Source organism: Alexandromys fortis, unplaced genomic scaffold (genome assembly GCF_014885135.2).
Source record: "Alexandromys fortis isolate MF-2015 unplaced genomic scaffold, M_Fortis_MF-2015_v1.1 scaffold_23, whole genome shotgun sequence".
In the NCBI taxonomy this organism is placed as follows: Eukaryota; Metazoa; Chordata; class Mammalia; order Rodentia; family Cricetidae; genus Alexandromys; species Alexandromys fortis.
The window spans coordinates 13,793,901-13,865,622 of NW_026067907.1; the positions used below are offsets into that span (position 1 = coordinate 13,793,901).

Here is a 71,722-nt window from a genome sequence, read left to right on the forward strand (position 1 = left end):
AATCTATACCTGTTGGGGGAGGCTGTTCATTTGTTTCTGGGCTGCCCAGACTCCCAAAATAATCACACAGAAACTCTATTATTTGCAATACTTTCTGGCAAATAGCTTGAGTATATTGCTAGTTAGTTCTTAAATCTAGAATTAACCCATTTCCATTATTTTATATTTTACCATGAGGTTCATGGCCTACCAGCAAGGTTCCAGCTGGCAGCTCACATCCTTCCCCTCTGGTAGATCCATGGCGTCTCTCACTCCACCTACTCTATATATCTCTTGCAGCCTGGCTATGTTCTGTTAAGCCATTGGCCAAGAGCAGCTTTTTTATTCATTAACCAATAAAAGCAACACATATAGAGAAGGACTTCCCACATCATCTCCCCTTTTCTATCTAAGCAATAAGGAAGGTTTTAACTTTAACATAGTAAAATTACATATAACAAAACAGGTATCAAGAAAGAATTATAGTTACAATATTTATATCTATATTATCTTTTATCACAACTAAGGAAAACTATAACTATCTATTCTTCAACTCCATCAAAGACTCCAAAAGGATATATTACCTAAGTAAACAGAAAGTTCATTGTAAGCAACTTCTAAAACTCTAGAACTGACAGACATCTCACTGCCCAGAGAGTCATCCAAAGTTCTTCTGTACCATTGGGGCATCCATTTTCAGCCTACAAGCCCAGAGTATCCAGCAGACTTTTCCATGAAGCAGGAAATTTCAAGGGCAGTTCCACCCACATTGACAGTTTGTCAGTCACTTTCTTCCATGTCCTGCAGAATGTATTACAGACTCTTTCATGAAGCAGGAACCCCAAAGGACTGTCTCACCTTCTTTAGGCAACTTCAGCAGCCATTTTTCTGGGGGTCCTGCATGTCCAGTTCATACAGCATAACATCAAGCAGTCCAAGAAAGAGCAGTTTCTTGCCCAAATGACTAACAAACTCCATAAGGAGCCTCTTTGATGTCCATCATCCTTTTGAAGTAGATTGGTGCTTCCAGGAGCAGATGTGTCTCATTGTCATAAAAAGTCCCAAGTTCTTTTAGAGGTCTTTTATGTCTGAATCTGTCTTTATTGTGTATCTGTAGTTATTTTCTGAGCAGGACCACTTCTTAAAATGCTAAGTGGGCATGGCTAGGGCCAGCCAAGCCCTGCCTGCTTGCTCTGCCTAGCCAATCATGGCAGAGGTCTTTTTGCTGCCTCTGAAACTGCCTGGTGGGAGCCACGCTCACCACCTCAACTCTGGTAACCAGTTGGCCCATGATGCCACCAAGTACCTTATAGCATGCTGCTCACAAACCCCATTCGAGTGCTCAGCCTCCTGAAAGAGCTAGAGTTCGTGCCGGCAGCACAGCCTAGGAAGCTGCCATTTAGAAACTGCACAGGTTTTTTTTCTACTGCTGAATCAGGAAGATCTCTCCTAAAGGAGCTGCGGCCAGCAAACAGAGCCCATCGGAAAACAAATGTGGCTAAACTTTGTTTTTTAGTGTCTAGAATTCCTTCCTGAGCCCTCTCAGGTCTTATGTGGGTTTAATACACATTGACCATTGTAAATTGCCTATAAATAATAGCTCACAAGTATTGACTCTACTACTCACTATTATTATTAGTGTGAGTAAGACCACACTAATCTACCTATTATCTTATCCTGCTGTGGGATAATGGTCTTGTACCCTGTAAAGATTTGTTTCTTGTACTTGTTTAATAAAATGTTGATTGGCCAGTAGCCAGGCAGGAAGTAGAGGCAGGGCAACCAGGCAGGAAGTAGAGGCGGGTGACCAGAACAGGAGAACTCTGGGAAGAGAAAAGGCTCAGTCTGCAGTCATCACCCAGACAAAGAGGAAGCAAGACAAGAATGCCTCACTGATGGAAGGTACCAAGCCACATGACTAACACAGAGAAGAATTATGAGTTAATATAGGATGTAAGAGTTAATAAGAAGCCTGAGCTAAAAGCCCAAACAGTTTATAATTAATGTAGACCTCTGTGTGTTTCTGCGGGACCAGGCAGAACAGAAACTACTGTCAACAAATTGTGCCAACGTGGACAACTGCATCCACATAAAACCTGAGAGAGTTTGGGAAGTAATTCAAGACACAAAAGAACAACGTTAAGCATGGCTTCTTGGTAGCAGCATTTTCTCAGGTAGGCTCTGTTTGCTAGAGGAAAGCACATCTCATTTAAGAGAAGCTTCCTGACTTAGCTTTAGCTGCAAAAACCTTGCAGCCCTTTTAAGAGGACCTACCACAAAGCACTTAAAAGGTGTTTATAAATAGCCAACAGCATAATTCTTGGTGGTGGCAGGGACCTTGAAACACCATAGAGTTGTAACAATAAATATGGCTCCCACCAGAGAGTCTGCTATGAAGCTCGACTCTCAGAAAGCTAAGGAATGGGGTGGATACAGCCATCAAAGACACAGCTTTAATCCCAGCCATATTGCTTAAGCAAATAAAAGACTCACAGAATATTCTAGTCAGGATTTGACCATAATCTTAAATTTTCTTTAGGTCCCCATAAGATTATCAGTGTCCCCAAAGAGCAGGAAGTAGCCTAGAAAACTATGCCCACACACCCAAAAAATGTGTTATAGAGGTTTGTCTTTGTTTAGAGTGTTGGTTTCAAGTTGTTATAGATAATGGTCAGGGAAAAGGATAAACAAAGGAGATTAGATTCAGAGTTTTTGTTTTAAAAAGAAAGGGGGGGAAGCACTGTGGGACAATGCTCTTCTACGCTATAAAGATTTGTCACTTGTATTGGTTTAATAAAATGCTGACTGGACAATACCCCGCCAGAAAGTATAGGCGGGGCAACCAGAACAGGAGAATTCTGGGAAGAGGGAAGGTGTAATCTGCAGTCATCACCCAGACACAGAGGAAGTAAGATGAAAATGCCTCACTGATAAATGTACCAAGCCATGTGACTAATACAGACTGGAATTATGAGTTAATTTAATATATAAGACTTAGCTAAAAATATGCCTAAGCTATTGGTAAAACACTCTTGTAATTAATATAGTTTCTGTGTGATTATTCATGTCCAGGAGGCTGGGAAATGAACCAGCAACCTCCACCTACACTAGTGAGGCAGTGGTGGTGCATGCCTTTAACCCAGCACTCAGGGATGCAGAGGCAGGTGGATCTCTTTGAGTTTAAGGCAAGCCTGGTCTACATAATGAGTTCCAGAACAGCCAGCTAGAGATACACAGAGAAAACCTGTCTTGAAAAGCCAGAAAAAAAAATAGCCCTACTGTAGAGAAGGCATCAAATCCAATCAGGATCCAAGGCTAGGTAAAACCACTGATGTCTCTTCTCCTCTGTAACCTGCACAGCACCTCTGATACTATAAAAATTAGACAACAAGGAGGGACATTTTCCAGCAGGCTTAGTCTTGCAGTCAAAGTTTTTTTTTTTTACCAAAAGAAGCTTATTGTGTCGTTTTGGTGGCTAGCAATTTCTATGTAGTTTTCTTCCAGTCTCTTAGGAAGGAGACTTTCAAGAACTCTTTGACTTGTTATTCCTCCATTGTAGTCTCTTATACATTTTGTAGTGTTTTTTTTTTTTTTTTTTGATTTTTGAGAGAGAGTGTCTTAGCTAGGTTTCAGTTGCTGTGAAGAAACACTACGACCACAGCAACTCTTATAATGAAAAACATTTAATTGATGCTGGCTTACAGTTTAGAGGTTTAGTCCATTATCATTATGACAAAGTATGGTGGCATGCACACAGACATGGTGCTGGAGAAGGAGCTGAGTGTTCTTACATCTTGATATGCAGGCAGCCGGAAGTGCCTGAGCCAATAGGCCTGCTTGAGCTTCTGAGACTTCAAAGCTTACCCCAGTGGCACTTTCTCCAACAAGGCCACACTTCCTAATAGTGCCACTCCCTATGGGCCTAGGGGGGATGTTTTCATTCAAACACCACAGTCTCCACGTGAGTCTGACTTCCAAGCTCTTAAGTAAGAGACTTACTTTGTTTTTTCAGACAGAGTTCTCACTATGTAGACCAGGATGGCTTGAATTCACAAAGATTCACCTGTTTCTGCCTCTGTGTTCTAGAATTAAAGGCATGTGCCACCATGCCCAGCAACTCAAAATCATTTATTTCTGGTGTTTTGAAGTTTTGTGAGGATGTATCTTGATGTGGGTATCTTGAGGTTTGTTTTTTTAGCACTGACTGGCATTTCCAACATGAAAACATGTCTTCTAGATATGAGAAGTTTTCTTAAATTATTTCTTTGGTGATTTTCTTCTCTTTGTTTAAATAATTCTCTTTTCCTGTAATCCTATGTTTGGATGCCAGCACATTTCTTGTAATCCAATTGTCTTCTTGTATTTTGTTTTCTCAGTCTCTTTGTGTCCCGTCATCTTAGAAACGTCATCTGTTGTAGAATATTATTTTAAGATGTGTTACATTTGTTTGTGTTAGGGCACATTAGTTTTAATGCAAAGATGATGATAGAAGTTACAAAATAACCCCACACTAGTTCAGAATTACATATAATAACAGTCTTAGATCACAGTCCTCTGCATGAACGGGGAACAGGAATTGAATCTAGTAGCCAGAAGCGAGAGAGAGCCAGCCTATGTTTTACAGTAGAAGAGACCAAGCCCAAGTGGAGTGGTATTTTAAAGGCTATTGGCTGAAGGAGCTCCCACAACACTTCCTCTTTAAATAAGAGAGTTCTAAACCCAATACAAAACTATATACACTAGGAACAGATATCAAGTATATGATTAGAATTACAACCAGCATAAATAATATTAAGCAAGAAACATATGCTATATGTTTTAATAAACATTCTATCCTAAGAAGTCTGTCTTGGATTGGAAATGGCTCAACTAGATCATAAGAGGATGGTAACTACGACTATTTTTAATCTTCAAGCCCTTTGAAGGCCTGAGAAGGGAAATAATATTATTTGAGTAGGCAGAAAGTGCAATCAAGCAGCTTCCAAAATGTGCAGTAGATGACAGAGACAACTGGCTACCTGGGCAATCACCCAAAGTCTCATTTGCAATGTTGAAGCAACCAACTTTGGCTAAGGCCTAGAATAACTGATGACAAACAACTTTCAGAGGAAGGAAAAATTTCAGAACCATCTTACCTTGTCTTGGCAAGGTTTGGCAGTCTTTTTTTTTTTTTTTTTTTTTTTTTTTTTGGTATTCTGCTTGTCCAGTCTGAACTTCAGTGGTTGAGGCATGGGTGGTTCTTTGTCCAAAAGCCAGTTGTGCCAAGAAGAAAACAAGCTCCAAGTGGAGTGTCTTTGGTGCTCAACATTCTCTCAGGAATAGATCAGTGCTGCCAGTAGCAATTATGTCTCATGTCAACAGAACCCTAAATTATTTAAATGCCATGTCCTACAGCTCTTTGAAGTGGTTGGAGATTACCTGTCTATGCAGAATACAATCTCTATGTATCTAAAGAACCTAATTAGTCTGACTAAAAGTATAACAAACATGATTACTATTGACCTATAATACTTAATACCTTTATAACTTAAAGACTAAGACTTCACATCAGAATATTAAACAATATTTAAACAACTGTGTAGTAAAGGAGGACAATGACCGCAAAATGTAAACAATATATAAATATCTTGATCAGAGGTAGAAATATATAATGAAATATGATAAATATATCCTAAAATTGTATCTTTATACAAAATGTCTTAAACAGAAGTAGAAACATGCATGCATACAATCTGACAAAATAACTTTGCATAGGTGTACAAATATTGTAGACAGAAATAGGAGCGTATTCAATATAACAAATTTGAATCTTGTATCAATATATAAAAATCTATACCAATGTAAATTGTCCATAAATAGTAGCTCACAAGTATACACTCAACTACTCATTATTATTAGTAGTAGTATAAGTTCACACTAATTACCTATTATCCCATTCAGTTTTATCTCTCTATCCCCATTTCTTTGAGATCTCTGGACCTACATAATTTCCACCCCAGCCCCCAACCCCTATACAAGTAATAATCAACCCCTAACCCTGAGGACAAACTTTGTTGGGAGAGGGGATGTTGTCTTCTAGAATTACTTCCAGCTGTCATGAGAGTGATGTTCTTTCTATGGGATCCTGTAAAAGTAAAATGATGGTTAAGTTTCAAGATTTCTGTTTTGTAATAAGTGCAAATGTTCTCTGAGTAATTGATAGGGTTTTGTTTGTTTGTTGTTTTTGGTTGTTGGTTTTGTTGTTGTTGTTGATGATGATGTTGTTTTGAGTTCTGGCAAGAACATTGTAAGAAGGTACACTATTTCTGCAGCTGGTACTCAAAACCTGGTCTCATAGCACTACTACAAGCATCATGACATCATATCAACCAGGTGGAGTCATTGTTGTGGGGCTCCATCTTCTTCTTGGAAGTTTCAAAGATTACTGCAGGAAAATCTACTGTTCCTTGTTGAAAATTTAAACATTTTCCATATAGACATTTATTCAATGAAAGATATGATACAGACAAAATGGACTTGGAGAAAAGCAAAATATTTCCTTAAAACCTATCTTCTTTCTGTCCCATACCAGATGGCTCCTGACATGAGACAGAAATTCTGAATTTTTCTTTTAACAACATGCTTGGATTTAGAGGATAGCCATCATCCAACTCTAAAGCCAACTCTGATTTTTAAGTAGAGATGTACACATGTCCAGATAATCATGTTTTACCATGCAGATGATACAGAATCATAAGTCAGATATTTTTTGCTTGGTGATTCTTTCTGGATAGTTATCTTTTCATCTTTAGGCATCTAGATGTCCAAGGTTTCTCAACTCTTTGGAGATGACTTTCCTGCAAAGACAAGACCAGAAAACCTTATGAGGTTTTCTTACCACCTGTATGGTTGTCACCTCTGTGGATGAGCTGTCATCTCTCTCTCTCTCAAGAGGTTTCTCTTTTTCACACTGAATCTTTATTGATTTTTATGGTATCCATAGCTTTTCTTCTTCTGTGGAAACAAGAGCGAAACCCCTTCCCCAACGTAGCACATCTCTTGTTTTCCATTGTGATGTCAACACATTCTTGAAATATACTGACTGATTTAATACAGAAGGGTTTTTTTCTATTATCCAATGTCTCTCTGCTGCCATTGTTCCTTTCTCATTAGCGTAAAAAAATTTCAAGGTTAATAAAGCATTATGTAATCTATTTCAGGGGGTATTTTCTATCCCTGTTTGTTTAGCATATCCTTTATAGTTCATTTTGCTCTTTCTATAGCTGCTTGTCCTATCGGATTATTTGGTATACCTGTGATATGCTTTATAATATAGTAAGCAAAAAACTGTTTTATTTTCTTAGACACATGTGCTGGGCCATTGTCTCTCTTGATTTGTGCAGGTATACCCATGATGGCCATAACTTCTAATAAATGTGTGATTACTGAATCAGCCTTTTCTGAACTCAAGGCAGTTTCCCATTGAAAACTTGAATAAGTGTCAATGGTATGGTGTATGTATTTTGATTTTCCATATTCTGTATAGTGGAACACATACATCTGCCAGATTTCATTCCTTTGAGTACCCTTTGGATTATTACCTACAGGTATTTGGTTATAGAAAGAGCAAGTAGGACATTTTATAGTCTACTTAACTTGTTGCCATGTAATAGAAAACTCTCTTTAAAGTTTTGCTATTGACATAATGTTTCTTATGAAATTCTGAGGCCTTCAGCACACTTCCAATCAATAATTGGTCAATTTCTGCATTATCTTGAGCTAGAGGACCTGTCAGACCCATATGGGATCAGGTGTGTTATATATATGGGACAAAGCCTATTCCTGATTATGTCTTGAACCTGAATGAATTATGAAGTCAATTCTATATTACGTTTTTCTTTGTTTAGAGTGTTGGTTATAAGTTGTTATGGATAATGGTCAGAAATAAAGCTAACAAAGGAGATTAGATTCAGAGTTCTTGTTTTGAAAAAAGGGGGGAAGTGCTGTGGGACAATGGTCTTGTACTTTGTGAAGACTTGTCACTTGTATTTTAATTAAACACTGATTGTCCAGTAGCTAGGCAAAAAAGTATAGGCAGGGCAACCAGGCAGGAAGTGTAGGTGAAGAATTCTGGGAAGAGACAAGGCTCAGTTTGCAGTAGTGATCCAGATACAGAGGAAGCAAGATGAGAATGCCTCACTGATAAAAGGAGGCTAATACAGACAAGAATTATGGGCTAATTTAAGATGTAAGAGTTAATAAGAAGACTGAGCTAATAGGCCAACCAGTTTATAATTAATGTAGACCTCTTTGCATCTCTTTGTGACTGAATTACTGGGACCAGGTGGTATAGAAACCTCTCTCAGCACAAAAATACGTTGCATTCTTTTATTTTACATTTAACTCTGTGAAGCTGTGATGCTTTGCCTATCTAAAACACCTGATTTGTCTAACAAATAGCTGAACAGCCAATAGCTTGGCAGGAAAGCATGGGTGGGGCTGGTAGGCAGAGAGAAAAAATTGGAGGAGAAATCTGGAAGCAATGGAGGAGCAAGAGAAGAAGGAGGAGGAAATCAGGGATCAGCCACCCAGTTACAAAACTAACAATGGAGAAAGAAAGGAAGGGAGGGAGGGAGGGAGGCATATAAATAGATAAAGATAAAAGGCAGAGGCAAAAGATAAATGGGATAATTTTTATAAGAAAGAATAAGTCTCCACGTGTGATTCATTTGGGAGCTGAGAGGCAGATCCCCAGAGAGAAAAGAGCCAAAGAAAGCCAAAGAATAAAAAAACAATTACAGTCATCCTATTTAACATTCATTAATTTATTTATATAGCAATTATTTATAATTCATAAAATTTGTTTTAATTTTTAAGATTCCCCTTATTCAAAGTATCCCTTTATGTCTTTTTTAAAAAAAATAAATGTAGTATCTTCTGCAATGGCAGATACAGTTTTACGTGACAGTTTTTCCTTTCCTTTGCATTTTTTATTTTTTCCTAATATCTTTATTTTTATTAGTTTTTTTTCTTCCTTGGTTGTATATCTTTAGGAAACAAAGGCTTTGGAAGCTCTGTGTGATATGTGAGGACTGTTAGATTGGCCGTTGCATGGGGCTTTGGTTTGCTTATCTCCACGGCCTACCCTAGTGCCCTCTGGCCCCTATCATGAAACCCCTTCCTTGAGAATTTTATCTCCTTGGTTGCTCTATCATAACACCCAAGTTTTAACCTCCAGCTCACTCTTAGAATCATACCTTTGGCTAATGGGTTCTTCCTCTTCTAGTCCTCTCATCTCCTGACCACCTTTCCCCTGTGTCCCTTTGTCTTCTGCCGCCACTGTCCTGGTTGTCGGGCTACCCTGCAATACAGACAGAATATGGGCTTTTCACATAGACCTTGTGCTGGTGTCTGAGGTCAGAGTGCCAGGACAGCTGGGTTCTAGTAAGGTCTCTCTTGTAGGTTGATTGCCTTCTCCTTGTTTTCTACATGGTAGAAATAGGGCAAAAGGCCCTCTAGATCAAATGAGGGCTCTACCATCAGGCCTCATTCATCCCCCAAAGCACCCACACTTCAAATAGCATCATAGATTTTGAAGTCTGAACTATTTGCAACACAAACACTTTAAATCTTACTGTGTGTTTTTCACCGGCGTTCAAGTGTCTGCTGTATTCACTTGAGTCTTCAAACATGATGAACTCCTTAAGGCTAGAAGTCACTTCACATATTTTTTATGAAACCCACCATCCTCAACCAGCAAGTTCCAGGTACTATGTGTTGATTTTACTTAGAAGGAAAAAATCAATAGGAAATGACTGCCCTGATTATCAGAAAGACGTCTTTTCAACCCCTTAACATATCCATAGTCTAACTTCAACTTACTTATGGATTTTGAGTGCTCCATTGTTAACAGAGGTTTCTGTCCCACCAGGTCCCACAACCATTGAATCCCAAATAAGATTCCTACACACAGAGGCCTACATTAATTATAAACTGATTGGCCCAGTAGCTCAGGCTTCTTATTAACTCTTATAACTTATATTAGCCCATAATTCTTGGCTGTATTAGCCACATGGCTTGGTACAGTTTTCAGCGAGGCAATCACATCTTGCTTGCTCTGTGTCTCGCTTCCTATGTGTCTGGATAAAGACTGCAGACTGACTCTTTCTCTTCCCAGAATTCTCCTGTTCTCGTTGCCCTGCCTCTACTTCCTGCCTGGCTACTGGCCAATCAGCATTTTATTAAACAAGTACAAGAAACAAATGTTTACAGGGTAAAACCAGTGTCCCACAACACTCCATCAAGTGTTCTACCAACGATCCTGAAGGAAGGAAATTAGTTTACTTCCTTGAATGAAGTTTCATTAGTTCACTAGGAACCAGAAAGTCCTCACTGGGATGCACCTTAATCAATTTGGTATATTAATAATTGGATTTTTTTCAGGAGCTTATACTAAAAGATTATGTTGATCTCAAGGCCATTCTGTCTTACAAGAGGCTGAAGAAGTGTTCCCCTGATTGCAGAGAACACGGAATGGAAACTAAAGAAATGAATGAAATCTATTGCTGTATTGTAACCAAGAAGGAGAAGCATGAGATGTGGCCTCTTGCTACAAGTCCGAGAGTGCCCTGAGTGTGCATGGCCCCATTGAGGGCCATCAAGTCTGAGAGTGCCCTGAGTGTGCATGGCCCCATTGAGGGCCATCAAGTCTGAGAGTGCCCTGAGTGTGCATGGCCCCATTGAGGGCCATCAAGACTCAATCCTTAAACTTGTTGCAGGATGGAGGTTAATGATTTAAGGAAATGGTCACTGAAGGAAAGTGTTAACTGCATGCTAAGTCGTTGTGAAAAGCACCCTTTGATATTTTCCTCTGGCGGGTGTTGTGTCTTCGTGGGGGTTCTGTTGCTGCAATAAAACACCATGCCATGACCAAAAGCAGTTTGGGGAAGGAAGGATGTCTTTCATCTTATAACTCAGGTTACTCTCCATCCCTGAGGAAAAGCAGGGCAGGAACTAAAAGCAGGAACTCAATCATAAGCCATGGAGAAACTGGCTTGTTTTCCATGGCATGCTCACTCTGTTTTATTATACAAATCAGGACTCCCTACCCAGGGGTGGCACTGCCCCAGAGGGCCATGCTCTTCTGTGGGAGCCATTAAGCAAGAAAATACCTACAGACTTGCCTAAAGGGAATCTGATGCAAGTATTTTCTTAATTGAGGTTTCTCTTCCCAGATAACACTACTTTGTGTCAAGCTGACAAAAAAAAAAAGACAGGAAAATTGATCTCTTATGACCCTGACGCACAAATACATTACTATGAAACCATAGTACTTCCCTTCCTTTGTTTATCCCCAAGATCTCATGTTAATATCAACACCACAAAATTAAACATAAATAAGAAGTCCCATGAATTTAAATTTTTCAACCCTTTAAAAGTCCAAGTTCTCTTTAAAAACACGATGTCTCTTTAAAAGTCCAAAGTCTCTCAACTGTGGCTCCTATGAAATCAAAACAAGTTAAATATTTTCTCTCACTCCAACAGGAAAAACCAGGGCACAGTTACATTCAAATCAAAGTGAAACTGAAGTCCAGGAGTGCTCATGACCTGGGACTCATGATCTTCTGGGCTCTAAAGGACTCTCTGTCTGCGGCGTCCACAGCACACATAGTGATTTCACAGGCTCAGGCTGGTTGCATCTGCTGTTGTCCTTGAAGGCCTATGGTACTGACATCTCCAAAATGCTGGGGTCCCTGCTGGAACTGGACCAACTTTCACCTATGTCCTCTCCTGGACTCTCAGCTGTTTCCCATAACTCCTTCATGTTTTCAAAACCATTACCACCTGGAAGATGCTTAAACACAACCAAATTTGGCTGCCAGTACAAGATACAGACCTGGCCACAGCTGGACCACAGCTTCTGGGTGCTGACACTGATGAACACTTCCCAGAAGGTGTTGCCTCAGTGATGCTGCTTCCCTGATGCTCTAGAAAGTCAAAGGACAGCAGATCTCCTGGGACTAGAATTATAGATGGTTGTGAGCTGCTCTGTGGGTACCAGGGATCAAACTTAGGTTCCCCCCCTTTTTTTAATAGTAACAAGTGCTCTTCTCTAGCTTTTAGATTCTTAATTCAAAATATGGAATGGCCCTGATAGTGCCTTTAAAAGACTCTCAAACTTCCCTCCAAACCTCAAAAGCCAGAGTTTCATTATCCACATCGTTCTCAGCATTAACTTCTAAGTTCTCACAACAGCTCAGTAAGCTCTGAACACTCAATGGCTCTTCTAGTCCAAAGTCCCAAAGTCCTTCCACAATCATTCATCAAACATGGTCAGGTCTGTCGGAGCAATAGCCCATGAACCTTGTACCAATTTCTATCTTAGTTATTATTTCCATTACTATGATAAAACACCATGACCAAAAAGAGGGAAGTCATATATTTATTTAGTGTATATATCTTGAGTCACCATCCATTGAGGGAAGTCAAGGGAAGAACTGAATCAGAAGCCATGGAGGAATGCTGCTTACTGGCTTGCTTTCTGTGACTTGTTCAGATTGTTTTATTATACAACTTAGGACATTCTGCCAGGGGATGGCACTGCCCCCAGCAAGCTGGTCCCTCCCACAAGGAATCATTGATCAAGAAAATACCATACAGAGTTGCCTACAGGCAATCTAACCAAAACATGCTGGATGGTTTGGTTTCTAGACTGACAAGTCCCATCAGGTCATAGCAGAAATTGCCTCAGAGACTGAGTATAGTGGTTTGAATGAGAATGTCCCCCACAGGCTCAAATACTGAATAATTGGTCCTCAGTTGGTAACACTTCGGGTAGGTTTGGAAGGTGTGACTTTCTGTCACTGGGAGAGCAGTGGACTTTGAGGTTTAAAACCTGAACTATTTCCTCTTCACGTCTTCTGCTTCCTGCATGGGGTTGGAGATGTGAACTCAGCTGCCCTGGTGCCACACTTCCGCACCAGGAATGGTAGTCATGGTGTTTTATCGAAGCCTTAGAAAAGTAGCTAAGATACTGAGAAACTAACCAAGATTGAGAGATCTATAGAGGCTGAATTGGGACTGTCTCTCATTGAACCTTCTCCACTATTCCCAAGTCTGCTACAACTGTGAATGATATTGTTGCCACTCCTGAAGGACTGGGAGAGTGGTGGCAACTGCAACTTGGGTCTCACAATTTCTGGAGACCTTCGAGTTGCCAATCAAGCAGGAACTATAAACCAAGCAGTTGCTCCTGGAGGTTCCTCAGGCTGTCATCAACTGCAACTATGTCCAGAGATGACTTCATGTCAGCTGTGGATGCTCCAAAGAGACTTTGTTTCAGTCAGAGAAACTACTGCAATTAACCACGGCCTCTGCAGTAGCATTGGCTTAGGAAACTCTGCTTTGACATGACACCTTGAAGTGACTCTTAGATGACCCTACTCAGTTACTCCAGACCTCATGATAGTATACAGGAGATGTCTTTACTGCAAGCTGGCCCTGTGCTGTCAAACTCCAGGTGTTTGTTTTGTTTTCAAGACAGGGTTTCTCTGTAGCTTTGGAGCCTGTCCTGGAACTAGCTCTTGTAGACCAGGTTAGCATAAACTCAAAGATCTGCCTGCCTCTGCCTCCAGAGTGCTGGGATTAAAGGAGTGCACCACCACCACCGCCCGGCACTCCAGGTGGTTTTAAGGTCTACTTGTACTCTTGTATCATGAGTAGGGTGGACTGTGTTGGTTGCATGAACAGATGGGTCCAGAGCTGCTAGCTCAGGGCACAGCACCCTGCAGAAGAGGGCTGTCATAGAGACCAGGGAGAGCTCAGACTGTGAAGGGCGGAAGTGTTGGGAAAGTATGATATAGAGAAGAACAGAAAGCGCATAAGGTAAAAAAAAAAAAAAAAAAAAAAAAACAGAATGCTCAGACTGGAAAAACTGCAAGCTGAGCTACTGCTGGAGTCCCGAAAGTCACTGAGTTGCTATCTCTGGCTGCTGAGGAAGCATCCGTGAGCTGAAAACCCGGACACCATAAAGCTAACACACACGCAGCTGGATGTGTTGACTCAACAGCTATTAAAGCGAAAGTAACCTTGAGATCCAAGGGTTCTCAACTGGTGGCTACCGACACAAAGGGACACATTTTGCCTATTCCAGCCAGCCCGAAGGTGGCCCACACCACAAGGCTGGCCACCCTAAACTCTCCCCCAATAAACTGACGGGCATCATTGCCTGGGACCACTCTGTTAATGGACCCTCAGCCCTCGCTCGGGTGTCCAAGCTGCGCCGTCCTTCAGTACTGGTATTTCCAGGAAAATTCAAGACCAGACCAGTATCCTCACAGCCTCCTACTATTAGAAGGGATACAGGTTGTGGTCTAGCCAGTATTCTCCGCGACCTGTCTGCATGCACTGCGGGAGCAGGAAAAGGGTGCTGATGCTGGCAACCACTGGATCCTGAAGATGCAGTCTTTGGGACAAATCCACCCAGCGCGCAGTCGGGTTACCCAGGGGTGGGCGGGCCTCCGTGGCTAGTCCCCGGTTGCTGGGTAACGGGTTGACGCTTCCCTCTTCCCTGGGCACCACCCACCTCGCAGCCCTCTCCGGCGCCTGCGTACTACATCCCTTTCGTCCCACCGTCCCTCTACTCCCGGTTACGTAAGCTCAAGCTTCACCTCGTCCAGCAAGGCACATCTGCGGGCGGAAGTGCATATTGCGGAAGCGGAAGTGAGCATGCAGGAGACTGCGGATCTGAAATCTCGTTGACGCATCTGCGGTTACTGCAGTGATCCTCTAGGTAGGCCGTGCTGGGGCAATCGGCCCTCGGTCCCGGCTGTCGCACCTCCCCAGCCCGGGGCTCCTCCCAGCATCCAGTCCACGCCCCTCCGCGCCCTTCGCCCCGACTGCTCTGCCCTGTCTGCTCCTGCACCCCTGGCTGGTGCGGTCTGGGAGGAGGGGCCAGGCAGTCGCCATCCTGCAGGTGGAGCAGGGAGGAGGTTCTTCCCGAACCCAGCCGCTGCTCGCTGAGGACCCGCGAGGTAAAGTCTCAGGCTCGGGGAAGGAGGAGCTGGTACCTGCAAACCCGCGGTAGGGGAGCTGTGGGCGCGAGGTGATGGCGAGGAGGAGGGGCTGGGCCTCAGCTGTTTTGCGTTCCTTCCTCTAGGGAGGGGGTCATCCTTTAGGTTTAGGCTTTTTCTAGATAAGCTCTCAGACCTGTTACCCACGACCACGTCCTTCAAGAAGCCCCTCACTGTTTTCCCCGTCTTCCGTCCATTAGTGGGTATTCCCTGACCTTGACTGACGTCATTATAGCGTGGGAGCCCTGGCTACCCTTTCCTTAGCCGTTTTTGCAATGCACCACCAACAGACGCGTATTTCTCTTGCCATCCTCCCAGTTTAAAAGAAAAAAAAAAAATTCTGTTCAGCCAATCTTCCAAACGTTGGTATCTGTGAACATCTTTGGCCCGAGAAGTCTTATAAATGGATAACATTTGAGGTCATTTGTTTTCAGTTTTCAGAGTCTGTCTATCTCCAAACTGGAATCTGGGAATATTTATAGACCTGATAATGAAAAGTTCACGAATTCAGGATTTGGGTCTCTTTGCTTACATGGGCAGCTTCCAAGGCACTGGGAACGCAATAACTCTGTTCATAATTGGCATTCTTAAAAAAAAGAAGTAGTATCTTTAAACTGTATACCGTAGGCCGCTTACAAATTGGAATTTGCCTCCTCTTGCTGCTTTGCAAACATTCTTGTTCTTTTCTTTCCCTCCCCATTGCCTCTGCGTTCAAAGCAAAAAAAAATTGATTTTTTTGAAGGTAGGGATTGGTCATTGGGTAGAACATTGTAACTTCTGTATTGCAGGTATCAGATTAATTTAATTTCTCAGTTGACCCCACCTTGATAAAAAGAATATATTCCACACAATGCTATCGACTGTTGTTATATAACTTAATGCCAAGTATAAATATTTTTTATTTTATTATCAGACATTATTTCTCTACTTTTCTCTCTTTGGCTGTTATGGGAATCTAAACTGTGAGTGGGATCTTCTGCTCACTTTATACACCTGCCCTTGGTTTGATTCATTTATTTTTTCAGATAGGCATTGGTCCTAACATATCAGAGACATTATGGAGTGTGTTGTGGTGTGACAGACAGTGATGTCACTGTCTCAAAAGGCCCACCCTATTGGTAGTGATTCTCAGAGCGTCTCAGACTGTATTTTGAGCCATGGTACTTCTGTCTAGTAAGTAGGAGTGGGCTCTCCTCGCCTCCACATTTATGTACCGCTTATGTACCTGAGAACACTTTCCCAGTATATAGCTGTAAAATTTCCCCCGTTTATTTCTATACTTGTTTTTTTTTTCTCCAGTCATCCTGTAATAACTTCTTTAGGAAACTAAGATCCTCCTCACATGCTTTTAACAATAAGGAAAAACAACAATAAGTTAAACAATATCCATAGCTTTCTGTGTTTTTTTTCCTGATGCTTTATATTAAAATGTACTATCTGTGTGTTGTGTGTGAGACACTTTCTGAAGAAGTGTAAGCAAATGCCTGTCCACCCCAGGTAGGCCACCGACAACAGATCAAAAGACAGATTCCAGCTAAGCTAGCGTAAGGAACTATACTTACTGAGGTTCCTTACAGAACATGGGTGACCGAAGGCCCAGTCCAGCACGAGTAAGGACTCAGGAAAACTGCATCCGTGGAACTCGCTCCACAACTTGTAGGCACCTGGGCTGTTTGAAAAGTGTCTTCCCCTGAGCAGTTACTGCTTTTGTAACTTTGGGACAGGTCCTTGTGGATGTTGAGACTGGGGAGCTTACTGAGTCTTTCTTCTTCCTTTCAGGAAGGAATTGGGTTCTACGAATATTTAACAGTTAACAAACCTTTAAATGTCAAAAGATGTATGCTAATGCCATAGGTCCCCATTCCTTTTTCTAAGTGTGTGCGTCTGTGTTGATGTGTGTATGTGTATGTATGTGTGTGTATGTATGTGTATACGTATATATCTTTGTATGTGTGTGTGTTTCTGTGTGTGTTGATGTGTATGTATGTTTGTATGTCTGTATGTGTATGCATGTTTATATGTCTATGTATGTGTATATATGTATATATCTGTGTATGTGTGTATATGTTTGTGTGTGTGTGTGAGTGTGTGTGAGATGTCGCTTTCCCCAGGTAGTCTGTGGCACACAGTGTGAGAAATGCCCAATGGGAAAGCTAGGAAGGACTGAAGCGGTGCCTGCCCTGTTAAACAGCAGGCTTTCCATCATAGGCTAAGGAACGAGCAGAAACATGTGACTAGAACCAAAGCAGTGTGCTGAGCCCGGCGTCCAGGAAAATAAGGATAATATTTCAAGGAACTCATTGTTGTCTTAGCTGCTTTAGTAGAAAGCACTCGTAACAAACGAGGAACAACAAAACTCCCACTTACTGGCAGTGGACGTCAGTTGTTCCTCTCACTCTGTCTGCACGTGTGTTGTTTTCTGCGTTATGAGTGATGCCGGCCATGGACCATGTGGCTGTTACTTGTGTCTTAATGGATGAGTCTCTTGTGTCCTAGCGCCCAGTGAAGAGCAGGTGAGAAGGGGCATTTTCTCACTACACAGAGATGTGGTCTCTGAATGGGTAAGGCCTAGATCTGTCTATTCATCCCCAGTAAACTGTGAGAGGCCTTCTTCATCCAGAGCTAGGGGCAGACCAATGGTCTAGGGTTTGTGAAATCTGTCTCTTCTGACTGTTGTCTGCATATATTTCTTTCACAAAACCTTGTCTTCTGCACACTGTGCTGGATGATATTAAAGCAAAAACCACCCTTTTCCAGAAATGAACGTAAGTTGTCAGGGGTTGAGATGTAACTCAGTGGCAGGACATTTACCTCCATGGGTGGACCCAGAACTACTAACGTGGCCACAACAGCAGAGTACAGCCTTCCTGAATGTGGGGACAGATCCAGGGGTCAAAGAAATACCCTGATAGTTGAGATAATCATTGTCACCGGGTTCAGTAGACCTACTGCTGTAGCTCAGATGCTGTCATTCCAGTGTGGGGATAAATCCTTGATGTGTGTGTGTGTGTGTGTGTGTGTGTGTGTGTGTGTGTGTGCGCGTGCGCGCGCGCATACATGTATACCCAACTCTGCCTGGCTGGTAGGTACACTAAGCTGAGATCGTCTCTCTGTCCCAGGTCTTCAAGAGGCATTATTCTGTGTTGCTTTTTGTATATTAAGGATTTGTTATTGTTAATATTTTATCAAAGGACTTAGTGGCTTGATGCCATGTTTAAACAAAAAAATAGGAAAAATATACCATTAAGATGCAAGATTTCTTGTGGAATTTTTTCTACTATTGATGGACTTGTCTGTCTGAAGAATGTCTTTCATTTATATATAAGGATGTGTGTAAGTACGTCTTACTCTGGTGGTACTTTCTTACATTTTGAGTTCTGACCCTTAATCTACATTGTATCATCTAGATTTCATTTCTTTCATATTCATTATCTCAAATGATGCAACTATTTAACACCATACATTTTTATGCAGCTTCTTTTTCACGCCGTTATCGAGGGTACTTGACGGGTTTACCTGCATACTTTGAAGTGTTTTGACGCCTGTGTTAAATGTGTGTGCCAGCACAGAGATAGTATCCGTACCTGACATTTCCAAAGTATATCCTCAGGCATGCCTCCTTCTCGTCGGCCTCCATCAGACACACTGAGATCACAGACCCACCACATGCCTGGTCAACTAGAAGGGAGCTCAGCCCCTTAAGCCAATCCTTCAGAAAACCTTGAGTAATAATTTTACTTTTATTTAGTGCCTTTATGTCTTATGACTCCTGGCAAGTAGGCTAGGTCACATATGGAACTAACCCCCCAAAACAAACAAACAACAAAACCAGAAACAACATTACAATTAGAAACTCCCTTTGTTTCTTTTAGAAGATTAAATATTGTCTGTGTCCTTTGATGGGTGTCACATGTCTGGAAATAATGCCATAGTTACTAATTATGGATTTCTTTTTCCTTTTTTTTCAGATTCATAAAACCAATTATGGGGGTGAGAGGTTTGCAGGGTTTTGTGGGAAGTACCTGCCCACATATATGTACTGTAGTAAATATCCAAGAGCTGGCAGAGAACCACCGAACCAAGTACCCTGGGTGTACCCCTACCATCGTGGTGGATGCCATGTGCTGCCTCCGATACTGGTACACGCCGGAGTCTTGGATCTGTGGTGGCCAGTGGCGAGAATACTTTTCTGCTTTGAGAGATTTTGTCACAGCCTTCACGTCTGCCGGCATCAAGTTGATATTCTTCTTCGATGGCATGGTGGAGCCGGGTAAGAGAGATGAATGGGTAAAGAGAAGACTTAAGAACAACAGAGAGATATCCAAGATTTTCCACTATATCAAGTCAAAGCGAGAGCAGCCAGGCAGAAACATGTTCTTCATTCCCTCCGGGCTGGCCATATTTACACGGTTCGCTCTGAAGTCACTGGGCCAGGAAACTTTCTGTTCCTTACAGGAGGCAGACTATGAAGTGGCTTCTTATGGTCTCCTGCACAACTGTCTTGGGATCCTGGGGGAAGACACCGATTACTTAATTTATGACACTTGTCCCTACTTTTCAATCGGCGATCTCTGCCTGGAGACTCTGGAAACCGTCATGCTGTGCCGTGAGAAACTCTGTGAGAGTCTCGGCCTCCATGTGGCGGACCTCCCTCTTCTAGCCTGTCTGCTCGGCAACGACATCACCCCGGAGGGCATGTTCGAAAGCTTTCGGTACAAGTGCCTGTCCTCCTACGCTTCTGTGAAAGAGAATGCTGGCAAAAAGGGGAATATTATCTTAGCTGTCTCGGACTACATCTCCAGAGTTCTCCACTTGTATCAGGGTGAGAAAAAGATAGAAGACATGTTACCCTTGGGGCCAAACAAAGCTCTTTTTTATAAAGGGGTAGCAGCATATCTCTTGCCAGGGCAAACATCTCCATGGTTAGTTCAAAAACCCAAAGGCATAATAACAGAGAAGCAAGTGGTGAGCCCTGAATTGAAGCAAGAAGTTCCTATGTGTTTAGATCCTGAATCCAAACAAGAAGTTCCCGCACGTACTAATCCTGAGTCCATGCAAGAAGTTCCCATGTGTACAGATCCCGAATCCAACCAAGAAGCTTCCATGTGCACAGATCCCGAATCCAAACAAGAAGCTTCCATGTATACAGATCCCGAATCCAACCAAGAAGCTTCCATGTGCACAGATCCTGAATCCAAACAAGAAGTTTCCATATATACATACCCAGAGGTCAAGCAAAAATTACCTTCAGAAACAGGGGCTGAATATAATTCAGAAGTACTCATGTGTACACCCCCTGAAGTTAAACAAGAAGATGCCATGGATATGGAGCCTGAAATAAAACAGGTAACCATGGATTCTGACTCCGAAATCTTAAAGGTACGTGGACGGGCTTCCCCCACCTTCAGCTGCAGTGTCCTATTTGAAAGTTTGCCTACCAATGGGTTTGCCCATGAGAGTTTATTGATTATCTGCACAGGACTGTAGGAAGATCCAGACGAGAAACCTTGAGTCTAGTTAGGAGGATGTCACTATATACATGAAGTCATATTGTCTCTTAGATCTGCTGGGAAAGAGCTGTTGGAATTCTAAGGAGGGATGCCGTGGGTTAAGGTATAAAGAGGTTTCCCAGTGAAGTCAGGCCTTCAGGAGGACGACTTTGCTTTGAGTAGATCAAATGTGGCATTGTGAGAAGTGATGAAATAAGTCACTTTGAGTCATACTGGTAAACTATCCGGGCAAGAGCCTAGAGCTTGGGGAGAGGGAAACTTGGAAAAGGTAGAGTGTGATCATACAGTAAAAGTAGTTAAATGCCAGGAGTCTGAGCTGATTCCAGGTTAACATTCTGTAGGCTTTGAAGAGTTCTCTTTGGTGGACAGTCATTATTCAATCTATGCAAGGTCCGTGCTAGTCACAGGGTTTATCTTTGCTCAGCTGACTTTTAAAACAGTCCTATAAAATAGGTCCTTTTCTAGTCATCCCCTGCTCCACCGTCATGGCTTCACTCTTCCTAAGCTTGTCTCACCCTTGAGCGCTATCTCCAGTCCTGTTACCTCGGGTGTACTAATAAGGTGGATGTCCACAAGAATGTCCGAAGATTGCATGCTGAGAACCAAGGATGATTTTATCCACAGCTTTGAGTACTACATTGCATTACCACCGTTCAAGCTCCAGATCTAGGAATTCTGTCTCACTTTGATAGCCCTGGCTGTCCTGGAACTAACTGTGTAGACCAGGCTGGCTTTGAACTCACAGAAATCCACCTGCCTCTGTCTTCCAGGCTCTAGGATTAAAGTCACACACCACCATGTTTGGCTTTCTCACTTTTCATAACCAGTCTTTCTCGGTCTTGTTATATCTGTTAAATGAGTTTTCAGTGTGTGCAGTATCCATTTCTTCCAGCTTCCTTTCCCTAGTTCCAGCTATCGCTTGTGGAAATTGCTATCTTAATTGTCAAGAAATCCCCCTGAGCAGACTTTTCCCTTTGTAGTTCATTTGTCATGCTGTGTGAAGAAATAAAGCCCCTTATCTTGTGTTTTCTTTAATTCTTTATTATCTTGTAACAAAACACGTGTAGCCAAGAAATAGTGGTGTCTTTCTTCTGCCTGTCCGACGTTGTGCCACACTGGTTCTCCTCCTCCTTTGGTTACCTGGTCATCACATTGTCTACCCGTGGCCAGCGGCCACAAACTCTCTCCCATTAATGCTTACCAACCTGTCTTGTTACAGCTTCTGTTAAAGACCCGCTGGTCTGTGTGCTTCAGTTGGAATCTGTGATCATTGTCTTTCTTGTGTACTGGTAATCCTGAAGCAGGTTACGCCTCTCATGCTATCTTTTAATAGCTTTTCTTTAAATACTGGTCAGGTAAATGACTTCCTTCATCCCTGCCACAAGTCTGTCTCCTTCTTTAAAAAAACCTTTTCTGTTGCAGGGCTTGTGGCAGGTGAACTAACAGCAATTTACAATAATTCCAGCAAAGTGTAGACTCTCACATCGGTTAAGAGAATCATAGGACCAATAAATGTGGAGACTTTAAGATAACAAGATGATTGCTTGCACTTGAAAGTATTGCTAGTGCTTCCTAGAAAGGGTGAGGGGGACCTTCAGCTAAGTGCGGGCATCTGGAGAGGAGTAAATTGGATGTGGTGTGGCAGGAAGGTTGGCCCTGGTCAGCACCTGGTAAGTCTGACCTCGCTTAACCTCACTTGGGTTTATTATGAAGATTGGATGTAAAAATGCCACTTCTAATGCGTATAGCTGTAAAGATTCTCCTCAGATTTCTCGGTCCATAAGGGTTCTTGTTTGTTGAAAGCAGTGCTCACATTCACTCGGGTCTGTGGAGATGGAGGCTCTTGGCTCCCTTCTGACCTGAGGGCAGAGGTGCCCAAAGCCCATGACATCATGAGGCCAGGATGGAGCCTCTGGATCTGACCTCAAGCTCAGGTTCACATTCATCTTTGCTGCACACTTAGAGATGAAGTGTAGTCAGGAGGTCCAGGAGCACAGAAGTGAATAGTACCCCATTAGCTGCTCCTCCTGGTCGCATGTGTGCCATTCATTTGAGGTGTCCCAGAGGGAGGTCACAGTGGCTTGGTTACGGATTCTGCAGCCACTCGGCTCTCTTCTGTCTAGTTTGTCCCTGCTCAGTCTCTGTCTTTCATTGCTGCTGTCTGTGTCCTGTATGTGTTCTCTGTGACTCAGGGTCAGTTTGTGAAGGCCCTTCTGCCTCTCTCCAAGCTCGCAGCCTGGGTCCCTCCGGTCCCTGCAGGTGGGATGGTCTGACAGCCTAGGTTAGACCACACAAGGAACCTCATTCATTAGGAAAACACTTAGTGCTTGGTTTCGGTACCTAGTGAAGTAGTTTTGTACATTTTTACATGATATGTGATGGGATTGGATGTTTGCTTTTGAAACCCTGGTTATATACTCTAAAGAATGAATTTGAACTCACTACTGCAAAATCTCAGGTAAGAAACCCCCGGGCGAATGGGCTAGAATCCGGAATATCGGATGGAGAAGCAGCTCCATCATAGTTTTGGTTTGGGGGTTTCTCACCCTGGTTTAAGAACTAATGTTAAAATACCCTGCCTTGAGGCGGTTGGTGGCAGCTCTGCGATCCAAAGGTCTGCTATCAGATGGGGTGTGGCTCAGCAGTGGAGCAGTATACACTTAGTCAGGCCTTAGATCTAAACCCTGACCAAGAAAAATACATAAAGATCTGATGTCAAGATTTGAATTTATGTTTTCAGTGCAAAGAAAAAATATGGAAAAGAACTTGGGTTCAGAAGTGATCATGACTTATTTCTGTTAGAATTCTCGATCTTTCTACCTGAGCCTCCCAAGTGCTAGGCTTGCAGGCATGTGCTGCTGTGATTTGCACCTGTCTGCGAAGTGAAAGTAATAGTAAATGTGTCTACATAGCCGTAGGAGTCATCCTCGTAAGAGAGGTGAAGGGCCACGTGCAGGAAGGTGATGAACTGAATTCCACTGTAGAGCAGTGTAGTGTAGCCCCTTTGACATGTGCACACAGTGAGACATGGACCCGAAGTTCCATTCCCAGGAGGAAAGAGACAATCAGAAGCCTTCAGTAGAAGAATATGTAGGATGAAGGCTTAAATACTCCACCGAGAGAGAGAATAGGTGAGCCTGTTTCCCTTCCAAGAGGGGAAAGTGACCAAGAATGTGAATCCTATAAGGTCAAGAAATAGGGCGTGGTCTCTGCCAGCTCTGATCCCAGTCTCGCACATGGCCCTGCTTAATCATGGGGGGTCATAAAATAAACAGACATAAAGGCACAAGAGAGATTTGTGGAGAGTGGAGTTTGAGCAGGGGTGGTAGGAGGTAGGAAGTGAAACCATGTAAGCTGCATATGTCGAGGTATAAAATATGTATTAAAGATCTTTGTTTGTTTTGAATAGGGTTTGGGCCGTGTGCATCTTTGGTGATTAGGGACAGTTGCTACAGCAAAGGTATAGGTAAGATCTGCAAAGGGACAGTAGGGAAGAGGGGTCAAAAAACCTCACAGGCAAAGGCAAATAATCTACCAATGTGGTAGATCTTGTGTTATCTTTAATGATGGACTTAATTATGTTGCCTTGTAGTGAAGTCTTGCAAACCTGTCTAACAGGCATCTAGAATTCAGTTTGCATGGTTTAACCACATGTTGCTAAATAAAACTTTGGTGGAAAGGCTCGATGTGGAGCAGTGGCAGGTGGCAGGCATGGCCACAACTACAGGTGCACGCCTCTGTCAGAAGTCTAGAAATCAGATTGAACACTGTGTGCTTCTCATTGTACTGGATAGCTACAGGACACAGCAGGCAAGGCAGAAACAGCATGCAGGTGGTATTAGTGTGACTGATTTAAGAATCCTAAGTACATAACTGGAAACATGACACCTTCAGGAGGGGTTATATCTCAGAGTATACACAGTTGCCAAAATTAGCAATTTATTGGAAAAATATGTAATTCATTATTATTTCCTAGGCAAATTTGTAAAAAAAAAATATAAATTCCTTTGAATTAAAGGCTGGGGATGTTGGCACATGCATTTAATCCCATGACCTATGTAAATTTGAGGCCAGCATGGTCTACAGAGTAAATTCCAGCACAGCCAGGGCTATGTAGAGAGACCCTATCTCAATAACAAAAACAAATAAACAAAAAAGTCAGCTGTCAATGCTCTGAATCACTGAGCCATCTCTCCACCTTCCGAGCTTCTCATTTTCAAAGAAGAACACACCAATTGGTTGTCCAGTGCCAAACTGTCTCCCAGAAAACATACATATAAGAATACAATAGAAGTTAATGAAAAATGAGGCCTTATATTGAAGACAAGTGGGGAGGGGTATATGGAGGTTTGGGAGGGAGGGAAGAGAAAAGAGAAACTTTGTAATTAAATTACAGTCACAAACAAAAACAACTAAAATCTGGTAGTAGGATTGCCTTGGTTTAAATAAATATAGCAGTAAAATAAGCATTATGTCAAGTGTCTAGGAAAAAGAACAGGTAGTTGAATAGCCCAGAGTAAACATTTGGTGTTTACTGACACTGTAAGCAGGCAGCCTGGTTAAGCACAGTCTGTGTACCTGCTCATTTAAACTGCACAGTGGTCAGCGGCTTTTTAAATAAAACTTGTGTTATGAATAAATCATTGAGTAGGGTGATTCAGACTCAGGTCTCAACGGTGAATCTATATAACTGGTTCTAGTTAGGTGCATATAACTTAGATCTGAAAATTGATAGCCCAAGTTGTAATAAAACATTTTAAATGTTTTTGGTAGACACTTTGGATTTAAAATTTTGAATAATATTGTTGACAGAGCCTAGACTTTATTATCTTATTTTCTCTATAGAGAAAAAAGTCTACATGTAGGTGATTATAGACCTTTGATCTAAACTGCATATTTAATGAGAAAATAGAGTTTAAATCACATCTTATGGCCTGCCATGTAATGTGCAAAGGACAAATTCAATTATTGAAGCCAGGATCAATGGAACATAAGAAAAAATGGAGAGAGGGAGGAAAGTTGAACAAACAATACAGACAGCTTCTAAACACCAAGGTGTTTTATCTGAGAAGTTAGAGTTGAGTCCCATGAGCAAAGGGTGGTTAGTTGTAGGTGGGAAGGAGGAATGGGTTTGTAGAGAAGGTAGGTCGTGATTGAGGTAAGCTCAGGAGGGTTTGGAAGTGGGAGGTTAGGAAACCGTGCTCAGAAGGGCGAGGGATTTGTGCTTCTGTAGCACAAGGTGGAAGAGAAGGGCTACTGAGACAGTGGTGTCCCCTGAGACGAGTATTGCAGTTCCCATGAGAGCAAAGTGGTGTACACAGAGATAAAGGACCAGGCGTGTCATGGGGAAGGTGTGGTAGCCATTACACAGGGAAGAAGACAACATGGTGGCCATCTGAATGAGGAGCTGGTAAGAGGAGAAACTGCTCATCCTCACAACCCTAACAGAAAAGTGAGCATGTTTATGGGGACACCTCAAGTAGACACAATAATAATACAGTAAGTGTAAGATTGGTAGATTGGAGGCCACAGGAGAAGGGTAACAAATAAACTTTTGGATTTGTTAGTACAAAAGAGAGAAAACATAAATACCCCTGGATGTCATGTGTTTGAACGACAATTCCTCACTTGAATAGCTTAGATAAACTGATTACTGGTATGGACTGTTTCTGTTTGAAGGTTTGTTTGTTTAATCTTGAGCAGGTTGCCAGGATGCACCACGTCCACTCAGAGAGCTACCTTGTGTACAACATTATGAGCACCGGGGAGATCGAGTGCAGCAACACCCTGGAGGACGAGCTGGACCAAGCCCTGCCCAGCCAAGCCTTCATCTACCGCCCCGTCCGGCAGCGAGTGTACGCACTTCTGCTTGGGGACTGGAAAGGTGAGCGCCAGCTGGGCCCGTGTTCTGGAGTAGGAGGTCCTTCTGTATTTGTGTTGCTTTGATTGGTTGAATAAAGAAACTGCCTTGGCCTTTTGATAGGGCAGACTTAGATACAGAACAGAATGCTGGGAAGAAGGGCAGCTTGGCAGACACCATGATTCTCCTGCCCGAGAGGGACACTGGTTAGACTCACGCCGGTAAGCCACAGTCAAATGGCAATACAGATTATTAGAAATGGGTTGAATCAATATGTGAGAGTTAGCCAATAAGAGGCTAGAGCTTATGGGCCAATCAGTATTTAATTAATACAATGTCTGTCTGATTATTTTGGGATTAAGATAGCCAGGTGGCCGGGAAGAACAAGCAGCCCGCTCCTCGTACAACAGAGTTCTCAAAGGACAAGCCGGCAACAGGTTTTTTTTGTCTGTAAAATGTGTACTTGAGAATGCTGTTAAAGATTAATGCTACAATACATTACTATCCAATTAGCACAGTCATTAGTGAGAATTGCACTGTCACTATGAAATGTCATATATCTTAGAAGGATTTGTGCTTTTGACAAAATGAAAACCCTTTCCTGCTATGTGGTGTGGTTTTTTTTGGTACTATCTATATACCCTGCAAATAAGATTTTCATAAAACGATTATATAAAATTTAATATTTTTAAAAATATAAACAGATGTCCTTTAGCATTTTCTAATATGTTTACATTTTTTCTAAAGTGTTTTATGTTGTGAACATAGCAGAAAGAGTGAGTAGCTAGGGACCATGGATGACCAGAGCAGTAAAAATGAGAAGACCTTAAACAGTAGGGTTGTTGTAACTCACAAAAGGGTGTCTGTGTCTATTTCTCTGAACACCATTATTTCCAGATAACAGTATTGTTATTATTTCTTCAAGAAAATAAACCTGACATAATTTAAAGATGGGGTACAAGTATCACATTGAAAAGTCAATGTTCTTTTCGGGGTAGAGGAGTATAGCAGTTTCTGTGAAAGCAAAATGGTATACAAAAACAAAGACAATTCAAGAGTTCCTAGGAGGACCAGAAGTGTCATGGTGAAGGCTGTGGAAGCCATTCAGATGCCTTACACAGGGAAGCAGAGCCATGTGTTCCCAGGAAGAGAATATGGTGGTTGTATGAACGAGGAGTTGTAAGGGAGAAATGTGTTAGGTAGATTAATACCACTTTGTGTGTTTCAGAGTCTTCAAATTCCAGGCCTTCAAACTTCACCAATATAGGTGAAGTTTTCCTGTCCCAAACACCTGTTCCTGAATAACCAATTATAAATGCTTGGTCAATAGCTCAGGCTTATTACTAACTAGCTCTTACAACTTAAGTTAACCCTTTTCTATTAATCTGTGTATTGCCCTGTGGCTCCTGGCTTTACCCGTCCTCCAGCATGTCTTGCTTCCTCTTTGTCTCCTGGCATCTCCACTGACTCCACCCTCTTCCTCCCAGCATTCTCAATTTGACTGTCCCGCCTACACTTCCTGCCTGGCTTTCAGCCAGTCAGTTCTTTGTTAGCCAGTAAGAGTGGTATATATTCACAGTGTACAGAGGGTTTAATCTACAACACACCAGTTCTGGGATGGCAAGTATGTGCCACCATTTCTCCTGACCTAATACCTCTCTTTTTAATTGAAATGTTTTTGGCTAATTGCATTTAATGTACTTGTTAGTAACTTTATTATTTTACAGTATACTTTTGGAATTTTAGGACTCCCCCTCCTTTTTAAAAATGTATATGGGTGTTTTATATGCATTACATATGTGCCTGGGGGCTGTGGAGGGCGATAAGGGCATTGGATCCTCTTGAACTGGATTTACAGACAGTTGTGAGCAGCCATGTGGGGGCTGGGAATCAAAACTGGGTGCTCTGGAAGGGCAGCCAGTGTTCTAACCACTGAGCCACCTCCCCAGCCCCCCACCTTCTGTGTGTGTATTGTTCGTCTTTCCCAGCACAGTTTTACCTTCAGCTAAAGGTAATACCAGGCCATTTTTTTTTGTGTAGCCTAAAAGCTTTTCATTACTCGGTACTTTTGCTATTGTTTATGGCTTCTGTATATGTTCTAGTACTGCTGAATTTGAAATGCAGATTCATATAATGGTGCAGCAAAAAATTTCTGTAACCTTCACCCAGCATCCCCCAAAGATGGCATTATCTGTGACTTTAGGCTAACATGGAAACCAGGGCACTAATGCTAGTATTAAGTATAAGTGTCAGATTTTCATTCTAAACTACCTTACCTGGGCCAAAGCAGTGTCTGAGTGACTTGTTCTGCACTGGTGTGAATCCGGTGGTAACTGTGTATCTTTGAATGTATGTTTATCTTTCCTGGAATGTTGGCATTTCCTAGCATTTCTTAGAGGAAGTAGCCATAATGATTGAATTGCTTGCTCAGGTGGGAGATTTGGATTCTTAGTATCAGTAGGTGAGCGTCAATGGCCACATTAGCTTGCCTGTCTGGAAGAGCCCATCCATGTAGCATGCAGATTGGAGGATGGGGCCAGCACTAGAGCCCAGCTTACACTTTCCCAGCCTTTGGCCAGAGGATCTGCAGCCACACACACTGAGTTTATGTGGGGTGTTTATCACCCTTCATGAGTACCTTTGAATCCTGGCCTCCTGGGAACACTAGGGTGTCTGGCTGTCCCAGGGGGAGCTTCCCCAGGAAGTATAGACTGGTTTTGCTTTGTTTGTACTTAGTGTTCATTGTCAACAGAATCTGCAGCCACCTGGGAGGCAGGACTCTGACCATGCCTGTGAGGACCGTTTGTAATGACTTCGGCTGATGTAGGAAGGCCTGTTGACTGTGGGTGGGGCAGTCCCCAGGGTGGTGTGTGGCACTTCCTACTCTGCCTTCCCACTTTGCTCCCCCTCTACTTCTGCTGTTGTGAAAATGTTTAGTAAGAGCTGCTGCGTTAGAAGAGTCCTTTTTGGTCTCTATTTTTTTTTTTATGTATCAAAGATATATTTGTATGTATGATCTTTGCACCATGTATATGCCTGGTGTCTGTCTGTGGAGGTCAGAAGAGGGGTTGGATACCCTGAAAATGGAGTCATAGGTGTTTGAGAGTGGCCATGTGAGTGCTGGGAATTGAACCCAAGTTCTCTGTAAGAACAAGTGCTTTTTTTTGTTTGTTTTTTGAGACAGAGTTTCTCTGTAGCTTTAAAGTCTGTCCTGGAACTCATTCTGTAGACCAGGCTGGCCTTGAACTCACAGAGATCCACCTGCCTCTGCTTCCTCAGTGCTGGGATTAAAGGCATGCACCTCCACTGCCCGGCAGAACAAGTGCTTTTAACCACCAACCCATCTTTCCAGCCCACTCCTGGTCTTGAACTCAGTATTTGAAATCACTTTCAAAACTTACATTAGACTTTTCAAAAACAAAAGTTCTGCATGTTTGGCGAGTAATTATTGTAAACTTTCAGTTGGCTCAGGTTTTTCTGGTTTTATTGTTTTCTGCTTTTTAGCAAAGCGGTATGAAAGAAATGGGCCGTGTTAGACTGGAGGAACATAGCTGTTGGTGACATCATCACTTTCGTGGGGGCGGGGTGAAAGGAGACATTCATGAGGCAGATGGGCATGCAGGGGCTTTGCTGTCCTCCTGCACCACTGACCCCTTGTCTTTACTCAGATGGAGCCCGCAGCGGCCCAGTGGTCAAAGAGTGGTTTGTGTACCCTGGGAACTCCCTGAAGCACCCAGACCTTGTTCGGCCTCTGCAGGTGACTGTCCAAGGTATGTACGGCACAGCTGGCATTTTCTGTGGGAGACCAAGCAGCTCCCAAATAAAGACACAGAGACTTCTTATTCATTGTGAAAGCTTGGCCTCACCTTAGGCTTGTCCCACTAGCTCTTACAACTTGGTTTAATCTGTTTCTCTTTATGTTTTGCTTTGAGGGTTTTAACCTTTCTTTCATTCAGTATGTCCTGCTTTCCTGCTTCCTCCATGCCTGGCTGGCTATCCCCTGGCCTGACTGGGCTGGCTGGCCCCTGCTGGCTGCTCCCCCACTGGCTGGTCCTTGGCTGGCTAGCCCCCATTGGCTGGCCTCTGACTGATTGGCCAGCTCCCAGTTTCTCTCTGCCCACTAAACCTGCCTATTCCTCCTCTGTATAGCTATTGGCCACTCAACTTTTTCTTTGACCAATCAGGTACCTTAGGCAGGCAAGGCAAAACAGCAACACATCTTTACATAGTACTTAAACAAATGCAGCATAAAACAAAAGCAACACATCTTTACACAACTAAGTAAATACAACATACACAAATGCATCCATGTTTAGATAGTTAGACAGATGTTCTATTCCACAACAGTGCAGCCTTCAGCTGTCCATCTTAGGGTGTCAGCTCAAGAAAGAACACACTCTGTGGATGTCTGTTTGTAGAATTACATGTTAACTGATACAGATTTCAATTCCTATACCCCAAAGACTCCAGGGATAAAGAGCTCATAACTGATAGGCTTTGGGAGTATAGGTCCCCATTAAGGATCTTTCAGTCCACTTTGATTTTGTTTTTAGACCAGACTGGCCTGGAACTCACAGAGATCCACCTGCTTCTGCCTTCCGATAAAAGGGATAAAAGGCGTGTACCACCACTGCCCAGCTTGGTTCTATTTTTTAGAGGTAGTCAGTCTCTCACTGAACTTGGAACTCATTGATTTGGCTAGACTTACTGATCAGTGAGCCACAGAGCCTGCTCTGGTTCCACCTCCCCAGCCCTGGGATTGCAGACGCATGACATCACCCCTGGCTCTGTGTGTGTGTGTGTGTGTGTGTGTGTGTGTGTGTGTGTGTGTTCGTGTGTTCTAGAGGACCAAAATCAGGTCCTCATGCTTCTGTAGGTGTTTCACCTACTTAGCCCTATCTCCAGGCACCTGATAGGCTTTTTGTGACTGGATCATGAAGGCCCTAACCTAATCAATGGCTCAATCCATTGATGGAGTCAAAATTTGATGGTACTATGGGGAACTTAGGAGGTGGGAACCTGGGATGTGCCTTTGGAAGCATTCTCACCTACAAAGCCTGTGATACAGTGAGGTCCTGTCCACCGTCTCCTCCTGGTCATCAGGAAGGACTCACGGGGACTTTGTTGCAGCCCTGAGTGTTGTGTCCTCATCCCAGATTTTAGTTTTTTCTTTAGAGGTAGCTTGCATTGGTTCCTCACAGTACCCCACTCTTTAGCGAGCCTTCTCTGTTCTTTTCTCTGAAGACTACACTTCCAGGGATCGTTTCTGTAGTTCGCTAAAGGCCGTTCCCTCTTACAGTACATGTGGTGATGTTTGCTTGCTTGGCTAGTAGAATAAAAAGGAAATTAGATATTTCCAACAAAGTATGGGGAGGTAGAGAGTTGCAGGAAAAAAATAAAAAGAGATTCCTTTAAAATTTGTAAGGGGAGTTGGATGTAGTGGCATATGCTATATCCTCAGCAAGGGTCCAGGGGAGGAGGGGTGCACAGTGAGACACTGTCTCAAAGAGGAGTAAACAGGAGGTAGCTCAGAAAGGAGGGAGGGGAGAAAAAAGGAAGGGGAAGGAATTAAAAGTTAGTCAGCAAGGAAACAGAAAAAGAAGTAAATATGTCCTCCACATTTACGTATTGAAACCGAGCAGAAATGTGGTGGTTTTAGACAGGTGGGGACCTTGAGGAAGTGGCTGATGATCAGGTGGGAGCTGTGCCCTTATAAAGGGACAGGCAGGGCATTCTCTTGCTCTTTCCCTCCTGAGGACACAGTGTCTGTGCACCAGAAAATGTGCCTTCCCTAGACACTGGTCTAAGGCTTCCAGACTCTTGAGGAACAGTTTTGCTGCTATAGCCCAGTGTGTGGTGTTTTGTTATAGCAGCTCAAGTGGTCAGAGGCACTGGTCTGCTGTATTCAGAGAGCATATTCCCCGTATTCCCGTGTGTGTGTGTGTGTGTGTGTGTGTGTGTGTGTGTGCGCGCACACACAGTATTCCACTCGGTAATGCATTGTGAAAGGTGGTTTTCTGTAGCACAGGAAGGGATTTACTGTCATTCCCCGGCTCAAGGAGTGAATATACTCCTCCACGAGCTGCCATACTCTCCTCTCATTTATAGTCTTGTATCCCGAGGGTTGAGTCTGAAATAACCATGCCAGTCTTTAGGTGAAAATAGGTGATTTCTTCTCAGTGATGTTTTGAGTCATTTTAACCTTTATCTCAGAAGTCCAGAGAAGCTGACTGAGTACACTTGTTTTGTTGGTTGGCTCTATTGAATAACTGTCAGTGTTGTTCAGCACATAAGAAAACAAGGACATCTGACTTACCATGGGCTCACAGCAGAGCATCTCTGAAGACTCTCATGAAAGAGCTGTATTTGACTCTTTCTGATTCTGATCTCTTGTTTTAGCTCCTCCTGCCCTGACACGATATACCTAGGTCAGGAAGGATTTCTGTGTCCTGAATGTATGTGACCGCGTGGGAAGTCACCTGCCCCTGCAGCTTGTGGACTACCTTTAAAAACAGTTTGAAACCATGAAGTATCATAGGCATGTATTATAAGGTAGCGGTTGCCATTCACACGGCACCTCTTAGTAGCCATTGTGACTGTTTTGAGTTCACCAGATAGAAGCAGGGTAGCAAGCAGACATGAACGTGGATAGCTTAGCCAGCTGTGGGTAGAATCTGCTTCATTTATATATGAAGATGTTTCTATTATGAGAAATAGCCAATTGAAATATATTCAGATGAGAGTCACTTGTATGTGAGCATTCAGGGGTTTTGTTTATTGTTTTTTCTTTATCTGTTAGCTTCACGTTTCTTATCCTGAGCAGACACAAGCCAGACAGTTCTGTTTGCTGGAGGTTTTTGTTTGTTTAACTTTAGTTACATTTCTCACTTTAGAAATAGATAAGGAGATTTTCATATGAAGAGCACACACAGGTGCCGGCTTCACACCTTCCATGTTTACCATCGCATCTTGTGCGTTCATTGGTGTTTATAGCTGTGAAAACACAAGCTCAGCATTGCTCGTACTTATCTGGGGAACCCCACTGTAGACCCCCAGATGTGTCTTGCAGGTTTCAGAAGCATCCGCCCCTGGCTTGGCTTCTGGGGCTCCATCCTTCCTAAAGGATGTAGGGCTGTCTACCTGTGCACATAGACTTTTACCACATTTGTGATTAGGTTTTGAGCTGATGTTCTCTCGCAGAGGCCTGGAGATCACAGTGTATACTCTGGCCTCTGAATTCTGGCTGTAAACACCTCAGCTCCCATTTCTTGCACAGGAAATTTAGGAGTCTCAGAGTCTAGATGAGACTATGTGCAGATGTGTGAATTGAGAGAGAATGATTATCTGAGAGTGTGCATGCTTATGTGTGTCACAGTGTGAATGAGTCTGAGTGCATGTGAATGAAAGTGTGTGTGTGCGCGCGCGTGTGCATGCATGTGTCTGTGCATTTGTGACTGTGCCCGCATGTGCATGTCTGTGTGCACATGAGAGTGTATATAGTATATATAGTTCTTTCTTATGCTAGTTGATATCCTGAACAGATCACGTTATGTAGGCAGAGACTGCTTGTGCATTTCCCAGCCACCCAGATCCGAATAATGTCACAAAAACTTTATTAATTACAACACTGTTTTGCCTATTAGCTCAGGCTTCTTATTAACTAACTCTTACATCTTAAATTAACCCATTTCTACTAATCTGTGTATCACCACAAGGCTGTGGCTTACCAGTAAATGTTCATGGCGCCTACTTGACTCTACCTACTCTATCTCTGTTCAGATTTCCTACCTGGATTTACTCTCCTAAAATTGGCCAAAACAGCTTCTTTATTAACTGATGGTAATAAAACTGTCACCACTGTGTCCATCTGTCGCCCCTGTGTCCAGCTGTCACCCCTGTGTCCGACTGTCACCCCTGTGTCCGACTGTCACCCCTGTGTCCCTCTGTCACCCCTGTGTCCCTCTGTCACCCCTGTGTCCCTCTGTCCCCCTGTGTCCCTCTGTCACCCCTGTGTCCCTCTGTCACCCCTGTGTCCCTCTGTCACCCTGTGTCCCTCTGTCACCCCTGTGTCCCTCTGTCACCCCTGTGTCCCTCTGTCACCCTGTGTCCCTCTGTCACCACTGTGTCCGACTGTCACCCTGTGTCCACAGCATTGGAGGACTAGGAGCCAGAGAAGCAGTCCATTCCCGTGCACTGCTGCCCACAGTTCTGGGTCTGTGCTGGTGCCTGTGAGGCCCCACTTCAGACTCACTCTTTGCAATGGACGCCCCTGTTTTCTGGTGTAGGGACTACCACTCAGCTTCTCTTAGGATTGGCCTGCCCACCCCATTCCCCTTTGATGTTTCCCGTCAGCTCCCATTTCAGCCGGGTCCTCTGTCATGCATGTGGTCACAGCTTCCCTTCGTGCCCACTTGCACTTTCTTTCCCATCTCTGAGTGTCTCTCCACACTAGCTGATCATTTCTTCAGTCTTCACTCACGTCTGACTTCTTCACGGAGCTCTGTTGTAGCTCTGTTCATGTCATCATTTGGTTAGTCACTGCTGCAGGGAGCTGGGCCTGTCTTGTTCCCAGTTGGGCCTTTGGTACCCACCATAGTGCTACATTATTCAGAAGCCGATGTCATGCAGAAGATTCTCCACTTAACTCTGAACTGCCCCACAGGCTCATTCATATTTTCAACAGTTGGTCCTGGGATAGTGGTGCTGTGGATACTTTAGAAGGTACCTACATCTGCCTGGAGCAGTGGGTCACTAAAAGTGGGCCTCACCTGCTTCAGATTATAACCTGCATCTACAACTCATGGGTAGCAGTGTGAGTAGCTGCCGCTCCTGCTGCCATCATGATTGTGATGTTCTGAAATCCTCTGAAACTGTGAGCTGAAATAACCCTTTTCTTTCAGTTGCCTGTCAGGCAGCTAATGTGGTGTTAGGCTTTTCTGTGTAAATAAAGGGAACACCAGGTGAAATCTCACCATCTGTCGGTGGACTCTTAGCTGGACTGATCTTGATACTTGGTTGGATGGGAAGATGAGAAAGGAAGAGGAGCTTGGCATGTACTCGTTGCTGCCTGCTTGCAGCTCCAGAAGCATTCTTCCAACAGCATTCAGGCCACATGTCCCACCCAGCAGGACACAAACGGGAGCCCGGGCCCTGAAGGGGAGGAATGGACAGCAAGTCTGTATTCTGATCAAGCTGCCAACTTTATTTTTTCTCAGGAGCATTATATAGCAAACAGGCAGCAGGGGAGGGTCGGATGCTATGCCATTGTTCTAACTGGAGTATCAAGTCTGGAGACAGCCCTAGCTGATAGGAAGAGATAAGGAAATACTGAGGGTCTGTAGATGTTTACTAAGGGGACATGCTAATTACTTCTGGGGCCTGGGGCCTGCAGGTCTGCAGGCCTACTTAGCTCACAGGGAGAGATAAAAAGATACTGGGTTATTTCCTGGGGCCAGAACTTGCCCTACAGAGGTAAATATCTTACTTAATTTGTAAACTAAAATGACTTGGCTATAAACAAATACAGGTCTTTAATCCCAGCAGCCACGTGTGCGCCTGTCCCTTCTTCATGAAAACCTCTTAGAACCCCTTCCTAGGTTCTCTTGTTTTTCCATTTGACCTTCAGTAATCTTGTGGTAAAATCTTTACATTTCTTTTACAGAGCTGGGATTTAAACCCAGGGACTTCTGCATGCTAGGCGTCTATCTGCTAGAAAGCTAAATACCAGCTCTTAGTCTTTGCACTCTTAAATCTCAGTTTGCTGGCATGATCTTTTTCTTTTCTTGAGACAGGATCTCTCTAAGTAGACCAAGCTAACCTTGAACTCACAGAGGTGTACCTGACTCTGCCTCCCAAGTGCTGGGATTAAAGGTGTGCGCCACTACACTTGATGCATAGTCTTTTTACTGCAAGTTCTTCCAGGGCCGTAGTTGGCCATCTTTTACGTGGGTCTGCTCCGTATAAACTGACCTGGATTATAGACATCAGTACTGGGGTGATCAGAAACCTCTGACAAGGAATGAAAAGAGCGATTGTTGACCTGTGTTGACTGCCGTTGGTAGCTGAGGATTAGACATAGATGCTGGTCAGCTCTCTCCCACAGGGTGCCCCCAGGACTCTCTCCTTTGTGGAACAGATGCTTCAAATCTTCACCTCACTGTCTAAAGCTATCTCTTAGAGTTGAGTCTCTGAACAAATGAAGGCCACGCGTGAGAAATGTCACTACTTGTTCAGTCAGGGAGTCCCTCGGTCACCACTTGTGTCTATGATTCTGGATATATTTTGCAAATCTCCAATTTTTTTTTAACATTAAGTTTTTCTTTATCCAGAAGTATCATATTCTTGAAGAAATGGTCTTTACTGTCTGGAGCAGCTAGGGAACTTCACCCTTCACTCACTGTGGTGGAGGGGACAGTCTTCGTACCGTCTTATCTCTGTGTTTTAAAATTATAGAATGTCTGCATGGGAGAATGTAGGGTATTTTGCTTTTCTTACATTTTTTATTTCTTAAAAATTTGCAACATCTGACTTTTATAGTGAAAAAGCTTTTCTAAATACTTTTGGAATAACTATAGTGGTAGACATTCATTATTTCCTTTATATCAGAGGTTAGCAAGCCTTTTACATCTAATGTCTCATAGTAAACGTGGTCGGCTTTGTAGGCCCCGTGACTCTCTCTTACTTGTAAGAGTTTGTGTCATCGAACTGGAAGAAGTCACAGACAGCATGTGCACAGGTGAGCACAGCGAATTCCCACTGAAACCGATGAACTTTGAATTGATGCTGGGGTTTTCTATATTTGCTTGTGCTAGGAAGTATTCTTTTTCTCTCAACCATTTAAAACAAAGTGGTTCTTAGTCCAGAGGTTCACAGCAGCAGCCCTCATAAATGCTGGGAGTCATGTCCAACAGATTCTCAGATACCCTTCGTGACCTTGGAGTGTGATCTCTTAGTACCAGTCTCTTGGGTGACAATTACATTTTCTTTCTCCCAAAGAAAATATTAACAAAAAATGCTTTTGGTAAATGAAACACTTTAGCCTTTTCAGCACTGCAAGTGATTTGCTGCCTTGTTTGGCTCCTGATGGTGGGAAATTCACTACTGGGAAGAGTGAATGGTCGTGTTTGAAACAAAGAATTCCCTTGGAATCACTGGCTTCTGATACCATTTGGTTAGCTGCTCTGTTCTCATGGTGAACATGGGAGACATTCGACCCTAGTTACTCTGGAGTTTTGGCACAGGTTTTCTGTCAGTGCCCAGCAGAGAGCCACAGCTGCGGGAGAGGTGCTGCCACCGAGGTTGTTAGACCAGCACCTCCGTATTTGTGTAGACTCACTGTTTGTCGCCTGTATTCACAGCATCTGTCCTTGTCAAGTTTAACAAGTAAGAACCCCTCCCCCCACCCTTGGAATTGTTTCTTTGTATCTGCATAGTATAGAAATGGACCCCGAAAAATTACCTTTTAGGGATTTGTGCTCGGTTTGTATCCACAGATCTCATGCTCAGCAGGTCTGTGTGTATCTCAGAAAATGCACAACTAAGTCTCTGCAACTGATTCATTGGTACATAAAAGTTAAAAAACACCAATTTGGAGGGGTTAGAGCCAACTGAAGGGGTGGGCAGATGGCGTTCCTCAGAGCCTGCCGTCCTGTACTAGATCCCTGAATGGAAACCAGCATGGATGTAAGTGAAAGCCCCTTTCCCTACAAACCTACGTCCTAGAAAGGGTAGGTCAGCGAGTATGCGCCTGCCCTGTCTGTGGGTTTGTTTTCTTTGAAACCAGGAAGCTGTACCCACATTTGCTCTCTGGTTCTATTAAGTTAAGCCTTGATGCCCCACGTAAATCAGATAGGGGAGAGATGAATCATTCTTCATTGTACTTCCAGAAGCCTGTCGGGACCATGCTATATGAATGTCTTTTTTAGGGCGAAAACCTAGTTTGGAAGTTCTGTGGCTGAGCCAAGAGCCAGCAGTGCAGGCCCGGCGGCTGGACACGTTGCTAGCCTGCTTCAACCTCTCCTCCTCCAGAGAAGACCTGCAGGCGGTTGAGAGCCCATTGAGAGCACTGTGCTGCCTCCTAATCTACATCTTCGTCCAGGTAAACTCTGAGCTCACGGTTCTCATATATAATAAATATATAGGTGCTCCAGCTGCCACACGGTCTGGCCTCACCTTCCTGGAGCGCTGTGAGTCTTTCTGTGGGCCAGTTCCCATGACCTCTTTCCACAGAGCACAAGTAATCCTTCAGGTTAAGAGGTTAAGTCAGAAAGTTAGTGTGTCAGCAAGTCAGTGGTGGTGTGTATTTATTCTCAGGATTGGCTGTCCTCTCAGAATACTTCGGTAGACCTAGAAGGATAGATATATCATAAAATATGGTTTTATGTAGTTGATCTTAAATTAACTTTTTAAAAATATTTATTTCATTTTATGTGTATGAGTGTCTGGTTCCACCCATTCCATGTGTGCATGTGTGCCATCTTCTATGCCTGGTGCCCATGGAGATCGGAAGAGATCCATGCATTCCCCTGGACCTGGAGATATGGGTGGGTGTGAGCCACCATGTGAGTACTGGGAACAGAGTCCCGATCCTTTGCAAGAGCAACAAATGCAGATGCCCTTAACCACTGAGCCCGGTCTCCTGAATTAGCCCTTTTTGGTTGCAGCGTGGAGTAAAATTGCATATCATTCATTATATGAAAATTGAGTTGAAACTAGTTTGATTTACTCCAATCTATTTAACAAGACTTAAGTCTGATTTGAGGAAATCTTGGAAAAACATTTATAATAGTTACTTTGGTTATTGCTACAATAAAATTCCTGGCCACAGAGACTTAAGGAAGAGCTGTTTGGCTCCCAGTTTGAGGGAACAGTCTGTCCTGAGGGAGCTCACGGTGGCAGGGGCACAAGACAGTTGTTTGGGTTCCGCCCAGCAGGATAAGTGCTGGTGCCCAGCTTTCTCTTGTTGTTCAGCCTGGGATCTCCACCCCCATTTGCTGTTCTTTCCAGTCAGTTAACCCAGACTGGAAACTCCCCCACAGGCACACCAGAGGCCTCTTTTCACAGGGAATTCTAAACCCCATCAAATTGTCAGTCATGCTTAGTTACCTGTGAGAAAGACACTTGAGAGTTAGACCGTCCCCTAAGTGTGTTTCAGTTTGTTTGGTTGGTTGGTTTTGTTTTTTCAAGACAGGATTCCTCTGTAGCTTTGGAGCCTGTCCTAGAACTCACTCTGTAGATCAGACTGACCCTCAAACTCACAGAGATCCGCCTGCCTCTGCCCTCCAAGTGCTGGGATTAAAGGCGTGCGCCACCGCCGCCCGGCTAGGCGTGTGTTTTAAGAACAGCCTCCACAAACCTGATGAATTGTGGATAGAATTAAATGGTAATGAGTCTCAGTCTGAGCAGAGATCGCTGTTTCCAGATTTTAAAATCTGTATGTGTGCCTGACTTTGTCACAGATCCTACATTTGCAGGATTTTGCTTTCATTTGTATAATGGTGGTGCCTCTTTTGGAATAGACATGGAAGAGGGTAGTTACCAGCGTGTCCATGTATCTTCACTTGACTGGTAGTGTGTGCCTAGGTCAAGTGCTGGACCGCGTCTTTCCAGGAGAGTTTCAGGGTTAGGTTGGCATAAAGCCTGTGTTCTTTCTGGTTTTGGGGGACCATTTTATCTGAAAGAGGTATACAAGAATTTTATTTTCCAGGTGCTCTTGGTTAAATTTCTCCGATGGATTTGTCATTGTCCTGTTTCTTTCCCCATAGTTTTTGCTGCCACAAAAAGAGCTCTTATGTAAGAGTAGAATTACTTCATAAGTAGTTGACAAGTGTGATTATTGTGCTACCTACTTTTATGTGAATTTAACACAAGCTAGAGTCTTTTGGGAAGAGGGAACCTTGACTGAGAAAATGCCCCCACTAAATTGACCTGTGGGCAAGCCTGGGGGACCTGCTGTTGACTGATGATTGTGGGAGGGTCCAGCTCCCTGATGGTGATGCCATCCCTGGGTTGGTGTTTGTGGGTTCTTTGTGAAAGCCTGCAGAGCAAGCCTTAGGAAGCAGGCTAATAAGCAGCTCCTCCCATGGCTTCTGCTTCAGTTCCTTTGATGCGCTATGATTTGGAAGTTTAAGCTGTTGTGGCCACTCTGTTTTATCACAGCCCTAGAGAGCTGACAGTTTTATTAGTTGCTTTTCTCGTTGCTGTGTCAAATGCCTGACAGAAGACCTAAGTGAGGAAGGGTTTGTTCACAGCTCATCATGGCGGGAAGGCACATTGCTTTCATTGTCAGGAAGCAAAGAAAAGCAAACGCTGACACAGGGTTTCTCTGTGTCACCTTGGCTATCCTGGGATTCATGCTATAGACAGGCTGACTTTGAACTCTCAGCGATCTGCCTGCCTCTGCCTCCAGAGCACTGCCAGCCTGCTCAGCTCATTCTTTATCAGTCCAAGACCTCCACCCATGGGATGGCACCACCCACATTCATCACGGGTCCTTTCTCCAAGGCAGCCTCCCTAGAGGGAGTGTGCTTCTATGGCGATAATGGAGTCCAGTAGAGATGGCATTGAAGATTTACTGTCTTAGTGGCTCAGCTCAGACAGCGTCAGCCTCAGGAGTGTGTGAGATCTAGTAGGCAGAGACACCATGTCTTTGGGTCACATAACTTATTTTAAAAGCTACATTAATCCTTCCCTGTCTGTCTTTCTCTCAGTTCTCTGTCTCCCTTTGTTTTTCTCCCACTTTTTGATTCCAGAGAACAGAGGGGCCTTATCCTCTGGGTCCCTTATTTATGTAGCTGGGATCCAAGAACAATGGTGACATCAGGATTGTTGAAGTTGGCTGCTCCCCCAGTCCTGGCCACCCCACCTCAGCCTCTGAGTCATCCGTTTTTGACTTTTTATGCAGAAGGGATTGCACTATTACCCTGTGGAGAGCTTTGTGTCATAGAGTTGTGGATGATGAGAGTAAAGGCTGTGCGTGTGTGTGCACCCCTCTCTGTTTGTATGTGCACCTCTCTCTGTGTGTGCACCTCTCTCTGTGTGTGCACCTCTCTCTGTGTTTGTGTGTGCACCTCTCTCTGTGTTTGTGTGTGCACCTCTCTCTGTGTGTGCACCTCTCTCTGTGTGTGCACCTCTCTCTGTGTTTCACCTCTGTGTGTGCACCTCTCTCTCTGTTTGTGTGTGCACCTCTCTCTCTCTGTGTTTGTGTGTGCACCTCTCTCTCTCTGTGTTTGTGTGTGCACCTCTCTCTCTCTGTGTTTGTGTGTGCACCTCTCTGTGTGTGTGTGTGTATGTGTGTTGTACATTTATAACAAATGGAGGCTCACACTGGCCCTTTTCTGTGCTTTTCAGGTGGACACTCTTTCCCTGGAAGATCTGCATGCATTTATCGCTCAGGCCTTGTGCCTCCAAGGAAAATCATCCTCACAGCTCATGCACTTAGAGGTATAGTCATTCATCACAGCCATGGCGGCAACCACGCTGTGCTCACAGGGTCAGCATTCTTTCTAGCCTTTTCATGTTGTAGTTGGCACTTCATAGGAGGCGCAAGGCAGGCATGTTTCCTCAAGGAAACACATGGTCATCCTCCGTCGGCAGCTCCCAGATGGGTATCATTTCCGACCCTGACAACTGCTGCATCCTTGTTCAGGACCCCAGGTTGTTTCAGGGCCTGACCTGGTCTTCTGAGTTTGAAGAAAAGCATTTGTCATCCTCTTTGGCCTCAGAGAAACAATGCCTTCCCTGGTCCAAGCTCATCTGTCATATCCCTGTGTGCACAGCAGGGTGGAGTCAGGCTGCTCTTCCTGTATCCTCACCCAACACATAGTAAGTGTGCATACATTTATTAAAACTTAGATTAGACTATATGTATAAAGATCTGTGTACATATTTCTATACTTACCTTCTCTCTGTAGCCATAGGTTCCCCAACTAATCATAAATTGAAAATACTTTTTTTTAAACTGCATCTATACTGGACATGTCAGTCAAATTCTTTATCAACCCAATCACAGTGACATATATTCACAGGGTGTAAAGGAATATTCCACAGCACAGCATAACAACTCTTCAGGTATTATTTATATTACATGGGTATGATTATTAGAGGTGACATGAAGTATATAGGAGCAGTCTGCAGGGCATGTGTAAATCCTGGATCATTTTGTTTGGAGGTTCTAGCAGGGGACATATTTCAGTCAGTTGTTCTCTGAGACTGAGCATAGCTTCAGGAGGGACTCTCATGGCTTGGTGAAGGAGAAGGGAAACCCACCTAGCCAGGCAGCTCAGCTGAATCAACCCTGGTAATCATTGGACGATAGATGTTATGGATAGAGTACCCTCACGTTCCTAGTTCATTTTGAAATTATTTTCTTACTAACATCTTTGTCATCAAAATAGTAATCTTGATTTCAAGACTCTAATAATCTTTAAAAGTTTTGTGAACCTCTGTACTTAGATAACTTGGGTTGTAGAGATTCCAGGAGCTCTTGTTAGATCTGAAGCCTTTGGGGTGGCCCTAGACGTAGCCCTGATACCTCTCTCTTGTTTTCTTCTTCGTACTTCCTCTCTTTAGCTTAATCTTTTCTCCTGGTTCTGCCTTCTGGTTGGCAAACTCAGTGTCTCTCAACTTAGAAGATTCTCCTAGAGTAGAGATTCTTATCTGTCACTTGTGACCCTTGCTGAGCTGTGACACAGCAGGTTCCACATTGCTGGACTCTCTCCTCCATTCCCTCTCCAATGAGAGTCTCCAACACTACACAAAATTGCTGAGACAGAGATGCAAACATGGCCACATGTTGTGTCAAGTGTACTCACAGAAATGTAGGCTGATTCAGGTCATTCCAGACTTTGTTCTATGTATGTGTATATGAACAGACACGCAGATGTAAATGGTTCTGAGCCATTCACAACCCTTCTGTGTCGTCTGTCTGTCTGTCTGTCTGTCTGTCTCTGTGGACAGATTGTGAAGGGATTCCGGCCGTTCCTGCTGCCTTTTTCATGTTGCCTCTCACTTGGGAAACGGCGAGACTCTGTGGCTCAGACAGTAGATTAGTGTTTGGAGATTTCACTTTCTTAATGACTGTATAGAACCAGAGCCATGTTGTCCTTTTTCTCCTTAAATGTAGACATAATGTTGCATCTGTCGTGGCCTAACTCCACAATGAGAAAATGTTAACACTTTAGAGGCAGGACAGGAGGAACTGTGGGTCTAGGCTAATACTAACCTTAAGGTCACTAAACTCTGCTTTTCTGTCGTCTAAGCAGTGACTGTTACCGATCGCGCCACCGTTAGCTTGTAGCACCCACACAGCTAGCGTCCGCTCAGGCTGTTGTGCTGGTACATCTCCAAGCCAGGCCACAGCTAGTCAATGCATGCTCAAGAGGAACATGGCAGTCATGCCGGAGTTCTTTGAGTCCCTGCCCCCAGCTGAACTTTGGATAAGTTTTAGGAGCATCTCAAGTGATGAGTTCAGAGCCTCTGAGGGTAGACGTGATGGACGGAAGAACGAGCAGTTGGCTGGGTTTGAATACTCCTTCCTCCCCTCTCTGTTTTTACCTTTATCTTATCCTCCTTTTTAACTTCATCTTTTCTGATGGCTCTACCCTCTGGTTGGAAAACTTGTCTCTTAATTTAGGAAAAAATTCCATCTGTCCTGATCTCATGCTGGGATGGCTTTCTGTAGGCAAGTCCCCATCAAAGAAGGGGAGTTATACATAGGTGAAGCCAGAGCCAGGACTCTTGGAGACCCAGGAATGCCCTGCACAGTGAGAGCCCTGACTTGTGAAAGCGGAAGGAGCCACACAGGACGGGATGACAGAGAAGCAGCAGAAGAGGCAGAAACTTGAGTGTGTTTGTTTTTAGAGCTCTGGATCTCCAGGAGACCTATCAGCGAGCTGCCCTACTCTTTTTATGTCGGTTCCTTGCCTGTGATCTTTATATTTTGCTATACTTACTAATTTGTAAGTCCTTTCCAGAATCCATCAAAAAAAAAAAAAAAAGAAGAGAACTGGTTTTCCTATTGATTCTAAGCCCTAGAGAGAGGAAATGCGAACAGATGATGGTCAGTGCTAAGGAACTCCACGAATATGAAGAAGATTTATGTATCATTGAAAACTGTATAGCATCTGCTTATGTACAAAGACCTGGGTTCTGTGGCTTGTCTCCAGCAACAAACCCAGAAAACGTGGAGTAGAGAATATCACAGCCTAGGGAGAATGAAGTGTTTGAGAGAAGGCTGGCAAACTTTGTTGAGCAGAAGGTCTGTCCAGTACTGACTTGAGATCACTCAGTTTTCTTAGACGCTTAGTTCTGTGGATTGCCTCCTCTTGGAACTTCATTGAGTTCCATGGGTTGGGGTATATTATTGTGGTTTTTTTTATTTAATTCTAAAAAGGTTTTAATTTTCTTCTTAGTGATCTGTCTGTTGGTGAAAGGGCAGCACTGAAGTCACCCGCTGTCTGTGTGAGGGTAAATGTGTTACTTTAGCCATAATAATATTTGTTTTATGAACTTGGGTGCTCTTGCGTTGGTGCATAGTGTTTAGATATGTAGCATCCTCATGGTGGAGTTTTCCATTAACACAAACGTAGTGTCCTTCCCTGTCTCTTCTGATTAGTTTTGGTTTGAAGTCTTATTTTGTCAGATATTAAATTGGCTACAACAGCTTGATTTTTAGGTCCATTCACTTAGAATACTTTTTTCCAAACTTTTATCCAAAGGTGGTGTGTGTCCTTGATGGTGAAATGTGCTCATGACTGCAGCAGAAAGATGGATCCCAGTTCCTAGTCCAGTCTGTCAGTCTGTGACTTCTTACTGGGGAACTGAGACCATTCCTGTGGCGAGTCACCAGAGAGCCGTGTTTGCTGATTTCTGCTAGTTTGTTATGGTGTAGGTGGTTTTATCCCTCTTTTGATTTATTATTCTGGGATTATTGATTTCTTGTGTCCTTCTGCTAGTTAACCTCTTGAGATGGAGGTTTTCCTTTTAGTACTTTTGAAGACCTAAACGGGTAGATAGAAATTGCTTGATTTTGGTTTTATAGCAGTCTGGACTGACATCTGTGGTCTCTCGGAGTGTGTAGAACATCCGCCCAGGCTCTTCTGGCCTTTATATCATGACTTTCCCTTGCAGCTCTTAACATCCTTTCTTTGCCGTGTGCACTTAGTCTCATGCGTGCTGTGTCGTGGGGAATTTCTTTCCTTTCTGGTCCTATATACTTGGTGTTCTGTGTGCCTTTGATAGGCATCTTTTTCTTTAGATTAGGGAAATTTTCTAATATAATTTTTGTTAAAAATATTTTCTGTGCCTTTGACCTGGTTTCTCTCCTTTCATATCTACCATTTGTGTGTTTGGTCTATTTATAATGTCTCAGATTTCCTGGATGTTTGTGTCTGTATTATTTTTTTAAGATTTAGAATTTTATTTGACTGAGCTATCCATTTCTTCTACCTTGTTTTTAAGACCTGAAATTCTTTCTTTTATGTCTTTAGTGAGGCTTACCTATACGGTTTTTGTTAAATTTTTCACTTCCAATTGAAGGCGTAAGTCACGAACAAGGCCACACCAGTTTGGAGTTATGATTAATAGGGTGTTATTTATTTAAAGGGGAAAACTTACAGATCACCGTCCCAGACAACAGCCATCTGCACAACCAGGAAGGGAGTCTAGTCTCCAGAGGAGCAGGAAGTGAAGAGAGCGAGCAGAGGAAATAGCCACTTTTTTAAAGGGAGAGAGACCACGCCCCAATGGGCTGGTATCACAGCAGCTATTGGTTGGAGGGGAGGAAGGACCTCCCGCAACATCCAATTGTATTTTAGTTTGATTTTTCTTTACTAATTCTGTCTTTGTTAAATTCTACTTTCATATCTGAAATGTTTTCAATATTTTTTTCAACTGCTTGCTTCTGTTTTCACAGAGCCTAGACAAGATTCAACAGCGAGAAACACTTCAAACCCCTCAGCCAACAGAACATGCTCTTTTGCATGGATGTGCCAAGTGTGGTGACCTTAGGGTCACTGGTAGAAAGTGCATCTGGGGTCAGAGGGTGTCACAGAGGAATGGAGATGGGCTGAAAGAACTAGGGGACCCTGGGTCCACACCAAGAGGGCAGGAAGTGGGCTGAGAGGAGAGACTTGTGCTGGGAGCTTCAACAGAACTGAGTACTCTGGAGAGGCTGGACCGGATGACAATAAAAGTTGCCTGCTAGGTTGTAGACTAGTGTAGCCACTGGGGGGTCCCTAGTAGAAAATGGGGGCATGGGTCTGTGAGTGTCACAGAGGAGTGGATGGGGCTAGAAGGAAGGGTTAGAAGGGGCAGCAGAGTCTCCTCTACAGAGAGAGTTCCAGGAAAGCTAGGGCTATACAGAGAAACCCTGTCTCGAGGAAATGGAGAGAGTGAGGGGAGGGAGGGAGGGACGGAGGGAGGGTGGGACAACCGGACCCTTAGGAGAAAGGACCCTTAGGTTCACAGCAGAAAACAGAGTGCATACCCCGATAGTCTGCCTCCACATGATCCATCCTGTTGGTGAACTGTCCCCTGGTCTTTTCCTTTCCATCATTGTTTTGGTTTAGGTTTTCTTCAGTGTTGATCTCCTTACTCTTTTTATGTTGTAAATTGGCTTCCTCATTTCATTCAGCAGCCTGTTTGTTTTCTTGTAGAAAATAGTGGGGTCCTCCTTATAATGTTACCATATTTATAATCATTCTCTTCAATCCTAACATCCAGAATTTCATCTACATAATACTAGTTAGGAGTTATTAGAAGGGGGTTGGTGATTTTTAGAGGAAATAAGTTGGCTTGTTTTTTTTTTAATGTTACTTATGTTTTGCACTGAGATTTGCAATATAGGGGTTAGAATATAGGTTAAGATTTGCTGTTCTTTTAATTGCCTTTCTTCTGTGAGTGGATGTGTTTACAGTGTTTATGAGAGACTGGGTTGTAATATAGTTCTGATGTTGCCATCTGCTAGACTGTTGTTCCAGTCACCAGGCTCTATCTACTCTGCCCCTGTGGGCCGAGTACCAGCTGCAGCTCCAGTAATTAAAGTACTTCAGTAATGTCGTTGCCGGTGACCACAGGACACTTATTAGTAAGGATTAATTTAGAAAGTAAATGGACCTCAGTAGTACTGTGAGCACTAACAGTGCTAGCGTGAGTGCAGAGAAGAAAAGACGTAAACAATCCATCCCTGTGAGACTGGCAATAAGCATTAGGTTGTTAGGTGGGAAGTAGAGGCAAAGGGGAAATGAGGTGGATATGTGGGATTTGGTTTAGTTGTAGACTAAAAAGAAGCAAAGATATGCTTAGTGATTAAACCAAGTCACTCGTGGACTTCAGAAGATGCAGCACCAAGTGGAATCGATTTCTCGGAGTCAGAAAAGAGAAAGGAAGAGTGTAAGAGTGTGTGATACGAACAGCAGGTGACAGCGTTGGCCTGTTGTAGTGTCCTCCTGTACTGGGTAGATGAGAAATGGCTGTCGTGGGCACGGAAAGCTGGGAACATCTAAGAAAAAGTGAGCACGGGCCTGAATGTGGTTCCCTGCGCTGCTCTGGCTTCGCCTCCTCGGTCTTGGTGTAGGTTGTGTTCCCTGTTGCTTTTAAATGGTCTCACCTCCCACCACGACGGCTCTCAGCTCTGGCTGTTTTGGTGGCTGTGGAGAGCTGAGGAAAACTCAGTCCTGTTGAGGCTGCTGCCCTCCCACAGGGTCCTCGGGAGCTGCTGGTTTCTCTCCCTGGGCAGTTTTATCTTCCCTCATTTGTGTGTTGGTGGTATATACCTGGGAACAGTCACTGGGAACCCCTATGTGAAATTCCTGCCACTGCCGTTCTGTAGATTTCCTGGCAGGAGTCTTTTAGCCCAGTTTGCTTGGGGGAAGCAGCTTTGCGAGGGGCGGCTGCTGAGTGGCGGCAGCAGATCCATTCATGGGGCCTGTGGCAGAGGAGACTTGTTGAGGTGTTGATCAAATGTATTTCAGGACTTGGAAAAGTAGCAGATGGAGTGATAAAATATTCATATCCCTTTAATTCCCAAACGGTGATCAGCGCCTCCGTCCAATGTGGCTTCTGTTCTGCCATCTTATCCAGAAGCCCTCCGAAAGGAAAGTCTCAAGGGAATTACAAAACCAAAGCAAAACAATAAACTCCAAGCAAGAGTTAAACTTGAGGATGGAAGAACCACATGCAGAGTTCAGTTATATTCCCCGTATTGTCTTTGAACACAGGGGAACTGAATTATGAAAACAGTGCCATTCATAATTTTTTTTTACTAAATTGAATTGCCTAGGTACAAATTAAACATATGTAAGGTTTGTAGGTCCAAATTCGCAGTCTTGCTCAATGTGGTGGTGCATGCCTTTAATCCCACTCCTGGGAGGGAGTCAAAGGCAGGACCTATATAGTGAATTCCAGGACAGCCAGGGCTACATAGAGAACCCCCTCTGCAAAAAGATGATAATCTCAATTAAGCAGGTGAGAGAAAAGCCCCGCATGTGAAGGCCAGAGGACTTCACTCACAGTAAGTGAAAGAAGGGCTGTGTTAACAGACTTTAGAAGTAGTTTATTAAATTCAGTTCTGCTCATGGGAGACTCCGCAGACCAGACGTAGAAATTTCATGTTAATGAAGAGCTTCTACAGACCCTACAAAGAATTCCTGTGTCTCTTTCTAAAGAGTGACAGCTTCCAGAGTCACAAGCAGTTGGAGCAGTTCAACCCCTTCAGGGTGAAGGTTAAATCTGCAGTGACCCAAGCCCATGATAAACAGCTTTTTAGTTAATGAGGCAGGGTCTCCACATGGTGTCCCTGCTGGCCTGGAACTCACTGTGTAGAGCAGGGTGGTCCTGAACTTGTGACAACAGGCTCTGGCACTACAGCCGTGTGCCAGCGTGCTTGTGCTTCAGGTCCTAAAACAATAGTCAGATTCATGTAGGTGAGGCCTGTCTAAGAACAGGCTGAAACACCTGCCACTTTCTCTGACTTTTTTCAGCTTTATTTACTGTGTCAGATGTGTAATAGTGTTTAAGGTAACATTGGTCAGTGTGAGCAAAGTGATTCCAAGAAGGCGATTAGCTTGCTGGTGCTCTGGTTTCCATGGGGTTTCTTAGACATCTGTAGTGTTGATGCCGGCAGTGGGCTCAGCGTTCCAGACCCATGGTGAATGCGTGGCCTCTTGTGGGACTGTGGGGCCCTTTGTTAGCATAAAGGGTGACTCCTCCATCAAGAACAGAAGAAAGCTGAACATAAAAGTCTGTTTAACAAAGAAAAGAAGTAGTTCGTATCAGCAAGACATTTTTTTCTTTTATGTGTATGAGTATTTTGCCTGCATGTATGTCTGTACACCGTGTGTACCTTGTACTCTACATGCAGAGGCTAGAAGCAGGCATTGGGTCCTCTGGAGCTGGAGTTACAGACAGTCACTATGTGGGTGCTCGAAATCAAACCCAGGTCCTCTGGAAGAGCAGCTCTTAACTGCCAAACCAGTTCGCCAGAGCTGAGGCAAGATATTCTTAATTTATAAAAACTCAGGCACCAGCCTTTTAAGATTACATAATTTGCCATTTTATTCTTAAATGGTATTCATTCGAAATGAGATTAAGTATGGCTTTTAGAAAACATGGTGAGTGGCTCTCCCTTTGCCATTAAAGAAAGTTTTTCAGGGGAACAAAGCCAAAAATTATCTTGTAAGTTCTACCTAGTGGCCACCCCTTGTGTTGGCCCAGATTTTCCTAGAACTGTGTCTTAATTCCTGATCTGTCTGTGACAAGACATCGTGACCAAGCAAGCAAGTTTACCTGGGAGAGAGCATGCACAAACCCAAGGCGGACACACACACGTGCACACACACACACACACACACACACACACAGAGAAACAGGTGGGGAGACCTGAGAATGGTATGGTGTAGGCTATTGAAACTGCAGAGTACCACTCCCAGGTCCACACTTCCTCCAAGGCCACTCCTCCACCAACAAAGCCACACGTCCTAATCCTTTCCAAACAGTTTCACCAACTGAGGACCAAGCATTCAAACATATGAGCCCATGAGAGCCATTTTAATTCATACCACCACAAGCAGGATGATTATGTTCCAAATCTGTATAAGGAGAGAACCGCTGCCCTGGTGGGTAGAGGTGAACAAGGTCGTGAACTGGCCTGGGTTCCCATCCTGCTTCTCCGGCCAGCTTGTTTGCCAGGTCTCTTCCAGTCAGACGTACGCAGGAGGCCAGTGTCATGTTCAGGGTTTGTCAAGCGCCTGTCCTAAAGACAGCTTCGTGGGGCTGACCCCCTCGAGTTACCATTTTGCTGCACCCATCTAACTTCTGCTTGGCGCTGTCTGTCTTGAGCTTGCTGTGCACGTCTGTCTCCACAGCCGGATTACATTAACTCCAGAGCTGTGCAGCTGGGGTCCCTCCTCGTCCGTGGCCTCACCATGTTGGTACTGGTCAACAGCGCATGTGGCTTCCCCTGGACAACAAGTGAATTCATGCCCTGGAATGTCTTTGATGGCAAACTTTTCCATCAGAAGTACCTGCAGTCTGAAAAGGGATATGCTGTGGAGGTTCTCCTGGAACAAAATGTGAGCTCTGGTAACTGTATATTGGAATAACGAGTAGGCGTGAAGTCATTGACTCTAGTGTACCTGGAAAGTCTGCCCATCCCATTGGTCAGGTTCTCCAGAGTCATCCCCATCACCTCACAGAGGTGCAAGAACTGTGCTTACGTTTCTGTAACTCGTGTCCACACATGAGGGTGGCCTGGGTTAGCGACATCGGTTGACGTCCATGTAGCTAATTGCTTCTGTAGGGAGAATGAGCTAAAAGGGCTTGCAGTGTCTTCAGAAGGTCTCCCAGACAGCAGACTAGCTGGGCAGACCGTCCTGCTACAAAGGCTGCCCATGTCCTGGGGCTGCTGACTGCTGCCCTGGGGTTCCTCAGACAGCAGACTAGCTGGGCAGATAGCCTTCTACTACAAAAGACTGCCCATGTCCTGGGACACTGACTGCTGCCCCGGCTTTCTAAGTACAATTGCTTCATGATTCCTGGAAGATTTCCAAATGAGGCCTCCCGCCAAGCTCATTTGGAATGTTTTATTACCCACAGGGATGAGAAGGCGGCGTGGTTGTGAGAGAACATGCTGATCTGTTAGATAAAACACTCCCGAGTTTTCACACCAAAGGGAAAACATTTGGCAGTGTGTTGCTGTCACCGTTTCTCACCAGAGTTCCAGGGTGTTGCAGGGTTTGTGAGTGTTCAGAACTTAGAGGGGCAGAAAGGAAACCCTTTCTCAGCTTTGGACATTGCTCCAGCAGGGACTGAAGGAGATGCAGGTCTGGGATACAGCTGCCCATTATCCTTATTTGTGTACCTCAAAATATACAAAATTCCTCCTTGAGCACCTCAAACCCACTTAAAAGAATCATCGAGGGTGAAGTATTGATTCATAATTCAAGAGGCTATGAGAACAGTGCTGTTTACCCTCCCCCCATCTGCTGCTCCGTGGTGACCCCAGCATTCCTCTCCGTGTTCCTGGATTATCACAAGAGTAGATCTTTAGCCACCACTCTTTAGTCTACACAGGATGGAAACAGTCATCCTAGGTGTTTGCTGCTGTTTCCAGGGGTCTCAGGAGGGGAACAGTCATCAAGACCCTCTTGGGGTCATGCTAATAAGAGTTGTCACTGCCTCTACTTGGTGGAGACTATGCAGCTAGGCTGGCTGACGTCCTAGGGACAGAGACCACTAGTAGGTCCCCCGTCCCCCCACCTCACACCCTACTCTTTCACGGAGCATGCGGCCAGCCTGCATTTTCATCTGATCTGTTTGCAGAGATCGTGGCTCACCAAGTTCCACAACCTGAAGGCTGTGGTCTGCAAGGCCTGCTCCAAGGAGAACCGGCGCATTGTAGGGAGAACACACTGGAGCTCTCACTGCACAGGTGGGCAGGGTTGGCGCGTCCCCTTCCTGTCGCATAACGTGCTGGGGCCCTGGGTAGACTTGCCTGCTCTCTTGTGATTTACTGATAAAAGAATGATAAAATTATGACAGATGGATATGACTGGGCTATACTCATAGCTTAAGTTCTGTTCCCATCAGGAAGAATATCTCAGGAAGGACCCGTTTGTTAATTGAATGAAGAGCTTTCTCTAACGCACCATCTGCTTCCCACAGTTCCCTTTATTAAAGGCTGCATGGATAATGTGTGTCTACCTTACAAAACTTGAGGTTTAGTTTTTCACAAAACAAATGGACAGTAGAAAAATTCAGTATGTATATACGTATATGTGTGCAGTCATGAATGGTTTTAAAAAGTGGTCTTGATTTGAAAGGAGAGTAGAAAAGGGCAGGTGGGAGGGAGGGGAGAAATGTTGCAATTAAATTATAATCTCAAAAAGAAAATCATTCAACAGGAGCTATAAAAACTCATGGTGCTGTGACCTAACCTGGCCACTCTTGAAAGACGATGCCCTGCTGAAGGGCCTTCCTGTGCTACGGTTCAAGATTCTCACCCTTCCACAGAGCTTTTATCATGTTAAGCAGTGGCCAGTGGATCCTAGTCAACCAAGGGGCTCTATAGGGAGGGTGTCAGTGACAGGCATTCCCATAAGCTGGGTGCTGGTTCCACAGTGAGGAAGCCTAGTGGTCTGGAGAAGAGTGGCTGTAGATTCAAGTGATTACAATAGGAGGAAGGTCGGTAGGAGTTGGGTATAGAATCCTTCTTAATACCGAACTTAAGAGAGTTGATGTTTGTATCCATTACAAATTGAGGAACTTTGGAAGGTTTTGAAGTGTTGTTATCAGAACTGCACTCTTAGGATAGCAGCTAGTTTGGTAGTCAAGGGAAACAGGATCAGGAGATGGCTAGCCCAGGGGTTGTCCTGGGTCCCAGATGAGAGGTGACCCTGGGGGAAGCGCCTGCTCCCTTGGAAGGTCTCAGGCATCACTAAGTTGTCTTTTGATCTTTTACCCTCACTGGTGGGTGAATCACTTGGGCGCTCGCCCTGTTTGTCCAAGGCTTCAGACAGAAGAGGAGTTTGGTCTCTGAAGGGCCTGCCATACATGTCTTTTACTTGGGGTTCCTGGCCAAATGCCACACTGCCTAGCAGACACACTCCAGAGTCTGTGGTTGGCACTTGTGGTAGGAACTCAACTCTCTTTCTGTGGAGCATGTGAAATAAAGATACCTTAAAAAGTATAAGATAGTACGTAGTTAGTGGGAGTTAGTGATACAAGGAAGACATCAGAGTATAAAAAGAATGTATTAATGCATTTGTGGGAAACATGGAGGAGCTCACCACATCCCAGGAATATGCTCAAGGGAATCATCCATATGGTTGTGTTATCTGAAGAGAGGCAGGAGGTGGGCCTCCTCGTTGGAGGAAATAGCTTTTGCAGTAGTTTGCTCTCTACATTTTAAAGACACATGGTGAGGTATTTCTTAGTACTGATCGTAGGCCACCATTTGGCTTCCAGTACAGATTGGCCGCACCTCTTCTTTTTTTTGGATTTTTGAGACAGGGTTTCTCTGTAGTTTTTGGTGCCTGTCCTGGAACTAGCCTCGAACTCACAGAGATCCGCCTGCCTCTGCCTCCTGAGTGCTGGGATTAAAGGCGTGCGCCGCCACCACCGCCCGGCAGCCGCACCTCTTCTGAGGCCTTTTCTGTAGTCTTGGTCTCTTTCTGCTGCTGTGTGCACACTGAAGGTATGCTGGCCTGGTGTCATTTGTACACTGTTATGTGTGAGATGAAATGAGTGACCTGTGCTGATGTGTTGACCATGTTCCCACAGGGAGGCTGGGGAGACAGGGCTCCAGCTCCCACAGGACAGGCTCCACACATGGCCATCCTGGGCATGGGCAGCCATGGAGAGATCAGGGTCCAGGTAAGAGGCTACCACACCAGCCTTCATAGGGGCTGCATTCCTTTGTGCTGTGTTTGTGCTGAAACTTGCTGCATTTCCTGTGTTTGAAAACCAGTTACATATTTACATTGAGAAAACAGATCAGTGTGTTGCCATACCTAATTCTTTGTTTAGTGGAATAGAGACAAATGATAATCTTGCTTGATGGTGATATGTCTGCTTCTTACTGCTTTATCTTCTACCAATTTATTCCTCTCTTATGTCTCAATGTTTATAATTATCCAAAGGGTTTTCTAAGGTCGCTAATGGAGGGCTCAAACAGCAGTGTTCTGCTCTCTTTCATGTCATGGATCACATTTATAAGTTAGAAATGCAGCTTCTTATATATCGTACAGGTATATTGATAATCACTCTGTACTTAATTTGATATGCAATATTTATACTTAAATATTTAGAGAACCTCTCATCAGTGTTTGAATTCAAATTCCTTTTAGGTTTCAGAGCTAAACTTGATAGACTGAAATTACCTAAGATTATGGCTTTGTCTTTTTATAGAAACATACTCAAATGTGACTTTTGCTTTTGTAAACTGGTGTGTGCAGATTCCCATGTGGCTCAGATCACTGTCCTAAAACACAGCAGCTCTTCAGTCCCAATACAGTGGCAGTTTGAGCAGTCCATTCCTGTGATGCTGCTGAGGAAGGACTCTCCTCATGCTGTGGCCAGCATGCGTGTACCATGCCCAGGCTGTGGACAGTACGCGTGTACCATGCCCAGGCTGTGGACATTGTAGACAGCATGCGTGTACAGTGCCCAGGCTGTAGACAGCACGCGTGTACAGTGCCCAGGCTGTACACAGCATGTGTGTACTGTGCCCGGGCTGGGACAGTGTCAAGGCTTATTTTCTTGATTTGGGTATTGAGCAAACTTTGAAGCTGCTGTGTAGTTCAGAATAATCCAGTTCCTGGTGGGCGTCTTTGAAAAGAGAAGCACCAGCAGTGTTGACTTGGGTTGACATTTGACTCCCTTGAAGTAGCTGAACTTACACAGAATACCCCACCACTCCTGACTGAAACTCTCCAGCACAGCCTATATCCAGGGCTTTCTGCCCCTCTACCAGCTGGCACATGACTCTTAGCTGACCCAGACAGATGTTTGTCCAGAATAATGGCGAGGGAGGGGCAGAGATCTGACTAGGTAGATGTCTCTTAAGGCCAAAGACCACCAAAAGTAACAAAAGCCTGTAGGTCTTCTTTGTAAAGCTATGACTCTGGAAATGGCTTTAGCCGCTAGGGTTAGATAGGATCTAGGTGTAGCTATCTGCATGTCCCACCCTGAAATGTTTAAGGAACCTAGATCCTGACACAAGGCACCTGGCTGAAAGTCAGGCTAATGTTCTTGAGGCTTTGGCTCTTTGCAGTTGCTGTGCTGGAGGAAGAGCTAGTGGTCCTTCCTTGAGCAGCTAGTCTCCAGTGATAATTCTCCCACTGCAGAAGTCACTCACCCTTCCTTTCCCTGCCAGCAGCAGCAGTCCACCTGGTCTGCTATGCTAAGGAAGGTGGTACCTTCTCCTTGTCCTCTTTGGCCTGCCGTTACCCCATTCCCATGTGCAGAATCTTTATGCTAAGCCAAATGACAGCTGTTCAGTTGTGCGCAGTAAGAGGTTTAGTTCTCTAGGGAAGCTTGCACCTTCACTAGATACAGGAGAGCACCACTAGTATTGTCAGACTGACTGTGTCTGATGCCTGTCTTAGGTGACTGTCCTGGATCCTTGTCTCTGCCAGGCTGTTCCACCAATCAGCCTGTGTACCTAGGGCTCCACGGTGCTAGGATTCTTTGCTTTTTGGTTGGTGGATGAGTATAACTCCTCCAGGTGAGTAGGAAGGGTGCTGTTTACAGAGGTGCCATAGAAACAGGCCCATGCCCGTCTCCTCTGGGAAGCCTGGGCCTTAGTAACCTCACCCGCAGCTCTCAGGACAGTGAGAGCTGCATCTCCTCACCACCATTTCACAACCAGCACCTCGGTGCCTTTGGTTTTCCTGACAGATATTCCTTAGCATAGCTGCACTTAAAAAATAAAGCAAGAAAGCCTACTGAAACTGTGAACCCTACAAAGAGTCGCTATATCCACAGATCCCTGTCCCATGCTGAGTGCCCAGGAAGAATGTCACAAGAATTGGGTCATTCTCACCCCTAGTGTGATGACAGAAGTTACAGGGATATGTTTCAAATGCACTAGGGGAACCAGTTCTTCCTGGGGTTGTTGTTGGTCATGGGGGTGTTGATTTCTTCACATTGTTTTAGCAGAGTACTGAGCATGTCCTCACAGAAGAGAATAGAGTGGCTCCCTAGGAGAGATGCCCTGCTAGAGAGATGTCTACCCTGGTACCCACATCACTGCACAATTCCAAGATCCCGGAGATAGCATGGTGTCTGTATGTCCCACCACTGTGACAACCAAGATCCCGGAGATAACATGGTGTCTGTATGTCCCACTACTGTGACAGCCATCTCCATGACACCAGGATGCACCCTACCTATGTGGTGGTGTCCTTGTGACCGGTGATGAGGCTAGAGGCCTTAGCCACATGTAGACAAAAGTTTAGGACAACGAAGCAGAAGGCTGATGAGAAAGTGGTGGGAGCCTCCTGCTGGGCCCACACCTGAGGGTCAGAAGCCGTAGGAATTGAAGGACTGGAAGTGCTGTGAAGGCTAGTCATCAGTTGTTCCAAGGACATGTAATCCTATCCCAAGGTAATCCTTTCAGGGTGCTCTTCCCATTCCTGTTTATAAAAACAATTGCTACCGTGGGAAACTGGGAACATGCTGAGGAACTCGGGGCAGCAGCCACAGCTCTTTGGTTCTTTGTCTGCATGCCAGGCTTCTCCTGATCTCCTGGTCTTACCCAGGTGGGCTGCACTCTCTCACACACATCAAGGATCTCAGCCATGGCCTGGCCTGGTACCATTCGATCTCCTTCTGGACTTTTTGCATCTTCAGGACTGGGTCCTCTCTGAACTGCGGGCTTTTACGCCCCCAGCATTCTACATGCCACTGCTTCCTGGCCTTTTGTCTGTGTCCTGGGCCACGGTTCTATAGCCTAGCACTGACATCCCTTTTGTGAACTCAGGCACTGAGCAGCTTTAATGAAACAGATGTGTGGGTACCCTGATTGCATGCTCTCCAGTGGTTTACTGGGCATGATATTCTTCAAGTGCTGGATGATGGATTCTTCAGTCTCACTCCTGTTGACTCAGCGAGTGATGTCATGATTCCCGGTGTTTTAGTTCTAAATTCAGTAAGCATACCCATAACCACCAGTTTTTGAAATCTCATTTCTGATGTATATATCTTGGAAACTATGTTTACACATATAAAGAAAATGCCAGACAATCAAAAGCAATAAGCAAATTGTTGTCCCTGGCACAGATGTGCAAGCCCTGGGGGCACACAAGGCCCTGGACAGTCGGTCCTGTCCAGCCAGTGACTGTATAGCAGCTGACTGATTTACTGCTCATGCAGGCTGGAAAGTTCCAGGAGGGAGCTGGCTTCTGTCCACCTACTTGGCCACAGTAAACTTGACACATTGAGAGTCTATACTGGTGTGTGTGTTTTCTAGCTTTAAGACCAGAGGAACCCATTTACCCTGTTTTTCTGATCACTTGAAAACAGAAACATGGTATTGGTCACATGTTAAAGCCCACAAACTACATAGACATTGTGTCCTGCTTTGAGACTTGGGACTTTGAAGGACAGCTCTATTTTATTGGGTTATAATAGAAACAATCTACTTTTTCTGTGAAATTACTGAGGTTGTGTTTTGGGCCAGTACATTTTTATAGTGGGTTTTTCCCTGGCTTAAATATTTTTGTATTTCATCAACATATAAAGTAGAAAATTGTTACTGTTTCAAGATTAGAAAAAATAGACAACATTCTTCATGTTAAAAAATAAGACTCGAAATGCTTTATGTTCAAAATGGCAGTGATCCCTTTTGTCATAGTTCACACATTTTCAGAGTCTGGACCTAACTGCATAAACGTGGGCCCTATAGGAGCTGAGGTCTCGGGGTCACTGCAGTGACTGCAGCCTGGCAGATGGGGTAGGTGCACCCCAGAGGTAGCCATCATCCCAGCCACCCTGTGACCAAATGGCTACCAGAGTTGAAGTTTTGACTTCTCCCTTGCTATTCTTCAGCCCAGCTGGAGAGGAAAAAATGTGTTAAGTTCCATTAAGGAGCTGTAAACTTAGGTGGGATTCTTCACTTTGCCCCTTCTCATGGTGACCAAGAGGGGCCTGCACACTAGGAGGCTACAGGATGGGAGTGGAGATGACAGGGTGGTGAGGTTGTGTTAATCTGGACACCTGTTAGGGCCATCACCTCACACTTCAGGGTCATTAGGCAGGGTGTGTTAAAGCCATTGCTTTCAAGTACCAAAGAAAGCCAAGAGCAAGACTTGCAGAGAAGTGTGTTATTGAGAAAGAGCCTCTGTGTGTTGTTATCCTGCCTGTAACTCAGAGATGGCCTGCCCCTGCATCCTGAGTACCACCATGCCCAACCAAAAAGTGTTATCTTTAAGATGTGGAAACAGTTTTCTTCAAGGCTAGCTCTGCTCCAAGTCCCTTCCCAGCATAAGTGTCTGTCAGAGGCAGGAAGTGGCCAGCTACACTGTGGGGTTGGGGGGCTTGTGAGCTCAGCCCTGGGAGAGCCACACGTGGCTTTTTCTGTGCTTGGCAAGAAGTCCTCTCAGCCATCTGCATATGAATTTCCATTTCCAGAGTCATTAGCAGTAATAAACATCTAGATGTCCTGCAGATGGTTAGAACTGGCACCAGGAGAAACAATTTTGACAGTTTCCTTCTACTAATAGCACTACCTCCTAATTAATTGCTTCCACTTTAATGAAATAATTATAGAACAAAATTTAATGACAGGTGGTCACAACTGAAAAATGTTGTCCTCCAGTACCACTCAGCAGTCTGTCTTTATGCGTACTTAGAACAGAGCTACTGTTTGGAGACAGTGCTTCTTACTTGGGTTTTATTTCTGTTTGGTGCAGGAGGCAGACAGTATGAGCACGACCAGTGGAGAAGATACTAGACATCTTGCAGGTGGAGTCCTCACCAGTATCTTAAATGAATCAGTAGGTTAATGTGTCACATGCACAGCTTCCCGACTGGGGTCCACCGACTTAATCCAAGGAGTGTTTGCTTCTTCCAGGAAGTGGAAAGACAGTGCAGTGCCCAGACTCTGCCCCCTTCAGAGAATCTTCAGTGATGCCACCCAGTCGTATCAGCAAGGAGGTGGCAACTGGAACCACACTGTAAAAGAAGGCACAATTCCTTCTTTTCAGAGGCTTCTCCCACATGCACTGTAAAAAATGTCCATTGGTTTGGTTTCAGAGGCTGCTCCTGACCCCGTGACCCGGAACACGCATCATTAGCATCACGTATGCTCCCTGATCTTACCCTGATCTTAGCAGGACTCTGATTCCCTCACACCTTTTCTTATTAGATTGTGAAAATGTTTTCCTAAATCATTAGTCCTTGATATCATGGAGTCTTAGCTATTTTTGATACTGTGAAAAGACACCATGACCAAAGCAGCTTACAAAAGAAAGCACTTAATGTAAGGCTCGAGGTTCCAGAGGGCATGTCAGGGAGCCAGGCAGCAGGCAGGCTGAGGAAGACTCACAAACTGGGAATGGCCCTGCACCCATTGACACGCCTCCTCCAGAATGGCCACGCCTCTTCCAGCTCGGCCACACCTAATCCTTTCCACCAACTGCAGACCAAGCATTCAGACATATTAGCCTATGGGGGTCATTTTAATTCAGACCATCACACATGGTATCTAATAGCCATATAACCTGTCAGAAATTATTTTTTTCATTAGAAATTCTAACAGAAGTCAATTATCCCACAATTTCTTTTCTTGATCCTCAGAAGTGTTTGGATAGAAGAAAAAAAAAAAACCTAGATTCTTGCTTGTTTGTGGGAAAGTTGGTTCTACTTGGAGGTGAGATGGCTCAGTAGTGAAGGACATTGGCTGATCTTCCAGAGAGCCTGGGTGTGATTCCCAGCTCACACCAGTCTGTAACTCCAGTTCCAGGGGACCCAACACGTCTTCTGGCCTCTGTGGACTCCAAACACATAAAAGTGATGTACAGACATACATGCAGACAAAACCACCCATAAAGGTGAAAAAACAAGTAATTTTTTTTTAAGCAGCACAGTAGGTCAGACTTAGAAGTAAGGTCCTCTTTAACCTTTGAAGTTACTCCCTGTCTCCACTGGGAACACAAGAGCAGCGGTGCCCAGGGCCTGACAGCCATGCTTGTCTCTAGGGACACTTGGTTCACTTGGGAGATGCACTCCTGACCCCTGAAGATGTATCCTGCCATCTCTAAATCTTTAGTAAGCCTCTAGAAATGCTCATTTTCGTCTTCACACTGACAGTTATCCAGACCACTAGCTCCAGTGTGCTGTGCAGAGCATGCGACGTCCACCTCGACGTCCTTACATGTACCAGAAAAGTCCATAGCTCCCACACCTGAACCGTTTGTGTTTGTTCAGCTTCTTCAGGACTTCTGCATACTGTGTCTGCAGGTCACTGCTGTGACCTTAATGCCTCAGTGTGGAACTTGCTTTTGTGATCCTCCAGTGAGTATTTCCCTTTAATATCTACTTCCTGTCCTCATTTTTGCTTCTTTGAAACATTGCTGCCTTTAGAAGGTCTGTTTCTTTGCTGTTCACTTGTGTAACTTTGGATCAAGTTTCTGATCTCTCGGATTGAAAGTATATTCCTATGAAAGCTGTTTTCCTTCGCAGAATCTGTATTCTGACTTGTCAATAAAATGTGGATGCCATTCACAAGCTCAAATAAGCCGTTGTGTTGGTGGGATGTTTATGTCTTTTAAAATACCAGTGTGCAGAGCTTTGCCAATGAGAATATTGCTTCTCTTGTTTTCCAGTCAAGTGGTAGAATTTCCACATATCAGTTTAAAATAAAAATATGTTTTTCACTCATACTTCTTTCCTTTTATGTATGTATTTGTTTATTTATTTAAGACAAGGTCCTGTTCTATTGCCCAGACAGTCCTGTGAATCCCGAGGTCTCAGTGTTACCCCCTGTTGTACGCAGCTCCTCTCTTCTTTTTGGTATACATGTCATATCTTTCTTTTTCTGTATAGAGAAATAATGCTAGCCCAGAATCTTACGGTCAGTGTTCCTAAAGTCGGGAAGATCAACGCATTTTCAGGAATCAAAAAATTGGAGTGTGCTCTAATAGGATGGATGCTTCATCCCTTGGAATAAGGAACTGTGAAACTGTGGAACAGGCAGGTGTTGCTAGGCAGCTGGGCGCTGGGAAAGCAAGTAAGACAACAACAACAGGGCAGGCTCAGCTCTGGGTTGTTACAGGAAAGGATGAGCATTCTGAGTGAGAGGAAAAGTGAAGGCATGCTCTCTTTCCTTGCTTAGAAGACAGTATTTTTATTATCTGTCAATATTTTTAGAAATATATGCTAAAATGTATGTAGAACATGATATGAATTAGAAAAAAACTGTAAAAAGGCAAGTCACTTGCACTCTACGCCGGAATCAATTCCAAAGTACAAGGAAAATGGAAAGATAAATAGAATAGCACACTTGTTTTAGAAACCAATAGATCAAGTACAACAAAAATAACGACATACATTTGAGCAGTAAATGCCTTTTGGTTTATATTCTTTTTGAATGCCTGTGGACAGTGATAGAATCCAACTATGAGTTAACCCTTAGCAATCAGCTCACCATTCTATTTATTGAGGAAATGACTTGCAAATTTATTTTAAAATACTAATAAAGGTACTCCATTTAAAACTTACAGAAGGGAAGTGATGTCACAGAACATACCTCAGAAGGCACCAGGAATCCATAATTCCCGCTCAGTAGCAATCCTACCAGCATTAGCGTTGAAACTGACTGTCCAAGTAAGCTTGATTGATACATTGTCGTTAATCTCCACTAATTTCAGTGGCTTAGCCAGTGACAACCCTGTGTGCATGTCTGGTTCAGGCTGCCCGGGCCAAATGAGCAGAACACCTTGCCCTCCGAATGGGGTGCTGTGTGGCGGCTGCTCTTTTTGTTTCCTGGGAAACATGGGGGCTGGCTGTCATGTGTCCACTCCCCTAGCTTAAGTAACTCCCACAGGGTTTAAAGGAATACCACCTATGGGTAAAGATTAATTAGGGGCCGGAGAGGTGCTCAGCAGTTAAGAGCACTGGCTGCTCTTAGGTGACCTGAGTTTATTAACAGCACCCACAGTGGCTCACAACCATGCCTCACAACACACACGGGTGGTACATAGACAGACACACAGGCAGAATACCCATACACAAGAAATAAATACAAATTTTTGCCATCTAAGGAGCCAGTCTTTTAAGGATCAGGACATTCAAAAGCAACCCGGTGTAAGGGCAAATTTAGCAGTCCAGCAAACATGGTCGGGTAGGGAGGGGAAAGGAGTGGAGACTCCAGGCTTTCCTTTCAGGTTGACTCACAGCACCAAGAGACGGTCTAGTCAACAAAAACAAACCCTAAGACTGATCACAGAAGTATACCATAAGACTCAACATTTTTAACTTTGATCAACAAAGTCACAAACACAAAGAAAAATCAGGAAATGTAATATATCCAAAAGCTAGAGATAACAACTTATCCCAGAGGAAATCAAGACTTAAAAATGCTCACAACCGTAAAGGAAGGCATGAACAACCTCTGTTAAGAAATGTATGAATANGCTTTCTCTACGGAAATAGCACATCTAGCAGCATGGCTTTAATATATATTCAAAAAAAGAACCAAAAAGCAGTGTAATAACAGAAATGAATGATTCCCCAGAGTAGCTCTGAGTAGACACAGCAAATTTGGAAGTTATTAAGCCTTAAAAAATTAAAGACTAAAAGGAAACAACTTAAGGAGCCCATGGAACCCTGCACTAGTTACTTCTCTAGTGCCGTGATGCAGTACCATGACCAGGGAGATCACAGCACAGTTTATTTAGGCTCATGGTTCCAGAGGGATGAGTCCGTGATGGCAGAGTGGAGGTGTGGAAGCTGGAACAGGAAGCCAAGGGCTCACACACTTAGCAGTAGGCACAAGGGGAACAAACTAGGAGTGGAGCCAGGCCTTATGTTCTCAAAGCCCACCCACAGTAAGGCAAGACCGCCTAAGCCTCCCAGACAGCATCACAAATGGGATCCAAGTATTCAAATGTCCAAGACTATGGGGACATCTCATCCAAACCACTACAGCCACCATGCTATAAAAATGTTGTAAAACTTAGACATAGAGAAAGAAGGAGCCCAGAAAATGTTAAAATTCCCTCTAGCCACAAGTTCTAATGGGTCTCAATAATAAAAGCCCAGAGTTGGATATAGGGGGAAATGCTGAGAGATCAGAGAGATGAAGGAGCAAAACCACAGCCACCTTACCTTCTCAACTTCCCAGCCAAAAAGAGACTGAGCACCTGTCTCCTCCCGCCTTCTCACTTCCTCTCTCCACCCAGTCATATCACTTCCTGTCTGTCTGTACAGACCTCCAGGGCTCTATGGTTAGCTAGTGAATAGCTCTGCCCTCTGCCCTTCAAGCAAGCTTTATTTGTACAAACAAGATATCATCATAGTGTCTCCAAAGAAGAATGTGTGCACCCAAGAAAACAGGACACATTTGGAAAGACACAGATGTATGAGGGCTGACAACACAGAGTCTTGAACATGACTTATTAAAGACATGCAACTCCTAAGATTATCACTGATTTTTTTTTCAAAGCTTTGGAAGATAGAGGACACATTTATATTACTCAAAATGCAAAAGAAGGACTAGAGAGATGGCTCAGAAGTCAACACCCACGTAGGGCATCTCATAACTTCCTGTAACTCAGTTCAAAAGGGATTTGATGCCTTCTGGCCTCCATAGGTACTTCATGTACATGGTGCATATATAGACAAGCAGGCACATACACATAAATAATTTTTTGAAAATTAATGCAAAAGAAAACTTGTCAACTGAGAGTTCTTTATCAGGCAAAGTTATCTTCCTACAGTAAGGATGAGGTTAAGGTATTTCCAAGATACCTTATATTTACCATAATAAATGGCACTCATTTACTATACTAGCCTTGTAGGAAATGCAAAATGAGGGCCAATGAGATGACTCAGCTGTAAAGGCACCTGCTGCAAAGCCCGAGGTCCTAAGTCGATCCCTACACCCAGCAAAGAATGCGTTGTCTGCAGAGTTTCCCATATGCACACACACAAATGCAGTCTATTGTTGGTCTTAAGGTGTGTGAGGAAATTATTTGATAAATTCATGTTGTATTGTTATGACTTTGGGATAATAAATGTAATTCCTACAGAAACCAGATAAATTTGCTGCAGAATATACATAAGGGGAAATAAGAGAATCAGATGAGCTACAAAAATATTGGAGGAATAAAAAAGACCATTTTGTGAGGATACAGAATGTGAATATTTGTTTATATTTAAGGCCAAAGACCAGTCAAACCCAGTTCTCCCTCCTCGGCCTGCTAATAATAATGGTATGCATACCACGCCCGGTAAAATGAGTCCTTTTGTTTCTGTAAAGATTTATTTATTTTGTGTTTTATCTGCATGTATGTCTGTGTACCATTTGAAAGTCTGGTGCCCACAGAAATCAGAAGAGGGCATCAGATCCCCTGGGAGTAGAGTTACAGACAGTTTTTGAACAGTCTTGTTGTAGGTGCTGGGAATTGAACCTGGGTCCTCTGGAAACATGGGCATTGCTCTTGACCACTGAACCATCCGTCTCTCCAACATAAAATGAGTCTTAATAGATTCAGAAGAAATATGTGTAATATTCTCTGACTACAATAAAATGAAGCTAGAAATGAATAACATAAGGAAAACTGGAAATTTTACAAAAATGTGGCAATGCCCATGGCACTAAACAATTTGAATTGAAGACTGAAAATGAAAATGCAATTGAACAAAACTTAGAAAATGCAGGCAGAGCAGTGCTGGGAAAATGTACAGCTATGAGGCCTTCCTTAGAAAGAAGAAAGCCAAGTCAGATGTCTTATGCCTATAACCTCTATTTAGGAGTCTGAGGCAGGAGAATTGCTGTGAATTAAAGGCCAATCTGGGCCTCAAGTCTCAAAAATATTAACACACACATAATTAGTCAGGAGCCTGAAGCAGAGGGATTACAAGTTCAAAGACTGTCTGGGCTATGGATGGAGTTCAAGACCAGCCTGGCAAACTTAGTGAGACCGTGTCTCAAAAAGTAGAAATAGGTCTCAGAGACAGAGTACTTCCTTAGCTTATGCAAGGCCCTGAGTTCAATCCCCAATACAGTAGTGGGGGGCTATCTCAACTGACATGGAAAGTTAGTTCCTGATGTGTTTATCTCTGCATACATCCCTGCCAAATGACCAAATCAAGTTTGTCTCTCTGATTCCTTTAACACAATCTGCCTGGAAAGAACTATTGAGTACCCCTCCATCTGTGTCCTGATAGCTTCTTCATGCAGGCTCTGTGTACTGCGTGTGGAGGAGCAGAAATCTGAAGGCATGTTAATAGGCTATCAGCTAGAGTCCTGCTCAAGTAGAAATGTACTATCCATATTCCTGCAGTGGGCAGGAGACAGTGAATATTGCCTATGTATCCTGCTCAGTCTTTTATGTCAACCTGACACAGCCTCAATTGAGAAAATGCTTCTATAAGATCAGATTGTAGGCAAGCCTGCAATTAGTGATTGATGTGGGCACAGTTACCCCGGGCTGGTGGTCTTGGGTTCTATAATAAAGCAAGCTGGACAAGCTAGGAGGAACAAACCAGCAGACAGCATTCCCCGCTAGCTTCTGCCTCCAGGTGCCCACCTGGTTTGAGTCCTGCCTTGGTTTCCCTCAACAGACTGTGATTCAAGACATGTAAACCAAATAAACCCTCTCCTCTCCAAGTTGCTTTTGGTCATGTGTTTCATCACAGCAATAGTAACCCTAACTAATGCATCAGGGTCACCACAGAACAAGTGATGTAGGTGGTGCCTCCAAAAGAGCAGGGGATTCATGAATCCAGTGTCACAATAGGCCAGGGACAGAAAGAAGACAGAGGGACTCTGCCCACTGAGACTGTTGGATCTGGGGACCAGCAGACATCGCAGAAATAAGCCTAGGGACAAAATATTCAGCCTCTGGTGGCTGCTGAGTCCATACCCAGTCTTTTGTTCACCCTGCTGGATACATCTAGACTCTTAGCCCAGGGTCCAGTGTCCAAAAAGGCCTATGGCTACTGGTTGGTGGCTGTGGGGACCCAGAGATGTGTCCTTGTGGGATTAACAGAACACAGTATGAGACAACTCTGATTCTTCACCCAGACCCCTCAAATAAGCCCCATGTTCGTGATGTTGGAAGGCAATATTTGACATCTCATCTGCTGCTGCAAAGGTCGCTGCATCGCAGAGGTGATCTGAGCCACAGGGAACCGAGGTCGCTGTGTCACACTGGCCAGAACTCAGCAAGCATGAAAACGCATTTCCAACTTTTAATCCCATGCCCCCTCTCAGGACACCATCATTTCTCCCTTGATCCCATTCACAAAGGAAACTGTGAGCTCCATAAACTGGGAGCTGAAAATGCAGACGGGCAAGGCAACAGCTGCTAAATGAGGCTGGGCGGCTCCCGCCGCTACTGATGTGGCCTCTGGTTAGGCGGGCCTGAAGCGGCACCGCAGCGTTCGTAACCACACAGAACACTAATTTCAGTCAGTGCCCTCTGACAAAGCACCCCAATGAGACGGGAGAGAAGGAAATGTCAGGTTATGTCCCGGGCCCACCTCCCGCCCACCCTCCATCTGCGCCTGTGTCAGGGCTCACAGGAACATATGCTGCCTGCTGCACACTGACCATCTGTTCACAGGGCTGTGAAGTGTGCCCGTTACCTTGGAGATGGGACCCTTGATTGGCGCAACACCGCAAACATTTGCTGCTCAGGTTCCACTTTTATCTGTGCTCTGGAATGGGCTAGGGGAGGCAGAGGGGAAGGGGGCAGAGTGGAGGGAAGTGTGAGCGGAGAGGCCGGCAGGGGAACGGGCTGGAGGAGGGGCGGGTTCCAGGGTGGGCTGGGAAGAAGCTTTCCTAGGTATTCCTGTTTGTTCTCCCCAGCACCCCTCCCACTGCCGGGTCCCCACTCAGGCACAGCTGGGGATGCTGCTGATGAATCCAAAGCGGGGATCTGCCTCTCTTTCCCAGGCTCGTTGGGCCTGGCTCCAGCCCTGAGTCCAGCTCCAAAGCTGGTGTCTGTGGAGTCTCAGCCTTCCATCCCGGCTCTGCCTCAGGATGGGACATCTGTCCTCCCCCACCCTTCTGGAGTTGGTGTGAGGGGGGACAAACGAGTTGCTATTAACAACAATCAGTCCTGGAAAATATCTCTTGCTTATTTTGGATGGTGGAGGGGGCTCTGCCGTGGTCCCAGGGGAGTTCCAGATTTCTGGCAAGAGTCAGGAAATTGGAACCACATCTTTTAACAAGTTACTCCGTTCACATCGCCGCCATCCCAGCATAGGACAGTCACCTTAGCACAAGGCCAGGGTCAGAATGGGCTCGGCTTTTTTTCTTATTAGAAATTTGGGGGCTCAGGCTCACAAAGTCGCAAGTCTATTTTCCTCTGCAGCAACCTAGCCAACATGTAGGATCCTGGGGGTGCGTGACCACAGGAACCACTTTCAGTACCAAATGCGTTGGCATCCCCAGCCGAAGGAAAGACCGGACAGCTGTGATCTAATTGCCCAGCTTCCCACAAGCTCTGCTTGGGGCCTCTGGAGCCTCTTTGTCACTGGCAAAGGAACAGTGCCTTCCATATGTTCTCAGAGAGCCAGCATCCCCATAAGTTTCCATTTGGGACAAGGAGAGAGCTGCATCAGAATGGCATCACCCCCTTGCAACCCAAACCCTCACACTCTTAAAGGCCTTCCAGCAATGTCCTGGCCAACGTGCTAGTCACAGCTTCCAGAATCTTAATAAATCTATTTTTTAAAGTTTCTTTGCAGCATTAGAAAGTACCAAGACCTCAATCAGGGTGCGGGCCTCTAAGGCCATCTCACCACTTTGTCCTTCCCTGGTTTAGCCGGGGCCTGCTCTCTGTCCTACTTCCCGAGTCCTCCAAGGCCAAAGGACGGCTTCTGACCTTAGCACCAGCCTTCATATCCTCAGTACTCCCTTCCATGGCCAAATGTCCCTTCAATGCCTGTGAGAACCTTGTTTTATAATATGACAATCAACCTCCCTAAAGACTGGCCCTTACTCAGTCAATCGCTTATCATGACAACTCTTTTTTTTTTAATCATGGCAACTCTTGAACCTAAATAGCATCATTTAAATAAAATTAAAATACAATCTTTAAACAACTTCCAAAAGACCAAATGTGTTGGGCACCAAATAGGTGTGAGAATAAGTCAAGCCTAGAGTTTTTACCAACTTCTGCTGAGACTGAGGCCAATTTCTTTGCCTCATTTACATGTTAATTCCCATTAAATAGGTGTGCAAAAAAGGCCCAGCTCTAAGGATAAGAACTTCAGGGTCACTGTGGCCATATAGTAAGTTTGAAGCCAGCCTGGGTTGCATGAGACCCTGTATTTAAAAAGAAATAATAGATGATAGAAAGATAGATAGATAGATAGATAGATAGATAGATAGATAGATAGATAGATAGATATAGATGATAGATAGATAGGTTCAGGGCCACCCAGTCTCTTTTAAATTATTGATAATGTAAGGGATCCCTTGTGTATGCTGCCGTGTGAAGGGGACGCCGGTGCGCTCTCAGTCAGACTAAATCTAAGTCTATGTGAAGAAATGTCCAAGAATAAATAAGAAAACCCTATAAAAAGGGAAAAAAGAAAGAAAAAGTGATAGAGGAATTCATTCTATCAGAGAGTAACTTTCTCTGAAGTGCTGTTTAAAACTATGTGCTACTGGCAAACAGGTAACTAGAAAACATCAAATTTTCAAATTATATTAGAAAGATATCTAAAGTACTATAGGATTTTCCTGCAATGGTGTTGAGCTGGTAATTTCCTAAAAATATGACAAAGTTTGTCTGAATTCAATTAGAATCAATTATAGGCAGATCAGAGATTTAAATGTTAAGGATGCTGTGGGGGCAGGGAACAACAAAGTGTACTAGAAAAGAACCTGGGAGAAGTTTCTATTTTGCATAAGCATAGCAGTCTAAATATAGTACAGCCAGAAGCTACAATAATAATAAATATTATTCCACAAATTAAAAATATTTCTGCCTAGGGCAAAAAAAAAAAAAAGGAGTTCAACAGTCCATGAGAGATGAACAACAGGATACTCCTCCTTTGTGAAAAGACACCTTGTAACAAAGCCACTGCTGCCCCACAAAGGCTGGATTCAAGCTGACTTTCTCCTGCACTGCAACCCTTCCTGAGGGAGGAAAATGTGTCCACATCCATCAGAATTAGAGCAACACACGGAAATATCCCAGATGTTCTGTCTCAGGGAATCGATTCTGACAGACCCTCTGTGAGGTTGTTCATGAAGGCTATAAAGGTTAGTAAACAGAAACCCCCCCAATAGTCAACCAGCCTGGAGTCCAGGTCCCGGCACCTGTAGCTGTGTATACCACTGTTAGCTGGGCGGCACTCCTGGTCCATCCTCCTACAGGCCTTACTGGTTATCTGGTACACATTCTCCTCCCTGCTGAGCAGAGAAGCCTCATTCTCCTTAACCTGACCCCAACCTGACCCCAAACTCAGGTTCTGGCCCCAGGTTTGTTGTGAGAGCTGATCTACTGCTATTCAGGGGAGAACAGAGGAATAAATGGAGACTTAAGAACTCTGTAAGGGGCTGTAGCCCTGAGTCTTGGCGATCTTACTCTACTCCTTCAGTGCCTCTCTGAAAAAGGAAGTATTTAGGAAAAATTCCAATTTCTGCTTTCAAGATACTCTGACAGGCCGGAGGCCCTGGGAGTACCTGACACCACTCTCTAAAGCCTTGCATATATGTGTGTCCCCAGTTCTTCAGTGTGGTTTGGGGCTGTAGAAGGAAGGCCCTGGACCTATTTAGCCTGGTATGAACTAAGCGATGTAACTGGGCAGGCAGCCTGAACTTTTGTCCACGCGGCCTTAAACCTTAAAGCCTTCCCTCAAGCTTGTTGCACTCCCAGCTGTGTGTTTATGAGCAATAACCTAATTGCAAGAATTTCTGTGTACTTGATCCCTCCATCAGAAATGCATTGTGCTCTGACTGTCTTCAGTGTTTCTTGTGTTTCCTGGACTCAGGAGGCTGTGGCCTGGAGAGGAGAGAGTGCCCGTAAGATGAGGTTGGTATCTCATCAGAAACAGCCTCCTGAATCATTCAACTGCTTCCACAGCCTGAGAGAGTGAGGGACCAAAAGGAAGTGTGAAGTAAGAGACAGCATCACGAGAATGCATGTTGTGAGCCTGGAAAGATGGCTTAAAGGTTAATAGTGCTTTCTTCTCCTAAAGGACCCACGTTCATTCCCATTAATATCTGTGGCTCTCCACTGCCTGCAGTGTGGGCTCTGGGGATCTGATGCTCTCTTCTGGCCTCTGGGGCACTACATACATGTGGCACACACATGCATACAAACATACAAACACATGCATACACACACATACACATACGCACATGCACGCATACACACACAAGCATACACACATAGACACACGCATGCACACACATACACACACATACACACATGCATACACACATACATACACATGCATACATACATATAGACACACACATACACACATACATATGCATGAATAAAAATTAAATTGTATTTTAAAAGGCTGCATGTTGGGGTCCTTGAGTGCCATTAGGGTACCTAGGGAATGTTGTTCATGCTGTAGGTAGCCTAAAATTACTGAATATGAGTCCATTGGAACCCCAGAAGCTGGCCCGGGTTCAGGGCAGAAGGCCAGCTTTTCTTGCAGCCAGTCAGCATGTGTCACTACGAGAACTTTACTCAGGCCTCAGTGGAGACACCGAAGGATGGGATAGAGATCTAGGTCAGATCTGTCTGATTCTTTCAGAATGGCTGGAGACTGTGCTGGGCACGCCAAGTGTGGAGCGGGTGTCTACCCTGCACCCGCAGCCTCATGTTCTATACCAGCCTTGCCCTTGGAAGCGTTAGACTGGAGTTCTGGGGGATAATGGCTACTGCCACGCAGTCTAAGTCTAACAAGAGATTCTTTGAAGGTTTTCAGGAACCCATTCATAGAAGAGGTGGTCTACTCCATGCCCAGGGAGGTTTGCTGTAACCGGAAAAGAACCACAAAACGGCAGCAGTTGTTTCGATTCATCAAGGCTGTTTCCAGATACTGCCTTCCTGGTTCTATCCCTTCTCATACCCGCATATCCCAGCATACCCCCAGAACCCCCAGTGCCATCCAATCTCAGC

General features: G+C 44.3%; 1 protein-coding gene across 4 annotated transcripts; it reads left to right on the top strand.

The window, feature by feature from the left end:
* Positions 1 to 14,615: 14,615 nt before the first annotated feature.
* Positions 14,616 to 59,717, top strand: Fam120b (family with sequence similarity 120 member B). Of its 4 annotated transcripts, none has more exons than XM_050135698.1 (10): positions 14,616 to 14,749; positions 18,998 to 20,408; positions 26,243 to 26,423; positions 30,068 to 30,169; positions 38,324 to 38,496; positions 41,748 to 41,840; positions 50,762 to 50,968; positions 52,218 to 52,326; positions 54,177 to 54,269; positions 56,003 to 59,302. In XM_050135698.1, exons 2-10 carry the CDS (start codon positions 19,014 to 19,016, stop codon positions 56,104 to 56,106), a joined length of 2,457 nt encoding a protein of 818 aa, XP_049991655.1. In that variant the 5' UTR covers positions 14,616 to 14,749; positions 18,998 to 19,013; the 3' UTR covers positions 56,107 to 59,302. The 4 variants fall into 4 exon arrangements, with proteins under 4 accessions (XP_049991655.1, XP_049991654.1, XP_049991657.1 ...); XM_050135697.1 differs by having other exon boundaries at positions 14,682 to 14,990; XM_050135699.1 differs by lacking the exon at positions 56,003 to 59,302 and adding an exon at positions 59,309 to 59,717 and having other exon boundaries at positions 14,685 to 14,990.
* The last annotated feature ends 12,005 nt before the right edge of the window (positions 59,718 to 71,722 follow it).

Coding starts and splice junctions, on each gene's coding strand:
- Fam120b (XM_050135698.1), top strand. CDS start 19,014: ATGGGGGTGAGAGGTTTGCAGGGTTTTGTGGGAAGTACCTGCCCACAT. Junction 41,841..50,761: donor CACAGCTCATGCACTTAGAG/GTATAGTCATTC, acceptor CTGTCTCCACAG/CCGGATTACATTAACTCCAG. Junction 52,327..54,176: donor CTGGAGCTCTCACTGCACAG/GTGGGCAGGGTT, acceptor ATGTTCCCACAG/GGAGGCTGGGGAGACAGGGC.